The 72,089-nt window shown below is 32.4% G+C and overlaps 1 protein-coding gene and 1 long non-coding RNA gene across 2 annotated transcripts; both read right to left on the reverse strand.

Annotated features, from left to right (window-relative positions):
* Positions 1 to 22,769: 22,769 nt before the first annotated feature.
* LOC143062393 (uncharacterized) lies at positions 22,770 to 28,186 on the reverse strand. The gene is made up of 3 exons (XR_012974727.1): positions 27,912 to 28,186; positions 25,329 to 25,649; positions 22,770 to 24,279 (listed from the first exon to the last, which is right to left on the reverse strand). It is a non-coding gene; the product is annotated as an uncharacterized LOC143062393 (long non-coding RNA).
* A 1,223-nt stretch (positions 28,187 to 29,409) lies between these two features.
* LOC143062534 (opioid-binding protein/cell adhesion molecule-like) lies at positions 29,410 to 52,772 on the reverse strand. Its single transcript, XM_076234201.1, has 6 exons — positions 52,706 to 52,772; positions 47,172 to 47,228; positions 37,875 to 38,198; positions 36,159 to 36,437; positions 31,534 to 31,824; positions 29,410 to 29,417 (listed from the first exon to the last, which is right to left on the reverse strand). The coding sequence occupies exons 3-6, from the start codon at positions 38,152 to 38,154 to the stop codon at positions 29,410 to 29,412; spliced, it is 858 nt and encodes a 285-aa protein (XP_076090316.1). The 5' UTR covers positions 38,155 to 38,198; positions 47,172 to 47,228; positions 52,706 to 52,772.
* Between the last annotated feature and the right edge of the window lie 19,317 nt (positions 52,773 to 72,089).

Raw genomic sequence — 72,089 nt, forward strand, 5'->3', positions numbered from 1 at the left:
TAAAAACCAGGTTATCTTTGGTGGATGGTTCATCATCATCTTGGTCACATTAACTGCTTAAGGTGGTGCTACAAGTGAATGTTGTTGTAAATTAGGAGCTGGTTCTGGTTTCTGTTCCTTGAGTGCTCCCTGTGACATCAGATATTCCATCATCCAATTCTTTAAGTCCTCAGGGGTATCAGCTTTAGGTTTAGCTCCCATCTTTTCAAACATCTCAAAAGTCTTCATCATTTCAGCTGTAGGCGTTTTTAGACTTGTTGGCTGTGCAGTAATAATTTCTTCTTCCTTGAACTTAGTAGCCATGTTGAAAAGAAATTCCAGTGTGAAAATCCAGAACAAAATCAAAATCTATTCGGCAAAATGAAAACTGTATAAAAAAATAAGCGCGTACAAAATATCCGAGTAAAGCTATAATGGTCGAATAATCCGCGTAATATAAGCCAATCGAAAGGTACGACAACTACGGATAAAATATATATATATCGAATATACTACATGTACTATAACGCACTGTATAAACTAGAATATGCTCAAGTCAAAGTATAAACTGTCCACTCAATACCAATGATCAGTCTGGGATAGAAATACTCTAAATATAGACCAGGTAGTAATAAAGATCACTAGCACTACCCTAAAATAAACTGTATAGCTGGCAGAAACAAGTCTCAAAGATGGTAACTGATAGTACAAACAACAAACTAAGATCTCACTCAAGTGTAAGTGTACAAGTGTTAGTAAGTATGTGCAGAGATATGGATGGGTTCACATGCAAAGGTATAAGGAATGTATCACCTATATAACATGCACTATAACTCTATCATACATCAAGATTCGCACTAAGTTTATCAATATCAAACTTATTTATCACCTATGTCAGTAATCCAAAAAAAAATATACCAATATCAAAAAGTCTGTGCTGCAAATTATATGTAAAAAAAACCCCAACAAATCAACAATATAACACAAACTAGACAACTAAGTCAATATAAGTACTAATCACAATGTCTAATAATTCTTATGTACATGTAACTAACATCACATCTCAATCGCATAATCATATAAATGTTGCGCAAAGTTGCAACCTATGTGGTATAGTATAAATTCAATCACACAAATGTAATGCGTGTATGCTATGTTCAAGTGTAAATGTGTATGCAAAGTCTCTATGTGTAAGGTTTTATCTCACAAAATCGTATGCGTGTATGCACTTTTACCACAAACAACTATTGATTGTGACAAAATTAAATAAATTGCAAACTATTGTTAATTCGCAAATCAGTGGCTTGAGAATTCAATATTAAATTTTCAAACAATCAATCAATGGCACCATGTCACAATATTTATGTTTATACAGGATGTGTATGTACTTCCGGTTGACCTTGACCTGTATTGACCCAGTCTGACCTCGAAGGGGGTGGGGGTTGTGGTCCGGTGGTCAAGTATCAATGTATATTTAAAGTGTAAACATATGAACATATAATCAATCAACACCAAGTGATGTTCAACATGAACCTTCAATGATTGACAAGTGTTCTAAAGTGTCTCTAATCTATGTGTAAAAATACAAATGAAAAATCGTCGAAATTTTCAAAGACAATATTTTTGAATTTCTCAATAAATTCTGAATAAATCGCTACTCAATACCAATAGTCATGTGGTTAACATACATATGAATCAATTATAAATGAAAAGTAACTAACAAATACAAGAATAAACACAAAACATCAGATCCTTTCTTGAACTTGTGCACAAATTTCCATGTGTTTTTTTCGTACTCGAGTACCGGAAGTCGAAATGTCAACAATGGCCAAACTCGATTTAAAATTCTAGAATACGCCGGCCGGAGCTACGGTTCACTATTTTCTCTAACTTGGAATATTCCGGTCGGAGCCAACGGATCCTTTTTTGATCTTTTCTATCTAGATGTTTTGTCGTTAATCCTTCACTATCCACCTAATAACGTGGCCGCCAAAATGTAGTCGCACTATCTGGGCATGAATAAATAGTAGACTGTATAGGGTTCTGGATAGTTTTATTATTCAATGAAGCATCAAAAGAAACCCTGTAATATAATATCACATTTAATAACAACGTATATAAATCAATTCTTTTAAAACATGTATTATATCAATCTGATAAATTTACGTAATATGTACATGTGTACTCACAAATAATTACCCAATTAACTGTAAAATATGTCACAGTTTATGAAATTAACAAAATGTGCAATTAACTTTATCTAATCAAAATATAACTTTCTGTGACATTCGAAACATAATTTAACTTGTCAGAAAAGCAAAATAGAAACATAGTTTCTCATTTAACAAAACATTATGATACACAAATTAGCCACTAAAACTATAAACAAACTGTCTAAGCAAAATAAGCATTAATTAAGCCAATACCAAAAAAGCAGTTAACTAATAAAGCTAAGCTAAGCTAAACAAGGCAAAATAACTAACAAGCAACTACAAATGAACACTCATTCTTATCTCGTATGAGGTACAAAGGTTATGTCTCTACGTATATCTACATCATATGCAGAACTCTGTCAAATACCTGTATAACAAATACTAAATTATAGTTACTATGCACAGACCTATATAGTACTTAAAATCTATCTATCGGAGACAAAAATATTATAAAGACTCTGAAAAGTATTTATCAAGTTAACATTTTACTCATTTACTCTCGGACTCATTCTGCTCAAATATTCGGCATTCAACACGTTTATATTTACTCTATTTATTCAAAGGCTTAGATTATGTAACTCAAATGTAAATCAATAATGTGCCTGTTATAAAAGTTACGTTAACCTTTTAAATGATTTACAACATTCGCTCACCAATAACACGATACACATTCTTACTACGAAGTCATGCTAAAATGGAAAGTTACTCATGCGTGAAACACTGATTAACTCGGTAATAAAATTACAATGGAAATAAAATAAAGACAGAATATCTAAAGAGATAAGTGAGCAAACTGACCTGAAATAATCGTGGAATTCCTCCAATACAAATAGTACAAAATATGAAACAGCAAATAAAGTATATGAAACGTCTGTTCGGTTTGAACATCAATCTACAATTAAATATAGACTGAATAGAAATAAACCGCCAAAAGATATATAACCAATGAAATAGCAGAAAGTGTGCGGTCAAATCAACAAATCAAGCGTAAAGCACTGACCATCAGAATAGTAGAAATGAGTAACAATCAAGGCCAAACTAGTCAATCGTCAAAGTCCGTGAATATTAAATACGAATAGCACCACTCATAATTAATTACAATCCGTAATTAATCTATTTGAAAACGAAAACACAAATATGAATTAGGAATTAAATCATCTTTATTGAAAGCAAGTTCAAATCGGAAATAAAATATACATTACAAAATCATAACGGTATTTATTCAATCGTGAATAATTACACGCTAGCACAGAAATACGTATACTTACTCTTGTTGGTGCTTATTAAACCTTTTTACTTCACGTTTCTTCTGGATGCTTTTAGTAAACAAAAAATTATCACATAGTATTTAAAAAACATCAAAAGTAGTTCAATTAAACATTATCATGCGATAAACCTTTAAGTTACCTTACTCAATCTCAATACATCTATCAGCATTCCTTGCAGTTCTTCATGCATGTATGGTTTTCGCTTGATTAGCCCCAAATAAATAATTATGACGAAGTTCTTTCCAGTGTTCCTGTCAAGTTTGGTTTAGCTTAATGACATCAGGTGACAAAAGTGACGTGTACAACGTTAAGAAAAAAAAACCAAGAATCGGCAATAACAGTAATTGGTTTCCATTACGTAGGCGCTTTGAAAAAGGGAGGGGAAAAATCCAATAAGCAATGTATTATATATATAAAACTTGTAGCATTAAAAATGATATAAATATCTGTGTATGTTTTATATTGTGATACTTTTAATTTATCAATTATTTATGTTTTCTTCTGATATTGCCGGGGGTTGATGTCATTAATACGCATGCTATACTAAATTATTTGATAATTGTCAACAATAGATAAAAATTTATGAAAATAAGGATCACCAATTAACCAACAATCAATTAAGACCAACAGTATTGCTTCAATTTTAATAACAAGTCACCGTACATCCATCAACTGTAAGGAAATTTAAATCCGTAAAGTTAGCAACAAGAGGCCCGGCTGACAACGTGTGAAACAATTTATAAAAATAAAAAAATAAAATTAAAATGCTACATCAATAGAAGGAAAACAAACCAACGACAGGCTCTTGGATAAAAAAAGAATGTGCAGAAACAACCTTCATCATAACATTGGGATGTGCTATGACAAAACATTAAAAGAACAAACCGTGCAAATCAGTTGGTAAGGGCTCGACTCATTCAGTATATAGGTACTTATCACACACAATATATAAACTTTTGACACACAGACATAATAATGTCTCGCCTTTACGTACAACGCAAAAGATAAGATAGAAATTACAATATTTGAACGATGAACTATACAACATATTTAGTTAATAAGCCATGACTGAAAGTGCGGGACCAATTTACAAGCAGGCTATGATGGCATCCGTCAACTTTCGAATTTTAATATATTGATTTTTTTATGTCTGGTGGAAATGCTATACATGCATTATCACTGCACTAGTATACATATTTTCTAATTGGCCAGCTGAAGGACACCTCCGGGTGCGGGAGTTTCTCGCTATATTGAAGACTCATTGGTGGCCTTCGGCTGTTGCCTGCTCTATGGCCGGGTTGTTGTCGCTTTGACACATTTCCCATTTCCTTTTTCAATTTTAGTCCATATTTATGATGAGAACAAAGCAAACTATACTTCATTAATATATTAATATATAATGAAATTGTCTTGTGTACGTTATGTTATGTCTCATTGACTTATACCATGCGTCTCCTTTATTAATAAAATACTACTACAACAATCAAAACCTTAGTTACTTTTCATTAACTGTTTCTACAACGAAACTCATTAAAAATGTCGAGCCGCGATTTGCGATGACACAAAACATCAACATGAATTATGCACCTACATGATATGATTCATATAATGTTTTAATAATAGTTCCTGTAGATAAATTTTCTTTGCATGGCATTTTAATGTACAAGAAATGTTGATCAGGGTAGTTTTAAATGTATTATTTCATTTGTTATGAGCAAATAATTGTCTGGTACTCAGGACTAAAAATCATTTTTTTTAATGATCAAGGTCTGGGGTACTTTTATAACATATGACCTCGGACGATATTTTCTCCTTTCTGTTTACTTATTTTGCTATTTGTTATTTCTGGGTTTTTTTTTCAATGTGTCGTACCAATGCGTTAATAATGGAAATTGAAATTAGAGTGAAATCTGAAAGAGCTTGCAAGAAATGTAACAAGTATTTTGTTCATACTGTCAAACCATGCATTTACCTTCAACTTAACCTATTGTATTCAATGCTAATCAAACTCATTGTCACATCCACTTTGAATTCATTATGCATCCAACGTATGTGCATGTATGGTAAATGTGGTCAGTTTGAATTTTAGAAGGTCTATATCTCCAGTAGTGTATTTTTGAGTAATTTATTTGTATGCGTTGAGAAACGTACGTTTAACGACCCATTGTTACAAAAACGTTATAAGTGGCTGGAAGTAAACGTCTAACTTATAAGACCAAGTCAATGCATGGTTAAAATTGGTGAATAGATGGTAACATCCCCGCAGTTCTGGGTTTAATAATACTCTGGAGATTGACATTGAGGGTCGGTAGCGTAAAGAACTTTAAAACAGAAATTACTTAAACTTTCTTCTGGTGAACTTTCCGTTCGTTTCTCTTCAGCAACATGCAAACAGTGCACATATCTTCCATTTGATACGACATTTCAAGGCATATGTTTCCTGTACTATTTCTTTGATATGGGACTGCTGAGTTGAAGGAGCAAATATGAGTAAATGGTTTAATCCCTCGAACAAATATACGGACGCAATCATGATTTGATTGACTGTTATTTATTATCTGTGTAACATCTAACCAAATATATGCACCACTAGTCATCTAAAACATCCCCTCCCCTGTTCAGATTGTGACCTCAGCAAATGTGACTTATCACCAACTTTCATCTTATACTGTATGGACAACAAGAAGAGGCTATTAGTAGGACTGACACTCTGCTTCTCTTGATCATACAAATCTACTACGATGAGCATTCTTATTCATATCTTTTCCTTTGGTCTTTATGGATGGTTGTTGCATTGGTAATTATGTCAAATCTCCTCATGTTTTAATTTATTTCAAAACAGATTATTCGCGGACTATTATATTCTTTGTTGATTCAAAAAATAAAATTGAACAATATTTATTATACAAAAGTTTACAAGAAGTATTACACAAATATTACTGTCAACTTAACTGTCAAAATATGAGTCCAATCTTTTATCTTTATCTGTATCCGGATATCTTTCGGAATCCAATCTGAATATTACGGTCACAATCCAGTATGATGTTGTTTGTAGAATAAAAGTGTCAATCCAAAGGCTATGAATATTAATGTCTATCGATGTCTAAGTCCAAATCCAAGAGTAAGTCCAAGAGTAAGTGTGAGTTTAACTTTAGTGTCTGTATATATATATATTTGTCATGGAAGATTCTAGAACAGTCTATAATGGAACATCCTAGAAAGTTACAACAGAAGTTTCTAGTAAAATGTAGAAGTTTATATAATGCATCTTTTATTAGGATCATTCTGGAAAGTTCCAATCATTCTGTAATTGTTCCAGAGATTTCTAAACTGCACAATTCTTAAATTATTCTGTAAATAACTATCAGGCCACACAATACAAATCAGGTCAACATAAATAAATACAATAATTACAATATCATAACACCTCCCCCCTTAAAAGAAGTTTTAGTGTAACAAAAACTTATCATGAATAAAATGAACAAAAATACATAGTATATACAAAGTGTTTTAATAAGCTCTAGATAAAGCATCTGCTATTACATTATCTTTACCCTTAATATGTTTTACAATTACATCATATTCCTGTAACAATAAACTCCACCTAGTCAACCTCTGATTCTTGTTTCTCATTTTATGTATGAAGGTGAGAGGATTATGATCAGTACAAACAAGAATAGGATATACAGTGGGATTCAAGTATACATCAAAATGTTGAAGTGCTGACAACATTGCAAAACACTCTTTTTCGATAGTTGAATAATTTTTCTGATGTTTATCTAATTTCTTAGAAAAATATGATATAGGTTTCTCAACATTATCATCTGTCTCTTGATATAAAACAGCTCCAATTCCTACATCGCTTGCATCAGCGGCAAGTTTAAATTGTTTTTCAAAGTCTGGAGTAATCAGAACTGGACTATTAATTAAAAGTGATTTGCTATTTTCAAAAGCGTTTTGACAATTTTCACTCCAGATAAATTTAGAATCTTTTCGTAAAAGATGAGTCAGTGGTTGAACCACAGCAGCAAAATTTGAACAAAATTTTCTGTAAAATCCAAGCATGCCTAAATATCTCATAAGTTGTTTTCTTTTTGTAGGAGGAGGAAATTTGGAAATAGCTTCCACTTTAGCCATAATAGGTTTCACTTGACCTTGGCCAACTGTATGCCCTAAATAATCAACAGTGGCCTGACAAAATTCACTTTTACCAAGATTAACAGTCAAATTTGATTGTGACAATCTATCAAAAGTATCATACAAATGTGTTAAATGCTGTTCCCAGCTATCACTACATACAATTAGATCATCAATATAAGCATAACAACAGTTTAAATCTTTTATAACATTATTGATCATTCTTTGAAATGTAGCTGGTGCATTTTTCATGCCAAACGGCATTACAGTATATTGAAATAAGCCATCTGGTGTAACAAAAGCTGATATTTCACGAGCTTTCTGTGTCAGTGGAACTTGCCAATAACCTTTCAACAAATCAAATTTGCTCACAAATTTTGCTTGACCAATGTTGTCAATACAATCGTCTATCCTTGGAATCGGATAGGAATCAGATTTTGAGACTGAATTTACTTTTCTGAAATCAGTCACGAAACGAAAGGTTTTATCTGGTTTTGGCACAAGGAGACAAGGAGAGCTCCATTCACTGCTACTCGGCTCAATAATATCATTGTCAAGCATATATTTAATTTCTTTTCTCATAGCTTCAAGTTTGAGTGGATTAAGCCGATAAGGATGTTGCTTAATTGGAGAAGCATCTCCTACGTCAACATCATGACAAACAGCAGTGGTTTTGTTTGGCACATCTGGAAAAAGATTTTTAAAAGAAAATACCAAAGTTTTTATTTCTTCTCTACGATCAAAAGACAGATGTGCAAGTTTTGAGTCTAAATTTGACAAAATTTCTGAATTTTTCAATCTAACTGTCTCTTCCAAAGTTTTAGAACTAAAAGGTGGTTCAATTACATCTGGTTTGTCATGATTGTTCTCAAATTTAACCATGCCTAAAGTGGCAACTGGTTTACTATCACATTCATTAGTACGCTCAAAATATGGTTTTAACATATTAATATGACACACTCTGTTTTGTTTACGCCGACCTGGAGTTTTTACAATATAATTCAAATCATTGATTTTATTCTCTATTGTATAAGGACCACAATATTTAGCCTGTAAAGGATGTCCAGGGACTGGCAAAAATACAAGTACCTTATCACCAGGCTCAAAAACTCTATCCCTGGCATCTTTATCATACCAAATTTTCATCTTGTTCTGTACATTTTTTAAGTTTTTCTGAGCAATTTGACAAGCAGTATACAATTTTTCTTTAAATCTATATACATAGTCTAAAAGATTCAAGTCAGTATGTTCAGTAAGCCACTTTTCCTTAATCAATTTTAACGGTCCCCTTACAGTATGGCCAAATACCAACTCAAAGGGACTAAATCCAAGGGATTCTTGAACAGCCTCTCGGACTGCAAAAAGTAGAAAGTGAACTCCATCATCCCAGTCTCTGTCAAATTGAAGACAAAAAGTTCTAATCATGTTCTTCAATGTTTGATGAAAACGTTCTAAGGCACCTTGAGATTCTGGATGGTACGCACTTGATCTATACTGAGCAATCCCTAACTGGTACACGACTTGCTGAAATAAACCTGACATGAAATTTGATCCCTGGTCGGACTGTATAGACTTAGGAAGTCCTACTAATGTGAAAAATTTGATAAGTGCTTTGACAATAGTAGGTGTCTTGATATTTCTTAGCGGAATAGCCTCAGGAAAGCGAGTGGATGTACACATGATTGTCAATAAATACGCATTTCCAGTTTTGGTCTTTGGTAAAGGTCCAACGCAGTCAATTAGAACTCTGCTGAAAGGTTCGTCAAAGGCTGGAATAGGCAGAAGTGGTGCTGGTGGTATTTTCTGGTTAGGCTTACCAACAACCTGGCATATATGGCATGATTTGCAGTATTCTGCGACATCATTTCGAAGTCTGGGCCAGTAGAAATGCTGCAAGATCTTAAGGCAAGTCTTCCTTATACCTAAGTGTCCAGCCAAGGGGGTGTCATGGGCAAGACCAATAATTTCTTGCCTATAAACTTTAGGCACCACCACTTGGTATACCACTCTCCATTCCTCCTCTGGGGTAGCATCAGGAGGCCTCCACTTCCTCATTAAAATGCCGTCCTGATGGTAATAGCATTCGGCCACTTTGTCCGCTTCCTCCTGTGGTTGAGCCCGCTGGTTGAGCTGAAGAACCTCAGGGTCTTTATGTTGTTCTTCGAATAAATTCTTTCGGTCTAATAAATGGCTGTTTACATTTGGCCATGGCATAATAACATTCTTGGTAACACTAGGTGGTCTTATTATGGCCTTTTCTGAGCTACCAGGACCTTCAATGTCAGCTAGGAAAGTGTCAGAAAGGTCCATGTAATCAAACTGGTCTTCTTGCAAATTCTCATCTTGTTGTTTTCTAGCCATCCCCCCAGTAACAACACAAGCTGGATACAATTCAGCATCATCTTCAGGTGATTTAACATCCACCACTGGTTCACTGGTAACAATTGGTTCAGCAACCACTTTGTTCCTAGCTAGATCATTTCCTAGCAATAATGTAACACCCTCTACAGGGAGATTAGGACGAACACCTACAATAACTGGTCCAGTTATCAAATCTGACTTCAGATAAATACGGTGGAGAGGAACATTTATACAACCCAACTCTACACCTTGTAACAAAACGGAGGCACCAACAGAAGTCTTCTCGGACAAAGGCAACACACCTTCTAACAATAAAGACTGAGAAGCTCCAGTGTCCCGTAAAATCTTAATAGGCTGAAGAGTGGTATCATCAACAATAGAAATAAACCCATCAGACATAAAGGGTTTATATTCCTCCATGTAATCACAAAAACTGGACTTAAAAGCCTGACTCGCAGGACATTCCAACGTACTGATAATATAAGGTGTCGTACAAGCACTGGACTTCGGCTTATTATCTCGTTCATTCTTCTTCTGGAGTCTAGAACAATCAGCCATCAGGTGACCATTTTTCTTACAATAAGCACAAATCAGTGACTTCTTCTCAAAAGTATCAAATTTTGGACTAGACATATTATAACTGGACTGACTCTTATTCTGTGCAACAGGCTTACTATCAGTACGCTCAGTGCTTTGATTTTTGTAATTTCCACTTGAAGTATTAACATTTTGACCCTTGAAACTTCTTTTATGTGAAAGAGTATAATTATCTGAAATTACAGCTGCATCATGTATTGTCCCAACAGTTTTGTCGTCTAAATGTGTTTTTAAGTCTAAATGAACACATTGTTTGAACTCTTCTAATAACATCAATTGTCTTAGGTTATCAAAATTGTTATCTGTTTTCTTTGAAGTAAGCCATTTATCAAATAGATCTTCTTTTTCCCGAGCAAATTCCACATAGGTTTGCGAATCAAACTTTTTATAAGATCTAAATGTTTGTCTATATGCTTCTGGTACTAGCTCATAAGCTTTCAAAACTTCCTGTTTCACCGTGTCATAATCGGAACTTTTTTCTGATGGAAGTGCGGAGTATATTTCAGCGGCCTTACCCTCTAAAACACTTTGTAGCATCGTAGTCCAATACGGCATTGGCCATTTCAAATTATTAGCAATTTTCTCAAACTGTGGAAAATATTTATCGACTGTTTTTTCACAAAATTTGGGAACCAAACGTATATTTTTTGCTGCATCAAAATATTCTGATTTCGACTGGACTTTAGTGTTGCTTTCTTCTTTAACCATTCCAGTTTTTATTTTCTCCATCTCTAGCCTTTCCCTCATTTCAAGTTCTGCCTGTTTTAATTTAAGTTCATCTTGTTTTTTCTCCATCTCCAACCTTTCCTTCATTTCCAGTTCTTTTAGTTTAAATTCATCTTCTTTTTCTTTTTTTTTTCCATTTCTAATCTTTCCTTCATTTCCAGTTCTGCTTGTTTTAATTTAAATTCATCTTCTTTTCTTTTCTCCATCTCCTTCATTTCCAATTCTTTTAATTTGAGTTCATGTTCTAATTCAAGCTGTTTTAATTTAAAGGCGTCAATATTTTCGACCTTAAGTTCAAGAGCCTCTTCACCTAAAATTTCTGCGTCAACTAATTTGTCTATAACCAAATTTTTTATAATTTGTTTTCTCATAGATACTTTAAAATCTAATTTCAGATGTTTAGCAAGCAACACTAATTCCTCTTTCTTTAAATTATCAAACCCCTCCAGGTCTGGCGTTTTCAAAAATTTACCGGCTTCAAATGCCATTTTGTAGAATTTTGTTGGCTAGTTATAATAAAAATATTGAATAAATTTTGAATAAGATATTTTCGTACTCCCGGACGAGCCCCCAATTTCTGTTACGGCCAGAAATCGCCTTTAAATTGTAGCCAACAAAAGACACAAATCAATAATAAAATTGAACAATATTTATTATACAAAAGTTTACAAGAAGTATTACACAAATATTACTGTCAACTTAACTGTCAAAATATGAGTCCAATCTTTTATCTTTATCTGTATCCGGATATCTTTCGGAATCCAATCTGAATATTACGGTCACAATCCAGTATGATGTTGTTTGTAGAATAAAAGTGTCAATCCAAAGGCTATGAATATTAATGTCTATCGATGTCTAAGTCCAAATCCAAGAGTAAGTCCAAGAGTAAGTGTGAGTTTAACTTTAGTGTCTGTATATATATATATTTGTCATGGAGGATTCTAGAACAGTCTATAATGGAACATCCTAGAAAGTTACAACAGAAGTTTCTAGTAAAATGTAGAAGTTTATATAATGCATCTTTTATTAGGATCATTCTGGAAAGTTCCAATCATTCTGTAATTGTTCCAGAGATTTCTAAACTGCACAATTCTAAAATTATTCTGTAAACAACTATCAGGCCACACAATAGCAATTATTGTTTATCAGATAATTGAATTTAATGAGGCTACTGGCGTATGTTGTTTTTGGATTTGTACACGTGTTTGTATTGTAAATCAAAAGTGGCCGTTTACACTGTCTTACATTTTGGGAACGCCTCTTGTTAAGAATGATTACTATCACGTGCATTTTGTTCTTAAGAGTGTAAAGCACGTTATAACTTTCTCACATAGCATCTGTTTAGCTTTATACAAACATTTTGTTATAACAAAAAATAATTTCGACTTAGTCTATATTCTTAGTTTTTGTGCAATTTCCACCTGTGTAGTTATTTTCGGAGTATCATCGCAAACAAACATTTTATTGACTTAAGAGTTTTTATAACGAAGAAACATTAGCCGTATATAAGTGTGACGTTCTTTGTCTTAATTACGAACTATCCTAGCTGTTTGTTTGCTGCCAGTTTCCAGATTTAGTGCCATCCTAGTTTTTCATTTGCTGACCAGTTTTCTAATATACCATGCCAAGAGGAAATTCAAAGAAAGGAACTCCAGCTAGAGGGCAGGGGGTCAAACGACGAAGAACGGCCGACCCTAAGGAGAAGGAACAACCTATAGCTAGTGTAGTTAATCCAAGATCATCTGGTCATGAGCTGCAGTCAACTATTTGGATAATGGGATCTTCTATTCCCCATTGGGCTGGCATAACAGCTGCTAGCCGATCTGGTGGGAAAAACCTTAATTTGGATAGGCTTGGAGTACAAGTTAAATGGATAACTAAATCAGGAATGAAATGGAAAGATCTGGATTCATCTTTTGAAAGTGAAATCAAAAAGTGGCCAGCCCCTAATTATATTTTTATACATCTAGGTGCAAATGATTTAGTTTCTATGAAATCAAAAGAGCTAATAGAGAACATCAAATGTTCAATTTTGAGAATAAAGGTTTTTGCACCTGACATTAGAATAATTTGGTCAGACATTTTACCAAGGCCCTATTGGCATGGAACATTAAGGCCAAAGTTAGTGGAAATAGCTAGAAAAAGAGTCAATTGTGCCGTAAGATCATTTATAAAGACCGAAGGCCAATATATTTCGAGGTATCCAACTATCAAAGCCTCTGAGCACAATTTATTTAGACATGACGGCTGCCACCTGTCACAAGTCGGTATTGGCATTTTCTTAAATAACATTCAGGCTGCCATTGAAACTTTCGTACTCGGTGTTGCTAAGGTTTTCCCACCAGAAAAATGAGCGCAGAGAATGTTTGGCGGTGAATGGGGATTTATAAGACCCCCATTCATTTGGCGGTTCAGGGAGACAATAAACGGACTTGGAACTGTCCCCCTCTGGCACATATCTCTACCCTACCGGCTCTTTAGTGGAGGGTATCAAATAATTTCCTAGGGTTCACTCTTGTCATCAAGAGGAATCCCCTCCACTTCTGGTATCAGAAGGGAGGTGTCATCTCCGCAGTACACGTAATTCAGGTTGTTTGCATTTAAAAAATCGGAGAGACTGTTGTTTTCAGAGGTCTGTGTAAACAGAGGGGGGTTCTCCGTCCAGTCCACTCTTGCACGTAGGAGGGATGTTTTGACACTTATGTTATCATAGGGTCACCGATATGCTCTTTTCAATCCTTTGGCTATCGGTTTGTTTGTCTCCCTGGAACTGGTTAAACATTTTATCTGCGGCCTATCAAATATCCACACATACATATTTTGTACATATATACTTGTTGTATTATTAGTAATAAATATTCTATATTCTTTCTACAATTTGTATTGTCTGTTTTTAAGCGCCAGTAGTCCGTTAATTAATAGCAATTATTGTTTATCAGATAATTGAATTTAATGAGGCTACTGGCGTATGTTGTTTTTGGATTTGTACACGTGTTTGTATTGTAAATCAAAAGTGGCCGTTTACACTGTCTTACATTTTGGGAACGCCTCTTGTTAAGAATGATTACTATCACGTGCATTTTGTTCTTAAGAGTGTAAAGCACGTTATAACTTTCTCACATAGCATCTGTTTAGCTTTATACAAACATTTTGTTATAACAAAAAATCCCACCCACGCCTCCCAATAAATCTATTTTTAAATATTTTAATTACTACTTATCTATTATATCTTTTTGTAGTAAATGCATTTATTTGAACGATATTGCTGTGCCAGTTTGTTGTATTTTTCAGCTTCACGCTGTGTGACAGATGTTGATGTCTTGATGGACTTTGTTTACTGAGAAGATATGGAGAAAAGTGTAGATTAATTGATAAAAAGACATTTTTATTCCTTTGAATGCTGATAAGACAGTAGCAGTGTATGATTGACTTTTAATTTGTCTGCGTTGATTAGACACTATCAGTTTATAATTGACTTATTACTTTAGCGTAGTAGAAATTTACACTTAATTTTTGTTTATGAATCTAACTTTAAATTTAAAGATTATATTTTGGTTATACAAAATCTTGAATGTCGCAGATCCTTTAGGGGGCGGTTCAGGGAGACAATAAACGGACTTGGAACTGTCCCCCTCTGGCACATATCTCTACCCTACCGGCTCTTTAGTGGAGGGTATCAAATAATTTCCTAGGGTTCACTCTTGTCATCAAGAGGAATCCCCTCCACTTCTGGTATCAGAAGGGAGGTGTCATCTCCGCAGTACACGTAATTCAGGTTGTTTGCATTTAAAAAATCGGAGAGACTGTTGTTTTCAGAGGTCTGTGTAAACAGAGGGGGGTTCTCCGTCCAGTCCACTCTTGCACGTAGGAGGGATGTTTTGACACTTATGTTATCATAGGGTCACCGATATGCTCTTTTCAATCCTTTGGCTATCGGTTTGTTTGTCTCCCTGGAACTGGTTAAACATTTTATCTGCGGCCTATCAAATATCCACACATACATATTTTGTACATATATACTTGTTGTATTATTAGTAATAAATATTCTATATTCTTTCTACAATTTGTATTGTCTGTTTTTAAGCGCCAGTAGTCCGTTAATTAATACAAATCAGGCCAACATAAATAAATACAATAATTACAATATCATAACAATATATACCAGGATTGAAATTCTGTACCTTCACTAGACGCGCGTATCGATTACAAAACACTCATCAGTGACGCTCGAATAAAAAAAAGTTAAACAGGCCAAACAAAGTACGAACTTGAAGAGCAATCAGGACAAACAATTTCTTATTTTTTTCGCCAAATACAGGTAAGGTAATCTATTCCTGAGGTAGAAAAGCCTGAGTGTTTCAAAAATTCAAAGTTTTGTAAATAGTTAACTTATAATTATAAGCTGCATATCAATAATTATTCATGTCAACACTGATTGTTAACTAGAGGGCAGGTGATAACCTCGGTAAATTAAAACTCAACCAGCAGTGGCATTGACCCAGTAGTACAGGAAGCGGTTGAACGCATCACATGTTATAGCTGACTTATATTACCACTGAAACCAAATTTTATAATTCTTGAAATGTAGTTCATGAGAAAATGTAACAAACATTTTCAACTTAGCTATCATGTGTGAAATGATACAAGTGTTTGGTAAACATGAATTAGTTGAGTGATGAATGTGAAAATGCATCACACGGCATAACTGACTTATATAAACCCTGAACACAAATTTCAGAAATCCTTGTAGTATAGTTCCTGACGGATGGATGAATGGACTGAGGGACGGACTGAAAGAGGTAAAACAGCATACCCCCACTTTTTTTTAAGTGGGGGAATAATTACAATATGTCGGAAATAGACAGTTGACAATTCGTGTACTTGATAAAATATGTCAGCATTTCGTGTGCATGTATCTCAGTCGAGACGCGATCTTATAATTATCCAGATGACATTCGAAGATTGGCAGACGTTCATAACCCAAAATTAACATAAACATAAATATAGATAGAAGGCGACCTCGTGCAATTATACATTTTTAGGTCTGTTTGATTTCAAGTTATATGTTAAACAAATAAGTTAATCATCGTTTTTACCGATATAAAAATGATTGTGTTGTGGATCGAATCAGTCAACGAAATGGCTCACCTTTGTTTCATTTTTTATGTTGGTATTAATTTCCTTTTAATGGCTAAACACCACGAATACATGCCTAACAAATATTAAGCAAATGGTATAGATTAAGGTAACATGAATACGAATCCAATGAGGTAGAAGTATTCACTTGCAGGTGATTATTTCGTCAGCCATGTTTGTTTGTTTAATTTGACAAAATTGAACCAAATTGACTGTAAAAGCAAAATGAATGGTTCTGTGTCTCATTGACTTTTTGCTATGACCTTCTTTTTTCAAGTTTAAGTTTTAAAAACTTATAATTTTACATGAGAGCATTAATGTATTTTCATTTAGTGCTTTATATATACCCATACCATGTCGAAAAGTATTAAAAGAAACTCGGCATTTTAGAAACGGAAGTGATAATTATCACAGATCTCTCTGTGTGGGTGCAAAACATTTGAATGAGGCATTAAAAATCAAAACAAGATATTAATGAAACTTGCATATTTATTTGTAAAAATACATCAACATACATAAAATTTTATGAAAAAAAAAAAAATGAAACACTCGTTCGCTTTCCACTAACTGCCTTTATTACTATACTTAATCATTCGCTGTGTCATAAACTGAAAGGCTGCTTTCAAAACAATACTTTTTCCTAATACTTTAAATATTGTGACTCTCAGTAACTCTATTACATTTTTCAATAAATTTTGATACATAAACATTTACAAGATTTTTAGAGGTTTGCTAAGTTACAGGCAATGTTCCTAAAAATTGATAATATCTCTAATAAAACTGCAGTTCTGCATTTATTTTTACAAATTAAAAAAAATACTTGGTAATTGCAACATATACTCTCTCGAGTAAGAATATGTTCCTTTCAAAAACACGTTTAGGTTCCGCTTAAATTTGAACTTTTTAAAGTTACAAGTTAGCAAACATTGAATAATTTAACAAAACATTATGTGAAACGTACACAAAATTTCATAGTTTATGGATCTAATATTATACAAACGCCGTGGACAAGTTATAATTAGTAGCATCACACACATATATATATATATATATATATATATATATATATATATATATATATATATATATATATATATATATATATATATATAGGCACTATATAACCCCTACAAAATTAGCTCATATTCTTGAAGTCTGACTGAAGGTTTAGTATTTACTACAAGATGAAAGTCCACAGTATTTTTATTTCTCACATTATTTATAAAACGAAAATGATAAAATATGACTCTCCATATCTTTTAGCTTAAATATTGCGTAAAAACTATTCAATTTATACCTGATGAAAGATATAATTAATACCCATCTTTTTGACCCCTCTAAATAAATGAAATATACCGGACTTAGCGGTTGACAAGAATAAAAAAAAAAGGAAAATAACTTTCAACTTTTTCATGATTGACGTTTACTTCATTAAAGTAATAGTGATCATCCCCCCACCCCTAACAAAAATTAAATAAAACAACAACAATATTAAAAAAACAATTTGAAACGTTCATAAAACAGGATAACATCGAGTCCGTCGATTCGGATGCAATCGACCAACGTTGAAAGACATTTGTTTTTTTTATGTTTGTTCTTATGATAACTTATCGTTCTTATAACAAAATGTTTTATAAAATTGAAAACTAATCAAAATATGAAATAACTTTTTAGCCAAGTATACATGAATGAAATAATCTTGGCAATTAAACAAATCCTATTTGTCTCATACAAACAAAGTGAAATTTTGTCTAGGAAATTATAAATTAAAAGTGTTATATGTTTGATAAAAAATGTGATTTCAAATCTATAATTGCAATTGATTTTTTTTAAGGACAAAATATAATTATGGGGAAACCAAAAAATAACAACATAATTTCGTTTGCAGAATACAATACGTTCATCTTCAATATGTATATTCACAATAAAGAGTATGAATGAAATGGTTAAATTAAACCTGTTCACATGACGCAAACTAAATATATTCTTTAAACATTCATTAACAATAATAGGAAACCTGGGTCAAATAATAAAAATTGTAAAACATCAATTCGTATTACTAGAGCCATAGCTAATACAAAATCATAACTTGTTCACGACGAGTGTTTGACATATACACAAAACAGTTTGGCCGTGTTTGATTACAAAGAACCTGGTTTGAAAACCAACAAATTATTTTACGGATTTTTTCAGATTTAGGTAACGATGAAACCTGCCCTTAAACAAGATTTATCGGAGTCAAAATGAGCGTTATATAACTGGTTCGTTTATTATTGACGAGTCCATCTTTAGAAAAGTGATTTGGGATAAAATCATCAATGAAATGTAGTGTTGTGGTCATTGATCCGGATGAAATATGCAAACACTATATGTGCAAAAGTAAATTTATTAGCGAGAGACATCAGTTGATTTTATGTAAAACGGAATTTTTAAAAAAATGTAAAAATTGTAACATTTTGGATATAATGTACTATATAAAAGAAAAAAATATGACGACAGCAGTTGCTAATATGCATTTGTCGCTATTCTATAAAGTTTTGATATACTCGTTTTTCTTACTTTTTATGGAGGAGGCATTTGTAAGTTTTTGAAAGACCGGATTTTGAAACCGTATCTGGTTTTCTTGCAATCAAACACGACCTTATTATGGACCTGAGAGATCTATTTAGTCCAATCTGTGTACTAATGGAGTATCATTATTTTTCTAACCTACATGAAAATAACTTACATGTACATTCTTATATTTTTTCTTAAAACATATTTGTGTCTTACGTAAATGAAACATGATTTATGAATAAATAAAGTACCACATCTATATATAGCATAAAAAACATTATTAACAACCATAAATACATATAATAGCCTCGGGATATTTGTTTTAGAATATTGTTAATAAAAACATTTGTTTTTGAAAAATTATGTGCTTGATTGATATAATTGACAAAAGATTATAAACAAAGGTGTATTCCTATCGATCTGAAACATCTTTTCTTTTATGGACAACAAAGTTTTAAAGTTGTCGCAAGTTATAGGGGATAACATCAGCCATTTCAATAGTGTTTTTGTTAGTTGCTTGTTTTGCTTTGTTTTGATCTGATGAGCCACGCTCTTTATAACTGATTATATAATGTGTTCTTGTGTTCTTACGTTACACACCTGTCTCGGGTTGGTAAGGGATAATGGATAGTGCGTTTATATCCGTTTAACCCCGTTACTTTCTGTATATGCCTGTCCCAAGTCAGGAGCTTGTAATTCTATGGTTGTCGTTTGTTATTGTATATGACATTTTTTTTTCAGTTTGTTCTTTTGTACTTAAACCTGGTTGTTGGATTTCGCATTTGAGTTTGTTTTCCATTTTATTTTGTCGGGACATTTTCTAGCTTGCTATGTAGTATCGGTTTTGGTCATTGTTGAAGGACGTATGACAACCTATTTATTTCCAACATCTACGTCATTGGTATCTGAAGGATAGCTGTTTCATTGGCGATCATCTCATTATTTTATGTTCAAACTAGGAAATGTCAAGTTAGAACTTAGAAATGTCAAAATGAACATTCGAAATGATAAAAATTGAAAGCCCGTACCTGATTTTCGTACTTTATAAATGTTATCATATTTTAATATAATTTTAATCCATTGTTAGGTGTAAAAAGTTTATATACTGTTAATTATTAGGAAAGACGAGTTGTAGTGATAGCATTTCAATAAAGATAATAGTTTAAAAATTTGACAGATTTCACCAGAGTCTTAAAACAGTTACGCAAAAATAGCTTGATAGTTTAAGACAAGATTGTATATACCCAATGTGCAAACACATGCATAGAGATGCTGATGTAATATATTTGATCCTTTATATACAGTGCCTTGACCTTCCGATGTCATTCGGAAATTTGTGTCGTTCGGTTGCTGTCTCATTTACGTATGTGTTGCTTTAAATATCCTGCACTTACTGCTATATGTTGTCATACTACTTATTAGAAAATTCCTTTCATTTGACGTATACGTGATGTATATACGTTTTAAAGTAAACTTAAGAAGTCCGACTCGCATGTTTAGTCGATTTTTCTATTTATTAAAAGAGATACAACTTTCAATCCCTTATATTCCAATTCAACACCTACGTATATTGTCGAGTAGTATGTTGTTTGTGTTTTTTCTCTTTTTAAGTATTATAAAGTAAACAAATCAGTTTCTATGCTTATACTATTTTGATCATATGATTTTACATAACTCATTTTTTATCCTTAAAATTTTGTTCTCTTGTTTAAAACTGTAAAGCTGTCGAAAAGTATAAAAAATGACCTTTGTGTTTTCTGAAGTGTCATTTAGTTTTAAATCATAATCCTCTGATAGGAACTTTAAAATGTTCTTTAATTCATTATGCAACAACGTATCTTTTTAACCCAACTGCTGTATAAGCAACATATAATGACAATAATACAATATAATAATATGATTTATGCATTTTACACAATATACGTAAATTTGAAGATAATATAAACTAGATATGTGTACAAAAAAGTAAATGTCACACACAGATTTAATTACCCTAAAAGAGCAATTAAGCAAAAGCTTTGCCTACAATGATATGCCTCCTGCAGATTTATACTTGTTATTTACAGTTAATGGCAAGTCGGTTTTTACAAATACAAATGCAAAAAGCATCTTTTTGGTTCTTGTATGGTAAATTTGTAGTACATTAAAATATAATCTGTACTTGAACGTATGTCATTTGGTTTTCTGTGTGCTCGTCCTAATCTTCGAAATCTTTATCACGTTTTTAGGTCTTTAGGAGACATATCATTTTAAAACATTTTCTGTTCATTTGATCGTTTGGGGACTTATTAAGTGGCGTATTGAACCGGTCTATTTTAATTTGATAAGAAGATCTCAGAAGATTTATAAATCAACAAATATTAACAGGCTTTTACGGTTAAGCCATCATAACAATTAATTTATAAAACTATTGTTTAGAGTTTGGCATGATACCCCACCGAACAATATAAGTACAATGACACCTTACGGTTTTAATTTTGTGGGGACGCCATATCAAATATCGTCCTCAATCTTTAATCCTTCCTACAGGAAGCTGTGATAAAATACCAAAACAAACACAGTTAATTGTCAGAAATTAAGATAACAGATTAAGGGGCATATGTAAATCTATGGACATTTCTCTCAATATTTTAATAAGAATTATGCAAACATATACAAATATTAAACAATAAATCTTAAATATTTTACATCTTTTTTGTCACATTTTTTAACAATCACAAATATGCAATACAACACGTAAAGATAATAAAACACATCATAGTTACAAATAAGAATACGTAACTTGCTGAAATTAGAAACAGAATGCATTTCCGAGATTGTATAGTTTGTATGATTAAAAAGAATATGGCATTGTTTTCCGTGAGCCAAATATTTTTAGAGAAGACGAAAATGTACAAGAAATTACAAGGTAGGAGTAGAGTTGTCTTGGCCAGGTTTTTTCATGTTATATATATATAAAAAAATTCAATGATTAAATTTTACCTCATTAAAGTTTATGTACTATATAAAAAAGAAGTGGGAAATACACAGAAAACAATAAAGCTCGTACGTCCACATAAACTTTCAAAGTCATTGTAAGAAAAAAAAGTTTTTGTGAGGGTCTCTAAATCAGTTTAAACATGAATATCAACTTAAAAGTGTTAGGAGTAACAGATAAATGCTTGATTGAATGTGACGGCAACAGTATACACCGATCCTTTGTGAAAGTGAGATAAAATTCGTTTAAAAACTTAAGACTGATAGAGTACCCAAGCAACTTCATTTAAAGGAAAATTCGAAACTGAAAGTCAACAATACAAATGAATGCAAGTTTAGGACAACATTGATGTCTACATGTACAACTTTAACATACAACACGGGAAATCACCAATTCAACGGAAAAAATTGGCGCATACATGTACAACAAAACAAACAAAAATGAAAATCAAATTGTAGGCAATAAAAACGTGACCTTTGCCGATCACTTCTGACCCTCAGTGCCAAAATGGTTCTGCTATTTCTATTTTCATGAATATTTCAACATATGCTTTAATTCTGGTCAAGTACCGGATAGGTGAAATGAGGGATCTATAATCCCAATACACAGATGTTCAAAACCAGATCCTCGAGATCCTTTATCTTATCGTGAGTGGTATAACTCTTGATTCATTTAAATAAATATACATTGTAACATTTTCAATGAAAGTTTAGACAAAATTTTGATGAAAATAAGATAATTGACGATGGGCAGGATGATTTATGAAAGACAAAAGTACCATAATTGATCACATAAGCACCTTAACTTCCACAAATAAAATGAAACTAGGAGAAGCTTTATTCCTAAATACATAATGCAGCTCATGTATAAATGGAAATATGAATGAATGGTTTAATACAAACTATAAATGTTTAAACAAGGATTTGTATTATCATCTATTATGATTAATGAATTTTAAAAATAGAGATAATGATATACATGCCCTGAATATTGATATAACGTACAGATAAGCGAAAATTCGCAATATTGTTATAAGCAGATAATAACATTTAATGGTTGAAAATCACGAATATAAAAGAAAATTTTAGATCTGCTTAGAACAACAATGTAAGTGGTTTTCTTTAAAAAGAAAAAAACGCTAGCAGTTAACATTTACAGTCCAAGATTATGTACTGTTTACAAAATAATTTTAAATATTGGGTTGATTGTAGTGTTAAATACCGTATAGCGGGTTATTTCCGCGGGGTGTAAATTTTCCCTTATTTTCGCGGATAGAACAAAATCGCCAAAATAATTCCGCCAATTTAAAAGTGTACATGCAAAGGTATAGATAAAAGTTTTGAATTCGCCAAAATAATAACCGCCAAAATATACCTATAAGTTATTGAATGAAAATCGCTAAATCTTACACCCGCTAAAATAACCCGCTATACGGTAACATGTAAGTGATTATCCATATATTGCGGGATTCTGAATTGTTTTGTAAAGAGCTTAAGCGAGGTACGAAACTACAACTATTATTCATTACACTCAGCAAGGTATTTAGGTATGGACAGACTATGATTTTGAAAATATTGAAATAAAGAAGAATTAAAAGTAAATTTAAAAAAACAAAAAGAGAGGACAATTCACCTCCAAAAACTGTCTTGTAAAATCTTTTTTTGTTCCTACATAAGGCAAATTATGATAAATAAAACGCGTTTAAGTTATTATTAAAATTCGCCATCATGAAAATGTTGCTAATCTAGTTGCCAAAAACCTGCAACATTGTTTCAGTAAGAAGAAACATTATTTTATATCACAAGCTTTTAAAAAATCCAGAATCTAATTTTTAATGTAAACTTTATCATTTATCACATCTGCCTACAGAGGTAGTTACTGAGTTAAACAAAATATTCTTTAAAAAAATTGTAGATTTTCGTTTCTTGCCTTTAACCTAAACAGGTGTGTATACCAAACATTTTTACTGACATAATTTAAGCCAATATTGCAGAAATTGAAGATTAAATTATCTAAACTCTATTAAAAGCTTCTCTGATGTTTAGCAAATATCTTTTGATGGCAATGATATCGAATACAATTATCACTCCGAAAGTGGCGGCAATGAAAACTATACCCACTAATCCAATCTGCTGAGAAGATGTCCTGTCATCCTTCGCACTTGTACGCTTGCGGATGTTTTTGGACAATTTGTTCTGTTCAAGCTTCATTTCCTCAAGGGTTTTTTTCAAGAAAGGTGCCATATATTCTAACATTTCTTCCTTCGTAAAATTTTTATTCTTCCAAAACTCAAGCTTTTGTTTGAATGAACAGAGACATGGACACATTGCTGAAAAAGAGATACAATACGGGATTTGAAAGTATGAATAATGTTGTTGTGGAGAGTTGCATCGAAGGTAATCATACCACATCATATTTGTGTAAGTACGATATAAAATTACTTGGATATAGTGTTAACTACGAATTTTAATCCGGTGTGTCTATGAACAGTCGAAATATTTAACTCTTCTTTAACACAGTGAGTCCGATGGGGACATATGGTGGATTTCAATAAATACACACGATACTACTAAATTTCAAAGATATACAATAACACGAGAGCTAAACTATTTCTGCACAGAAAGCGTAATATGTTTCAAGACACAGGTGAAATCAGTTTTCTTTATTTCTGTCATTTTTGCGACTGCCCCAAGTCAGGAGCCTCTGATCAATATTAGTTCATTTATATTTTTTAGAGTTGAGTGTGACGCCAATTTTCACTGAAATACTACACAATTTTACTTAGGGGCCAGCTGAGGACCACATGAGGTGCAGGAATTTCTCGCTGCTGTTGTCTACTCTTTGATCGGGTTCTTGTCTCTTTGACATATCCCCCATTTCCATTTGCAATGCTATTCTTTGAATCTTTATCAATAGTATTCTGAGAACACAAACCTTTCTCTGCATGATGATGCACACATATCTATCTTATAATATAAACATAATACCCTTGGATAAAGGTGTTAGCGAAGAAATAGATATCACCCAAAACGCAATCGCAGGTAATAATTTTATTCATCAAGTATGTAAATCACCGAAGGACATTAATCAAAGGGCAGTGTCTTTTTTTAATACATTCAACGCCGTATGATTCAAGTGTGCGCTATGTTATTAGAAAGATAATTGAAGTATAAATGAGAATTTGTTTACCGGCGAGCGGTAGTTGATTCTCACCGGATCAGTAAACTCGGGGTCAGCGGGTGTTACTTTCAGGCAGTATTATCCGTTGCTTTTATCATCACATATTGTTATTGGGCGGGACTTATGAAGGCTAGTGAAAAATCAGCAAATGGATAATATGAGAAATTTCTATAAAGTGTAATAAGGACAAAAACTTACATTCATTAACTTGTATGTATACTGAGTTTCCAGCACGTTTCCCTACTGCATTTGTGACATAGCACGTATAATTTCCTTCGTCAGATTTTTCTACCGAAGTGAACGTGATGTTTGGGTTATCCAAAGTACCACCAGTGGCTTTTCCTGACAACGGGTGTGTATTATCACCGTTTTGCTTTTCCCAGATTAGACCTGTTGCATTTGGGAAGGATTCATAACTACAAGTCAGTATCAAAATTGAGTCTGCTGACTCGTTTACACTTATAAATGCTGAGTGTTGCACTGTGTTGTAAATGATGTTACTGTTCACATTCGGAAAGTCTGAAAAAAGATTTTAACTATTATATATCCGGCGGAATATTTATTACTATTTCATCTATATAGGTCAATTCATTATTTCCTAGCATTATCAGATGTCATTAACTAAATGTGAATTCAGCCTGTTCATTTATAAAATTGAGAATGGATTTCTTTTCAATTGCAGTTGCTTGATATTCAGAGAAAAATGTAGACCTCATTTATATCAGTAACTTTAGTAGATCGAAATGTGCACTAACCCCTTTATGGCATGCCGTTATTATCTTTATTCAATTTCGAGATATCTTATTTAGTTAAATAAGATATCTTATAAACTAATTGAGACATCTTATAAACTTTTAGAGATATCTTATATATTAATTGAGATATCTGATTTATCAAATAAGATATCTTATTAAAATGTTTATAAAGATATCTTATTAAATATATAAGATATCTTATTTAGAATATAAGATATCTCTATTAATTTATAAGATATCTTATTTACTATATAAGATATCTTTTATATAGTTTATAATAGAGATATCTTATTTACTTAATAAGATATCTCCATAAGTTAATAAGATATCTCTATTAATAAATAAGATATCTCTATTAGTTTATAAGATATCTCTATTAATTAATAGGATATCTCTATTAGTTTATAAGATATCTCTATTAAATAATAAGATATCTTATAAAGTATGTATTTAAAAGATATCTTTATAAAGAAGTAAGATATCTTATATACTTTATAAGATATCTTATTAATTAATAGAGATATCTTATTAACTTATAGAGATATCTTATAAACTAATAGAGATATCTTATAAACTAATAGAGATATCTTATAAACTTTTAGAGATATTTTATAAACTTATAGAGATATCTTATAAACTAATAGAGATATCTTATAAACTTTTAGAGATATCTTATTAACTTATAGAGATATCTTATTTAATTGGTTATAAAGATATCTCTATTAGTTTATAAGATATCTCTATTAATAAGATATCTCTATTAGTTTATAAGATATCTCTATTAATTAAAGTCATAAGAAACGAGTGACTGGTGAAAAATAATGTTCATCCAATTCTTGAACCAATGCATGTATATACATGTATCATAAACTTAGTCCTTTGTGCACGATTTTATCATTTTTTAGGCAAATATATCGTATAATCGTCAATTTTTTTTCTATCTGTCTGTTATGATTCAACAAATATGGCTACTCATTAAATGCCGTGTTTTGAAGCCGAAGTTTACCGATCGTCACCCTATAGTAAATAATCAACAAAAAGCATGGGTATTTAGCACGTGTTTAACATATACAATCAGGTAATTGTTTATTTTAATGACAGATTCATGCGTATTGCTATCACCGGATTTTTACGAGGAGGGTCACGCTTAGGTCACTATGCATACGGAAAATATGTCGGCGAATTGCTTCCTGGCAGCAAGCAATTAAAAATAAGTAAACTTCTTCTAAATGTGGACAAATTAAAGAATTTTCCTCAGAAAAAAGTATATGTACATAAGTTGTATAATGAAAACTATCCATTTAGTTTTAAAAAACATATGCATATTTTTTTTTAATTTAAGGTTTCATATGACTTTAATAAGATATCTTATAAAGTGTGTATTTAAAAGATATCTTTATAAAGAAGTAAGCTATCTTATATACTTTATAAGATATCTTATATACTTTATAAGATATCTTATATACTTTATAAGATATCTTATTAATTAATAGAGATATCTTATTAACTTATAGAGATATCTTATAAACTAATAGAGATATCTTATAGACTAATAGAGATATCTTATTTACTTTCAAATTAAATAAGATATCTTATAAAAATTAAAGATATCTTAATACTTAATAAGATATCTTGTTAAATAATTAAGATATCTTTAAATTTGAATAAATATAAAAACGGCGTGCCATACCCCTTGTTCAAGATATTCATTGACGAGTTTAACATCGATCTCTGTACTAATTTATAACTGTTAAATTGTTAATCCCCAAAACCGTTTCACTTCTTGATATTAGTAGAACAGTTATTAGCAATCAATTACTAACAAGATAAATTGTAAGCTGTGGGATAAAATAAAATCCACCTTTTATTCTATACGTCTGTAAAACTCTTCGCAAGTGACCCTAGAGTTAATAATTCAGCTACATCCAACTTTGATATAGCGAATTTAAAAAAAAAGTGCGGATACATATTGTTTTCTCTTGGTGCAATAATTCGAGCATACCAATAAGTTTTAAATTTTGCTTACCTCCATTTACATTAAGCCAAAATCCACCACTGGTCCCGTTAATCATATCTTTCTCAACAGCACATGTGTACTCCCCTTGGTCACCAAACGTGGCATTATTGATGGTCAGGCTAGTGGGTGTTGGCTGCTTATATTTTATTATGTTTTTAGTATTAACACAGCTTCCATTTAATGACCAAGTTATTTCTGTTGAATTAGTAATCGGTGGATAGGACTCTACGGCACAGTCGATGGTAATTCTTTCCCCAAATGTAATGTGTTTATCATATTGGGTGTGAAATTGAACTGAAATGAAAAATAAATTAGAATTAGAAATTTTTAATGATTACAGTTTATTGTCGTTGTTTTTTTAAAGACAAATTCTATCATACATATCCAAACGCAAAATGTATTGCTATCGTTCAATCATGGTCAAATTTTCTCACGATTCGAAAAACGTTTAATATTTAAATAGGTTGTCAGATGGTTGTGTTCCTTGAATACTATATAGCGTTTATTGTTCTTTTTTTTATATTATATTAAAATCAAACGAGAAAAAACAAATATGGAAAATGAATTGGTCATGCGTTTCCACTATTATAGTTACGACACATTGCAATTCTAATGATGATAAGAAATAAATGAATTTGGATGGAGAGTTGTCTCATTGGCACTCATACCACATCCTCTTATATATATGTAGACTACAGATGTAACAAAAAATTATAGAATTATAGCCGCATCGAAGTCCTCGTCGTTGCCTACACAGTTTGAGGTTCTCATGGTAGCGTGCTCACCTCGTGTACAAAAGGTAACGGTTTTTAAAGACCAGACATTGAGGTTCTATGCTTTCCCCTAAGTATGCAGCATTTAAGAGTAAGACCAAGGCTGGTTATCTCTGAGGTAGGCTCTGAGGTAGGATGTTGTGTTCGATTAGAGTGTCATGTATAATTTTATACCAAATACAAATTAATTTTGCCATATCATACTTAGCTCATGATAAATACTTGAAGTTTTAAATGTGAGTATTAGTATGACAATTCGGTTTTAATATGCAATTTCCCTTACTGACGTTTTAATAAATGTTTTGATAACTATTTACACCACTGGGTCAAGGCCACTGCTGTATACCGTTTCGTCATCTAGGGTATCACATCCCAGTAGTTAGCACTTCGGTGTTGACACGAATATCTTATATATGGTCATCTTCATTTTACTGTTTGCAAAAGTATGAATTATTCGAAATAATAAGGATTTTTTTTTTATCCCAGACATAAATAACCTTCGCCGTATTTGTCACACTTTTTGAAATTTCGGGTCATAAATGCACATTAACTTTGTACTTGTTTGGCTTTCTATCTATTGTCATCTGAGCGTCTCTGATGAGTCTTATGTAGACGAAAGGCGCATGTGGTGTATTAAATTATAAGCATGGTTGGTACCTTTGATAATTATTATGTTTTATATATTCCGGTAACTGGTGTTTTTTTTATATTGTCGGGTTACAAAATGCATGTGATTATATTTCTAAAATGAAATGTATGAAATATTATGGTACGAAATGGTATGTGATTGGTACGAAGATTATGGTTCGTTATAACAGACATATAACATTTTATATGCTTTCTTAGAAATAGCACTTACCTGCAGACCATTTTTTCTCGTAATTTAAGTTATCCAAAAAAATTGCAAAATTAATTATCAATTTGTTTGGTGTGTTTGAGCTTTTGATTTTACCATTTGCTTGAGTTCAGTATTTTTGTGATTTAACTTTTTAGACATGATGACAATTCATCAGGTTTAGGAACTACTGACGACCTGTTTTGGTTGAAGGATGAACTTTATTTTCAAATGTATATTATGTCTATTCAATTTTGGAAAGAGAGACGACCTTGTGTGTTGATGTTGAACTCACTATTTATATTCACTGAAAATCGTGAGGGGGGATTGGAGGAGGAGACAATTGAACAATTTTTCGTTGACACAACACACGTGTTTTTACTAAAAACCTCCATCGGGTATGATCTATGTCCAAATTTAAATTCCAAAACGAAGAACTTTTAGGAGATCAGGCCCTAAAATTTTATCAGGTCAACTTGTCCGGGTCAATTATCTTATGATCTAATGATATTTTTCAGTAAAAAATGCGACAATGTAAGATATTTATTTTTTATGATACTTAATAGTTCATAATCAAATAAAAACACTATAAAAAAATAATAGAATTCGATTAAGTTCCATAAAGAATAAAAAATAGATAAATACGAAAAGTGATCAAGGACCAAGAACTGTAAACTATTAAAACTAGAGGCTCTTAAGAGCCTATGTCGCTCACCTTGGTCTATGTGCATATTAAACAAAGGACACAGATTCATGACAAAATTGTGTTTTGGTGATCGTGATGTGTTTGTAGATCTTACTTTACTGAACATTCTTGGTACTTACAATTTTCTCTATATATAATGAACTTGACCCTTTAGTTACGGAGGAAAATATCTTGTAAAAATTTACAAAAATTTACCAAATTAATGAAAATAGTTAAAAAAAAATGACTATAAAGGGAAATAAATCCTTCAGGGGTCAACTGGCCATTTTGGCCTTGTTAACATATTTGTAGATCTTACTTGGATGAACATTATTGCTATTTATAGTTTATCTCTATCTATATATAATAATATTCAAGATAATAACTAAAAACGGCAAAAATTCCTTAAAATTACCATTTTAGGGGCAGCAACCCAACAACGGGTTCTCCAATTCATCTGAAAATTTGAGACCAGATAGATCTTGACATGATAAACAATATGACCTCCTGTCAGATTTGCTCTAAATGCTTTGGTTTCAGAGTTATAAGCCAAAATCTATATTTTACCCCTATGTTCTATTTTTAGCCATGGCGGCCATCTTGGTTGGTTGGCCGGGTCACTGGACACATTTTTTAAAAACTAGATACCCCATTGATGATTGTGGCCAAGTTTGATTCAATTGAATGAAAAATTTTGTCCTGCATTTTTTTTTAGCTGTAATCTCTGTCCTGCCTTTTTATTTTTCACTCTAATCGGTCCTGCCTTTTTTTTTTTTAGTTTATCCTGACTTTTTTTTACCTAAATTGTCGTCCTGACTTTTTTTTTTGCAAGTGTCACATCCTGCCTTTTTTTTTTACTCAAAACTCCTGTCCTGCCTATTTTTTTCAAATTTCATCCTAGCCCCCCATAAAAATCAAATGGTAGCTCCCTTATATATGATCAATTCTATTTTCAACTTATCCCAATCCCCCAATAAAATGCATTCGGGATACAAGGAGGAAAAAAGTATTTCAAAACGTTATAGAATAACGGACATATGCATAGAGGTATTATAAAGGAAATCCGTCTGCATAAGTTGAAGAATTTTCTCTGATATGTGCTTATGTTCCCAATCCACATGTCTATAGATGGACTGGTATATGATGAGCGAACGGATTAAACTCCACCCATTTAAGTGAAATAAATCAAGTAAAACAGTGAACTATTAATTTAGTAAATATAACATAGGGAGTGTTTTAATGAACAATATATGACAGTTAATTTTAAACAATTCATGCTAAAGCAACATTAAAACGTAAAAACAGCCAAGCCGAAAGAAATAATATAATAAAACTTGCCTCCATATATTTCTAGTGTAATTGCCTCACTCATTCTGGATGCGTGCTCATTAGTTGCGTTGCATGTATAATTTCCACTATCCTGTAATGTTGGTTCGTAAATTGTAAATGTGAACTTTTTTTGATGAATTCCAATGGATATGTTAAAGACATCTGCATTTAAAATCGTTCGTTCAGATTGAAGCGTAACATCAAGTATTTTAGGGGCTGATTTCACTTCGCAATTGACATGTACTGATTTCCCAATGAATCCTTCTGCATAATCTGTAGAATTTATTATAAAAGGCGAATCTGTAAAAAAAAAATTACCTGATCACATAATGGAACCATAATATTTGTATCTTTGAATAATGTAGATTATCGTTTTTTTGTGCATTTTTCCTTTGGTATTTTTTGGTGATAATTTTTCATATCATGTTAATCGCTTGAGATGGAAAATTATCGCTACAAACTAAGGACGCACGTGGTGTTGCTAACGAAATTGACATGAAATTGACAACGTCGTCATAGGTAAAATATCAATAAACAGATGATCATTGGTTATCTCAACTCGATTGCTTTTCTCGCTTTCGCCTTACCGGCTCAAGCGAGAAAATCAATCTCGTTGAGATGATCATCGATAATCTATAAGTAAATAAGTTGTCCTCAGAGATTTTTTGAAATGATATTGTGTTTTTGCAATGTCTCAGAGATAACCACAGCATATCCGTGGTAAAGTACTGAAAATCCCGGCTTTTTTTTTTTTATCTATTGTGACATCAGTAAATAAGATGGAAATTTTGACGGATGTTAATAGTAGATCAGATTCTGTTCGTATTGCGTTGTTTAGTACTTTTGTTGACATGTTTTTCTTTTTGTTGTTTCGGATCCTTTTTTGTCGTGGTGGTGTCAGTTTCTCTTTGACTAATGGGTTTTGAAAGTGCCGTTGGCATTTTCCGCATCTTTGATCAGTTTATAAATGACACAACGAGACAAGCAAGGAGGGTACACACATATATCTTTCTTAACTATTAGAATCCACGATTATATGGTGGAGCGAAATTTGGATAGGGATTTCCATATTAACTGAAAACCCATAAATCACTGGGTCAATGTCCCTAAGGCGCATTAGGAACACAATTATCATATGTAAATAAAATATATCTGTGAAAATATATTATACATGTTGCCATTTTAAATAAATATTGAAGACCCATTGGTGGCCTTAGGCTGTTGTCTGCTCTATGGTCGGGTTGTTGTCGCTTTGACACATTCCCCATTTCCTTTCTCAATTTTATTCTATTAAACTGATGTCAATATGAGGGAAAATACTGTAGATATATTAAGACATTTAGTTGCGAACCAGTATTTGATACTTAAACACCAAATATATTGATATCTCTAATTGTTTCAGTATATAAAGTGTTGAGTAACGAACAAGTTTTGGAAGTCGTATACTGTATACACCCCCCTTTTTTAGTCTTCCACATAAATAAATATAACAAAATCTGTAGGTTCTGTGATTTTATAAAAATTGCAAATATTTAACAAATTCAAACTCTCATAAAGGATGATTTTCTTTTTTATCCTCGACATTGCCTGTTGAAGAGAGTGAGAGTGGGTAGAAGGTGGTTTATCCCGAATTTGCTTGAAGACAAAAAAATATAGAAACAACCCGACGTCCCGAAAAGATCTGGTCAAGAGTTCAGTTTATTTATATTGTCAGGGGTTAAAAACAAAAAAAATATTTTACACAAATTCGTCTTCAGACACGTTAATTAATATAGTAAAGTCTGAATTTGCTAGAAAGTGGCTAATGAAAGGCATACCATATTGTATGGAATTGGTCACACACGGACTGTTTTACCTTATAGAGGCAAATGCAGCACATCATAGATAAGATATAGTGTAACCAGATATCTACCGATTGAACCTACGATCTTAAATTAACCTGAAAACATCGACCGTTTATGCTGTCGACTTTGGAGCCCGTCGGACAGTTACACATTACTCTAAGTTTTCATGGGAACGAAGGTTTTGCAAGTACTTTCAAGTCTTTGAAGTGATAAGGTCATCTTATATGTAATAGCCCCTTTTGTTGTTTATAAAACATTGTTATTTATTTATGCCAATGTCATTCAATGTGTTTGATCATTATCGTTCTTCAACACTTTGAACATTGGATAACAATGGCCATCATATATTGGTTGACAACCATAGTTTGAGCGTCATGTGGGGACACTTTACATAAATTCAAAACAAATATATTAAAATAAAATAATTTTCTGTATAAATATAAAAAAAGAATATGATTGCCAATGAGACAACTGTCCACAAGAGACCAAAATGACACAGACATTAACAACTATAGGTCACCGTACGGCCTTCAACAATGAGCAAAGCCCATACCGCATAATCAGCTATAAAAGGCCCTGATATGACAATGTAAAACAATTCAAACGAGAAAACTAACGGCCTTATTTATATAAAAGAATGAACGAAAAACAAATATGTCACACATAAACAAACGACAACCACTGAATTACAGGCTCCTGACCTGGGACAGACACATACACGAATAATGTATATATAATGGATCATAACCCTCCCCTAACCTGGGACAGTGGTATAACAGTACAATATAAGAAATCCATTATTTTAAATCATTATATAAATGCACTTGTGATTGATAAATATATAACATTTCTGAGTTATAAAATCATCTGAATACTGCACTTTTCATTAAAAAATACAAAAATTCTCATTTGTAAAATATATAGATATAGGAAGATGTCGTGTGAGTGCCAATGAGACAACTCTCCATACAAATAACAATTTAAAAAGTAAACCATTATAGGTTAAAGTACGGCCTTATGTCTATATTGTTACTTTATTTATAAAAAATAAAATATGTATGCCATCATTTGTGATTACATGTTTTTTTCTAATTTTAAAGTCAAATTTAGTTATCTTAAATTTTATGTATGATCAGTAGATGCTCTGGGTTCATTTACACAGTGATGTTTGCGTAAAGTGCACTCGACAGTACTTTAACTATAAAGGAGAACCGGACATTAATCAACTAATAAACAGGACAGCAGTTCTTACTCTCGTACCACATGCAGAGGTAGTAGACGTCTGGTTCCATGCATTGGAAGAGATGAAAAACTCCGACTCAACCGCATATACAACAACATTTACAGACTACGTCAAAACAAACTGTGTTGATTGCAACACACAGTTATGGAACCATTACTAAACCGAAGAACCAAGGACGAAAAAAAAACATCGAGGAAGATCGAACAGCGGCTTACGGAAGATGATCCTTGATCCAAGTGCCACATTCAAAAATATATATGCTACGAAGTGACTGATATCCAGTACCATGCCGGGTGAGTACGACCAACAAAGAGAAGGATATAAACGCAACTTAGTCAACGCCTACAAGAACTTAAAGATCGACTTCAGAATGGTGAAGTTACTGTGTTTGGTATGCTGACATTACCTCCTAATTGTTACACTTGTACTAAATTTGTTGTTGTTACCTGCTGCTCATTCTATATAAACACATTTAAAAAAATAAATAGGAAATAGGAAATTAGAAGTCAATTCCAACAATACTAGATTTATGATTTAACACCAACAGTATACCTATAAAGATTATAAATACGTATATTAAAGCAAAGTAAAACTTCCCTAGACATTCCAGCAAATTCTTTCATATCGAAGCAACTGAGAAATGTACAGTCCATACGAAGGGGAACAATCATCATCGTGGAAAGAAAACTCAAATGCAGGAGAGACAATGTCGAACGAGTAATTCCATGAGAAATTCAAATATCAAGGTGTAGAAAAGACATCGGTAATTTTCAATGTTTGGTTTTGTTAGAATGAATTTAAAAAGAATGAATTTTACAAGTAAATTAAGATAAAGTCTCTATTGTTTAACGATTACATAGCATCAAAATATGTGCATGTATTGTTGCATTTCATATATCAACATACTTTGTTGTAAACAGAGCAGACCCTGTTTTTATGCAACTTTTCAATGACTGCACATTTAGAATAAATACAATATATAAATTATAAGAAGTCCGTTTTCTTTTAAGAAACTGAAAACATAAACATGTCATATATGCACAGTACCATAGCCTACTTTCGTTTACGTTGACCATTACACGACATTAGGTATGACGTAATAGAACAATTAAATTCGGGAACGAGAATGTGCATTTTTAACAATAAGTTTCGTGCCCGATTTTGTTGCTTGGAGCTCTGTTCCCCTAAATACAGACAAAAGTATTTTTAATGGAAATGATCATAATCTCAATATCTCTAGACCAGATAAGGCAAGACAATACAAGTGTCTCCTTTTATGCATGCATTACATCCTTTATAAAATCACAAACAGTAAGTGGTAAAGCTAGGGATTCGAAAAAACTATTTACCATCAGGTCATTGATATTTGACCCTTGTAGTGAAATTGAAATAATAATATTATATCAACTGATACTCGTTCCAACTCTCTGTCAGATACTTAGTATGCTACTACTACTGTAGGTCACATATATAAGATATCTACATCATTGTATGCTTTATATAAAAAAAAACGAGCTAAATTTTGTAGAAACGAAAGGTAAACTCACATCCAAGTATAATATCGTTACTGCAGCTGGAATCTACGGAATTGTTTGCACAGCATCTGTAATATCCAATATCGTCTGTTGTAGTCGTTGATATTTTGAGTGATGGTTCTTGTGGAGTAGATCCGCTGTACCGACTATCTGTTATATCTATAAGTCCGTCGTCTTTCATCCACCAAACATCCGTTACTTCTGGATATACGTCAATCATGCACTCCAAATGTACGTCTCCACCAAGATTCAGCGGGTATATTTCAGATGTAACTTGAGGATTAGGGATTTCTGATTGATAACAAAATACACGTTTATATAAATGTATGTATATACTCATGTATATGTGTGTCTTTATGTGTGTGTATTACATTTTGTTCAATGTAATTTTTTTTTTATCAAAACAAACGCTTTTAATGGTTACCCTGCAGGCACACTTTTTTAATCAACGTTGAATCAGCATTCAACAATCAACATTCAGCATTGATTCAAAGTTGACCATATAACGTTTAAATTAGTACATTGTTTCAACGTTGAGTTAACATTGTATTGTATTACCAACATTAAATCAACGTTGACTAAACTATATTTAAAACCCAGTAGTTGTGAATACCAGAATTGTAAAAGCAAAGTATTGGGCACATCCCAATTCTTTTTAAATGGACAACGACATTCACATAAAACAGAATATTCAATAGATTTATTAATAATTGTCTTTGTGATTATAGAATTATAAATGAGACAATCACAGGGGTTTATCAGCATAAATTAACCATGAATTTTCCACCCCAAATAATAGAAATGCCAAAATGTCACCCCACCCCAAAACATAATTATAGAACCAGCATGCATACAGGATCATACAGTAAATATAAATATTTGTGAATAATCCCTTCTCAATAAGATTTGACCCCCCTTTTCCGTGGATGCTGACGTCAAATATCTTGTTTTCATTCCTTTTTCTTTTCTATTATTTTTATCAATCCAAAGGGAAAGACGTATACATCAGTACATAAACAATGGTTGACAACTTGTAATATAAACAACCGATAGATCTATTGGAATAATGATTTAAATTTTCGCGGCATTTTTTTATATTTCTATTTTTAGACAAATTTTGATATACGCATGCGTAGTTGTTTTTGTTGCCAAAGTTTAAATAACCGCTTTCGAGACCACAAGGTGATTTTGCAAAGTTTTTTTCAATATTTTTCCTGTATACAGCTTTTACATTGTTATCGTTAGTATATATAAATTGTTGCGATAACTGTAGATACAGTATCGTATTTTAGAAATGTTTTTTATGAAAACTTTACTAAAAAGTTAAAATTTTACACGAGGAAAAGGGGGATGTTAAGCATGTTACCATTCCCAAATTTACCTTGCAACGTCTCATGATTTTTTATCATTGACTAATCATTTGTTGATTATCTTTGGTTTACTTGCTGTGTATTGCTTTGGTACCTGTTGTTTTATTCTTATCCATTTGATTGACCATCACATTGTATACATAATGTATACCTCTCTTTTACTTTTGATTTTCATTATCTCTTTTGTTTCGTCTTATATAGTTTACAAAAATATACTTTTTTCTACTTTAAATTATACAGCCTGATAGAACGATAAATTATTTTTTTAAATTAAATCGTACAAAACAACATTATAAAAAACAAACAACTTTTTTGATGGGTTGTTTTTTTCAAGTACAGTTGTCATAAGTAAACTTACCTTCATATATGAGTACGGTTACATTGTCATCATTTTCACCATTCTCATTAGAAACTATGCACTGATAAGTACCTGCGTCCTCAAGTATAAAATCAGATTTAAAAAGCGATACGTTGCGAGAAGATCTGGAAAGACTAATACTAAATTTATCTGGATGAGTTGTTTCATTTAAAACTGTTTGTCCATTTTTTCCATGCTTGCTCCATTTTAAACTGGTAATGTCAGTTAGCGATACAAATACACACTCCAATGTCATATTATCGTGTCTATGTACATACATACTGCTGTTTCTGGGAGTAATGTATACGTTTGGTGGATCAGAATCTGAAATGACGAAAATATTATTTAAAGTTTGCTTTGTTACGAAAGAGAGACGAGAGATACAAAAAGAGAACTGGAACTCATAAACCGAAAACAATTAGATGGCAAAAAAACACCCCCAAAAATATAAAAGACTGAGTGTTCAGAGAAAAACTACGGTTTACTTTTTTTTTTACTTTATGTTATATAGGTTACACAATTAATATTTTTCAAAGGAAAAAACCCAATTCATAGAAATTTAAAAAAAACGTCTATTGGTTACAGCTTCTTTAGAAAACATGCAACATACTATATTTTAATATTCGTTCACATCAGTAGAACACAATTCCGTAGTGTGATAACCATTTAGAGTGTTCAAGCAGCTGAAGAAGTTAATTGGATTTATTACATTTATAATATCGGAAATAAATATGGCACTGACAAATAGAAAAGCAGACAATTCAAGCATATCCACCATATATACATGTACCAAGTCAGTAATATAGCAGTTGTTATCCGTTTGTTTAATATATCTGAGATTTTGATTTCGCCATTTGATTTTGTTATATTTCTGTTTTGAATTTTCATCGGTGATCGATAGTTTTATTATCCTTTTTTATGTATATTTAAGTTGAAATTTGGCTTTGAATAACCTTTCAGTAACTTCTGTAACTATATAATTTCAATTGTATTTTGTCTTGTTTCATAATGTTGCCATTTTTCTAACTAATACCAATCTAATGGTCGACCTCTATTCAATCATTGTTTCTAGTATATTTCAATGTTGTGCTGTTATTTTCGAAATCCTAGTTTCGATGCAGGGTCACTTGCCCACGCATATGTTTTATAAAAAAGCTTATCATCTACTATAAGAGATGAAACTATATAAAATTTCTCGTTGGGAAGCAGTAGAAGCATGAAGGATAAGCGAATTTTGGGCAACGCCAAACCCATAAAAAAGGCCTTCATAACAGTCGATTTTATTCTATAAGCGAATGCATTGAATCATGATTTGGTCACGACCTTGATTAAGTGATCTTCAGCAACTTAGTTGTTTCGTTGTTTTCCTCTTAAAATTTATGTGTTTCTCTCGGTTTTAGATTGTTACCTGGTTTTCTATCAATCGATTTAAAACTTTTGAACAGTGGTATACTGTTGTTACCTTTAATTAGTCTAATAATTTATAATGGATGATTTACTTGCAGTGACATGGTATGTCTAATGATAACCGATTAAATCATTGATCTACCATATGGACACACCTGATAAGATTTGATCCGCATACCATATTAAATTAACTTCCTCCGAAGAGACAAACAAAAAGACCATTGTCTAAGTTTTTAGCCTCCAGAAATCCCCTTTGGACATCTGGAATTTAATAACGCATATGGTGTACCAACTGCCATAACTATAGAGGATCACACTTGTTACCTCAGTTCTGACCGTTATGTCATTGATAAGATAACGTAGGAAGCGATAACAGGCATAGCAAAAATACCAGATTGCATAACAGACCAAATCAATAAAAAACCATCGACTCTATTAAAAAAAAATAGCAAATCAATTATAAGTTCAAACAGTCTGATTTGGTTTAGGCATACAATGAGATGGGGTAGAAACTGTTTCACGTGCGCCTAAACCTTCTCCTTTGTTTTTGTGGACAATATGTTGTAAAACATAATGCAGAGTATATACAGCACAGCTACAAACAGTGTGACTACTACATTAGACAAGGTAACATAAGAGTCACATATTTGGTAAAGTGAGGAGACGGACGATGTAATTGCTGTCGTGGTGAATTTTGTATTCCAAATACGTGATTCGGCTACACAAAAAATACGAAAAAAACGAGATAGTTTAAATGGCCTGATCCATTAGAAAATTTTCAACAAATAAATGGCTTGCATGTGTTTTTTCTTATTTTTATAAGTTATTTGTAGAGGAAATTTACGGAAGCGTTTTTTTTTAAGTGAATTGACTTTTAGTGTATTTCTCCAACTATTGCAACTCATTCACAATTCTAACCAAATTGCAATTTGTTTTATCAAACCAAACTGTTTAACTGGTCAGAATTTTGAACAAACTGTTGGGTCAAAATGTGAAAGTGCAAGGTGATAATAATTAAAACATACTTACAATCCTATATGATTTTCATCTACTTTAATGTTATCGTAAAAAATCAGTCTAACAGTTTGTATAGATATTTTATAGTCAGTTTCATACCATAGCTGAAATGCAGTCATTTGGAATTGCTATAAAAATGTCAAACTAAGCTTTCATATAGTTTTCCTTTTGAAAAGTCTTCTATATCGATAAGAATCAGACATCATTTGAATTAAAACATTTTATATTCAGTAAAATATGTGTGAAATAACAATACGTTATTGACAAGTTTCCATGGGGAGATAACCTAAATCATTATTCTTTTGAATAAAGACTTTTAGATAGAAAAAGTTATTATCTCCCCATGGAAACTTCCTATAAATATATTGTAATTTCACATATATTACTGTATATGATAGTTATCAAAGGTACCAGGATTATAATTTAGTACGCCTGACGCGCGTTTCGTCTACATAAATAAAGGCAACAGTAGTATACCGCTGTTCAAAACTCATAAATCCATGGACAAAAAACAAAATCGGGGTAACAAACTAAAACCGAGAAAAACGCATTAAATATATAAGGAGAACAACGACACAACACTAAAATGTAACACACACAGAAACGGACCAAGCATCAGACAAAATCCCACGAGAATAACTAATATAACAGAAAAACCCAAATACATGAATTTGGGATAGACAAGTACCGTGACACGTCTTATCGCAATGTGAATTTACACTCAAAAATAAGAGAAAACAAACGACGCAACGTTAAAAAAATGTAACAAACACAGAAACGAACAATAACATAACAATGGCCATATTCCTGACTTGGTACAGGACATTTTTAAAGGAAAAAATTGTGGGTTGAACCTGATTTTGTGGCATGCCAAACCTCCCTCTTGTATAGCCATGTGAAATATAACATCAAAATGACAACACAACACCACAGGACTACAATATAGATAAATTGGAGAACACACTCATCAGTGACGCTCATATCAAAATATTTCTATAGCCAAACAATTAAAAAGTTGAAAAGCATTGAGGATCCAAAATTCCCAAAAAATTGTGCCAAATACGGCTAAGGTAATCTTTGCCTGGGATAAGAAAATCCTTAGTGTTTCGAAAAATTTAAAGTTATGTAAACAGGAAATTTATAAAAATGACCACATTATTGATATTCATGTCAACACCGAAGTGTTGACTACTGGGCTGGTGATACCCTCGGGGACGAAACGTCCACCAGCAGTGGCATCGACCCAGTGGTGTAAATAGTTATCAAAGGTACCAGGATTATAATTTAGTACGCCAGACGCGCGTTTTGTCTACATAAGACTCATCAGTGACGCTCATATAGAAATATTTATATAGCCAAACAAGTAAAAAGTTGAAGAGCATTGAGGATCCAAAATTCCCAAAAAATTGTGCCAAATACAGCTTAGGTAATCTTTGCCTGGGATAAGAAAATCCTCTTAGTTTTTCGAAAAATTTAAAGTTATGTAAACAGGAAATTTATAAAAATGACCACATTATTGATATTCATGTCAACACCGAAGTGTTGACAACTGGGCTGGTGATACCCTCGGGGACGAAACGTTCACCAGCAGTGGCATCGACCCAGTGGTGTAAATAGTTATCAAAGGTACCAGGATTATAATTTAGTACGCCATACGCGCGTTTCGTCTACATAAGACTCATCAGTGACGCTCATATCAAAATATTTTTATAGCCAAACAAGTAAAAAGTTGAAGAGCATTGAGGATCCAAAATTCTAAAAATATTGTGCCAAATATGGCTATGGTAATCTTTGCCTGAAATATTCATAATATCTGATGAATATTTCACATATATTACTGAATATGAAATATTCATAATATTTGATGAATATAGCAGACTTTTCGAAAGAAAACCTATATCAAAGCTTAGTTTGGACATTTTTATAGCAATTCTAAATTACAACTTTTGTACTTTAGCATGACAATGACTATAAAGTATCTATACGAACTGTTAGACTGATTTTCACAACAACATTAAAGTGGAATTAAAGTCTTAAAGGATTGTAAGTATGTTTTATTATATCCCCTTGCACTTGCATGACTTGACTGTGGTTTTCTACAGCAGTTTTTTTTTCAAATTTCAGAACAGTTTAATTTTAGAAAACAAATTGCAACGGGGTAAGAATTTTTAAAAAGTTACAATACGTGTGTAGGTGGAAAGCAACACTAACAATCAAGTCAAAGTAATATTCATTCCTATGTTTACGTTATAACCTTTTGCGTTATAACTTAAATCTTTGCAAAATAACACAACCCTTGAGTTTTAACACACATATTTGCGAAATAAAGCAGACCTTTGCGAAATAAAATCAAATTTTGCGTTATAACGTTAACATTTACAACATAACGCAAACCTTTTGATTTTATTTTTCATTAAGTTTTGTATATATGTCCGTCTGTCATTAAATTTCGGTGGTGATTTAGTTTTAAAAAAAGAACCATAAATACAAGGCTAAATCATTATAATAAATATGCATCGTAATAAGGAAATACTCGAAGTGCAATTATGCACAAATCAAGGATAGTTGAGGCATCGAAAAAGAATAAAATTTAACAAGAAAGAACATATGGTACAGACATATTTTAATTAAAAGGCCAAAATTTTTAAAAAAAATATTAAGTAGTTTTAAGCAACAGACAATGACGTACAATTTTGAAAATTATTAAAATAGACAAAATAATCTTCTGTTTCAAAATGAATCATTAGGGACCGTTCAATATTTATCAGATGGATGGGCCGGTGCAAAATGGGGCGGGGCAAACACTTTTTTGTGGAAATATTTGGATGGGCAAGAACTTTTTTTAAAATATTTAGTGAACGGCCAGAACATATTTTATAGGAAAAATTTTGTTATCAATTTTATTGGTTTGTAGGATATTTCTTTTGCGGGCACTCAAAACATGTCATAACAAACTGGTAACTTGGCTCATTTCTGTCAATTTTAAGGATTTTATTAAGGAATAAAAAGCTAGAATTTTCTGTTCAGACTATCTTTTAGATTATTTCGACCTTATAGAATACCAAATTGATTAATAGTTTGGTGTATTGCTGTAAAATTTATGGATTTAATTAATAGGTAACTTGGATTTTCCAAAAACTCTACAGCTATCTCATTTATATATTGATCTTATAGAAAGCCAGGTTGTTTGGTAGTTAGATGTATTGCTGTTAAATTTATAGATTTAATTAATAGGTAAGAAAATAAAAACTCAAATTTTAAGTTTAGGCTGAATCTAGATAGTCATCTTTAATTTTTTTTATAACTTTTTTAAATCAACATGGATTTTCATAAAACTCTACATCTATCTTATTTATATATTGATTTTATAGAATGCCAGATTGATTGGTAGTTTGGTGCATTGTTGTCATTCTTATGGATTTAATAAAAAGGTTAAACAAAGCTCAAAATTTTCAGTTTAGGCTAAATCCAGATAATCATCTTAAATTTTTTTTATAACTTTTTTAAATCAACATGGATTTTCATAAAACTTAACAGCTATTTCATTTATATATTGATCTTACAGAATGCCAAGTTGTTTGGTAGTTTGGTGTGATACTGTCATTCTTATGGATTTAATAAAAAGGTTTAAGAAAAAGCTTAAATTTTCAGTTTTTTGTTATTTCAAGATAGTCATCTTTAATTTTTTTCATAACTTTTTCAAATCAACTGGCATTTTCATAATACTCTACTGCTTTATCATTTGTATATTGATCTTACTGAATGCCAGGCTGTTTAGTACTTTGTTTTTTGCTGTCATTTAAAGGATTTAGTTAATAGGTTGAAAAAAGCTACAATTTCAAGTTTCGACTAAGTTCGGATGGTCACCTTTCATTTTTTTTATAACTTTTTCAAATCAACTTAGATTTTCATATAACTGTACAGCTATCTCATTTATATATTCATCTTAAAGAATGCAAGGTTGTTTTATAGTTTGGTGTTAAGCTGTCAAATTTAGGAAATTAATTAATAGGCGAAAAAGGCTGCATTAAAGTCAAAAACATGTCTGCCTATATTTGCTTAAAAAGACCATAATAAATTTCTTTTTTGAAAAGTAGAATAGATAAAGGGACATTGATATTTGAACTATAAACATGTTCTGTTTTAGGACAATAATTAGTAATTCAGTATATGATAATATGTTTACTAGTCCAAGAGTTATTGTCCCTTACTTTGAATTATTTCCTTTATTCTAAATCAATATTGTATTTGAGGCTGCACATATAAAATCAAATCTGTACATGTATATTCATACTGGTTTTAAAAATCAATAAAATGTATGGTTCTGATACACACATAGATATATACATATATAATTAACTAGCACATTTTAAATTTTGTATAAAGTCTATTCTTTGATTTCAAGACATAAAAATTTAAAAACTTTAAAATAGAAAAGAACCTAAATCATTTTTGATTGTCTTAGAGTTTGAGAGGGGCAAGGACTTTTTTTTATAGATTTTTTTAGATGGGCAAGGACCTTTTTCACAATTTAAAAGGATGGGCAATAACTTTTTTAATAAAACAATATTAAGAATGCACCGGCCCATCCATCTGATAAATATTGAACGGTCCCTTAAGAAAGATTTTTTTTTTTTTATTGATGTTAAAAATAGTTTTATTTTTGAATCACAGAATATGATAATGATTCGTTAATAAATAGCGTGATAAAATTTTCATTTTAGTCTAGTGAGGTAACTTTTAAGATGCGTGGGCAACAATTTGATTGGAAAGAACACAATTTTAATAATAAAACATCATGATTTAATACATTCAGTCCAAAAGGGTAGCTTGTTTGGATCTAACCGACCTTACATAATGTTCAAACGAGAGCTTACTTTGGAAGCATATTCTTATGTGACTTAAGCTATTAGCAGGGTTGATTGTTTTCGTGTGAAAGACCGCAATTAGATCTATAATGGTATACTCTTACAAATTGTGACTTGGATGGAGAGTTGTCTCATTGGCACTAATACTACATCTTCTTATATCTTTTATACTGTCCATCAGTCAATGAAATGTTCTAAATATTCAAGCATTTTACTCTGCAATGATTACAAAGGGGGATATATTTTAACATATGCAGCCTCCTCCATTTATAACTGGTGCTTCCGTTGAATATGATATGAAAAATAAAATAAAACATAAAGTTGTGGGGCGCAAATACAGTGGAGATCATTTCTAACCTCTCATTTAAATTGTCAGAATTATCTGTCAGCTCTGTTCTAATCTGTCCTAGAACAGTTCTACCCTAGAGCTGTTATATATAGAACTTTCAGAATCAGTTCTAGGTAGAACTGACCAAAATCAAGTCTAGTTAAAACTGGCAGGATCAGTTCTAGGGTAGAACTGTCTAACAATTTTCTAGGTAAAACTGACCAAATCAGTTATAACGGCAGAACTGTCAGCAGAACTAACTATATCAGTTCTAACCGTAGAACCGTCAGCAGAACTTTCTAAAACTGACCAAACCTGTCAGGATTGAAGAACAGTTCAAAATGACGACACTGAAGTTATAATATATATAATATTCTTTCTGAATTATATTTATGACAAAGAGTTCTTTTAAAACTGTTCTATGGCTAGAACTGACTAAATGAATTCTTGCCGTAGAACTGACCAAATCAGTTCTTATCGTAGAACTGTTCTAGTCGTAGAACAGTTCTTGCCGTAGAACTGTTCTAGTCGTAGAACTGTTAACAGATTTGATCAGTTCTAGGTAGAACTGTCTTAAACTGTTCTAGGGTAGAGATGTCAGGATCAGTTCTAGGTAGAACTTACCTAATCAATTTAAGGTTAGAACTGTTCTAGCTAGAACTGTCTAAGCGGTGTCAGGATGACAGTTCTACATACAACAGTTCTCCTGACCGATTCTGACAGATTGGATGAGAGGTTAGACGTGATTTTTACTTTACGCTTTCGTAGAAGTTCTTTAGATTCAAAAGATGTCATAACTTTCGATAACGTTATTGTCGATAAATTATAAACTCACTTTAATCGTACAAGATAAACTTCTTCCGGTTACACATACACACGTAGTTTTAACTTGGTCAAATAGTATATTCTTGTCATATGATATGTTAGCATGCATGATCAGTGTTAGATTTCAAAGGATATTCCAAATTGTTGGGTTTCTTCCATTTATTATTACTGAATTTATCTATATTATTTATTGTACTTGTCGATACTATTTTCGAGTATTTGCGCATATGTAACGTTGCGCCCATATAAATTGTAATATTTCCCGTTTATTAAGTTTTATGACTTTTCGCCTTTGACGTACGTTACGTTACGTCGTATAAAGGTTTTATTCATTGCAAGTTATTTATTATCCGGAGACACATCAGTATTTTGTATAGATTATAATCGGTAAGAGATATCTATGTACGTTTTGAAGATTTTAATTTAAGTTTTGGTGAATAAAGATACAAAATAGTCTAATCGCATACTCGACCGTATCGCCTTATTTGGTGTGATCCGTACACTCAATATCAAATTTTGGTAATGAGTATACCGGCAAGTGCAGATACCTTGATATAGAACTGCATAGGGACACTCGTTGATATCTATTTTTTCCGTTTTGCGTTTTTTTTAATGCTAAAAATTTAGCGCATGAATACCTTACTACTTACAATATCAATTTTGAACTAAGCTAGTTTAAAAAAGAACTGAAATTACAATATCAATGTTGAGCATTGCCAGTTTTAAAAAGTACTAAAATTTAATTTGTTAAACAACAATCACTGTATAAGGTGATTCTAGATTAGACAAAAAGAAACAAATTTTCACAGAAGTTGATGTGTATTTGTTAATTCCCTGTCTAAGTTAACAAACCTGTAGGACATTTGTCTAATACTAAAGTTGGTTCTTTAGCATCGCAATCAGGATGATCTGAAATCAGAAACATTAAAAATGAAAAGTTGTGACCTGGTAAATTTATCTTTGTTTCATATACCATTTTTTCTTTACTTTTCTGTTTGATCAAATTCTAGTACATAGTTTTGAAATGTATTTGATAATTTAAAGTGGTTTTTATCTAATACCACAGTCCTACTAGGCCACGATCGCACTACGATCTGTGAACAAAATGCAAATTTTGATGATCGTAGTGCTATCGTATCACGGTTGTGGTGCGGTCTTTGATATCGTGATGAGCGTGGCCAACTTTGAACATGTTCAAAACAATCGTGGTACGGTCGTGGCGAAATAAGGTCGTAGTAGAAGCAAAATGAGAGCGCACTAAGGTCGCAGTAAGATCGCAAAGGTCGCTGTACCATCGCAGCGAGAGCGTGATTCTCTTCGGAGATACTGCACTACGATCTCACAGCGACGTTATTACGACCTCACTACGACCATCACGTTCTTACCGCGACCGAACTACGCTTCCACTACAACTTTACCACGTTAACACCACGCTGTTCAAGACAAGTACGATTCTAGCATGCTCTTGTCGCCCTCATCACGCTCTTCTTACGACCTGACTACGTTCATACTACGACCATTATTCTCACTGTCTATTTCAAATACAATATATTATATATCTCCAGGTTTTGTTTGTCTGTATGAAGTTCTTGTCCATTTTCTCTAACGGCTCAACAATGCTTCTTGTTTATATAGATAAGACCGTTAGTTTTCTCGTTTGAATGTTTTTTCACTAGACGTTATTTTTTGGAGCCCTTTATAGCTTGCTGTTCGGTGTGAGCCAATGCTCCGTGTTAAAGGCCGTACCTTGGCCTATAATGGTTTATAAATTGTTACTTGGATGGAGTGTTGTCTTATTGACACTCATACCACATCTTCCTATGTCTATTAACACATCTGTGTCATCTCTGCTATCGTTCACTAAAATATCGTCATTTGAGCTTTATGGACCCGCAAAAGGTTGTAATTTGGGTTTGATTGGTCGGTCGGAAATTTCTGCTTGATCATGATTCGTTACTGTCAGAGCTCCTTCTGCCTCTGAATCAACCCCTACCACCGCGTCCACGTGTTCTAGAACATTTTGGTGGCATGACTGTATTGTTTCCGAGAAAGCTATGTATTAATCAGAAATAGAAGGAATGGAATTGCATTGATATGGAACACGATGTTGACGTTATTACTGATAACGTAGTAAGATCACGTTATGAACGTAGTATAATCGTGGTAAGAACGTACTATTACCGCAGTAGAAGCGTGGTAAGATCGTGTTGCAATCGGATAACTCGTGGTATGGTCGTAGTGAGAACGTGATGAGCGTAGAAAGATCTTAATAAGCGTAGTGATGTCGCAGAATGAGCGCGGTGAGAACGTGGTATAATCGTAGCGGGATCGTTGTAGAAGCGTAATGAGGACGTAGTGGCATCGTGAAAGCAACGGAAATGTACATTTTCATGCCGCTAATACCGCGACCTCACCACGATCTGAATTTATTTTACGGTGAGCGTAGTGCGATCGTGGTCTAGTTGGACTGGGACTTAATAAACACGAACTCTCATTGCTTTTTATCAAATCGATCAACTGTTACAAATGAGTCTCGTTGCTGTCAACTGTATTATATAATAAATTCGGTAAATCATATTCATTTGTATGAGATCACCCCCAGTTTTTAGTGGGGTTTGTGTTGCTTATTCTTTAGTTTTCTATGTTGTTTCTTGTGTACTATTATTTTTCGGTTAGACTATTCATTGTTAGCCATGGCGTTGTCATTTCATTTCGTGTCTTTTTCGATTTATGAGTTAGACTGTTCCTCTGGTATCTTTCGTCTCTCTTGTAGGAAGTGTATTACGCGTACATTTAAAAAAAAATTATAGTTCAATTTAGAACTATGAAATTAAAACCATATACAGCTTGTTTATGTGTATTGCAGGCATTGGTTGTCAGTTCGTTTGTTGTTTTTTCTGTTGGTTGTATGTTCCTTTTTCGTTTTTTCTGTTGGTCTTTTTCCGATGATTTCTTCGGGACGTTTCTCGTCCACTTGGAAGTTATCTCCCTTTATAATATCTTTTAATGTAATTTGTGTACTAAGATTGTTGTCTGGTTACATATCCCCTGGTAATTATATTAATATTTTAAATGTGTTTTATAATTTAACTTAATGATGTACTTAGGTGAGGTTTTGGAATAAATGTCAAATGTTCGGACTCCTTGGTGTGTTTTCCATACGATACAAAGTAAAATATTTTGTTCCATAACACCTATTTATCTTTCAACATAAGACTTAATAGCTCATAAAAGGTTATTTGACAAAATTTAAGCAGATTTTTGATTTTCTTTCTTTCGATTTGAGACACAAATAAAACCAATGCAAATATAAGGTTAAAGTCCGAGTCAGCCTTTTCCCGCCATATTTTATATAAGTCAAATATCTCCAAAAAGGAGCTTCATGACCTATCAATATTTTTAGATTAGTTTGATCCTTAACTAATACTATTCCAGCTTAAAGTACCAATTTTGAATTCTTGATTTATCTAATTTTACCTTAAATCACCTAAGTACATCCTTACGTTTTTATGTCTAAGCATATCGAACATGTTTTTATCTTAACATTATCCCTGTTCCGATCGTATCTCAATCCAGAAAGTCAACATCTTTTAACAACTGATTGAAACACCAAGATTTTACTAATTTTCTTGTTGTTCTTTTACTAATACATGTCGAAATAAGCATGTATGACTGATAAAAAATGTATTCCAATATATACCATTTTCTAATCAATGTGCTGTTGGCAATTAGTTTCGGATAAACAGCATGATTGAACTAGTAGTACTTTTCCTCTTTAACATACTTAAACTTTATAAGAAAGAGGCTTGTGTTTTGCCCCATGCGTGACGAATTGAAATGTCATTCTTATGTCCATTCAGAACAGTATTGTAGTCTTCAAACTGCAATCTTAGATTTTTTTAACCAATTTATTGTGTACTTTGTTAAAAGGCTATGAAAAGAATTCCACTACAAAGCTTTCTTACTTTTGGCATGTTTAGCGGAGTGATTCAGTGACGTATCAAGAATCAATGTGAGATGAATTAAATTACCAGAGATGATCTATAATAACACTTTTTAAATGGGTGGTGAAATTTGAAAATATGCATATAGAATTTTTCATTGGTACTAGAGGATTTTAAACAGATATATCATATTAAGGAGGGGTGTTTGCGAAAAATACCAGACGAGAGAATGTTAAATTTCGCCAGTTAACATTAGGTGTAATTAAACAAATATAGCATGTTCTTGAGGGGTATTTGCAAAAAATACCAGTCTTGAGAATGAATTTCCCTCGCCTTACGGCTCGCGAAATCTAACATTCTCTCGACTGGTGGAGAGGGCTTACATAGGCTATGCCTGTTGCCCAGTCCAATTCAATTTATTTGAATAAAATATTGTTTAAACCTTAAACTGGTATTTTTCGCAAATTTCCCTCCTTAACATGATATAGCTGTTAAAAATACCACGGCAGAGAGTGTAAAAAAGTCATATACTTTTTGCAAATACCCCGGCGTCGTTCAAAAATGACCGATATTCATTTGAATACACTGGCTACCAACCAATGAAAACCAAGGATTCTTACATAAGGTGTAATTATCGAATTTATCCAATCTCGATAGTTATATTTATAAAATATCGACAAATATAATGTCTAACCATGTTTAAATAAGCAAATAACATATCATGGAGGAATTTTTTTTAATTAGAATTAACGAGGGATTGTCGTTGATAAGTTTTGAATTAACATATAATAAAATTAGTTGATTATTTGTATATAATAAGCATTTGTAGATAATAAGCACACCAAACCAAAGTAAATTTTACTTTGTGTGCTATGCCTACGATAAATAGGAAGAGAAAATATTTTATTTTGAATTATACAATTACAATATGATGTGTTTCTTTCAATTGTAAATAACAACGTGATAAAATTCTCGCACATTATAATTGTTGTTACAATTTACATCCCAGGTAATCTACATGTATCGTTATATAGATTAACATTTAATGAATGGCTGTACAGTTATTTATTTTGAATTTATTGAACCATAAAATTAATTTTTGACTCTTCACATTGAATAACCGGGAAGCGGATTATGTTAAAGTGAAGACTCAAAAATTAATTTTATGGTTCAATAAATTCAAAATAAATTATTGCCATTCATTATAAATAAATTTCTATCAAAATTAAGGCTAAAAAAATATATGTTAGAGACGAATAACAACGTACACAGATGTTTGCGTATGAATACACAACGTTAGAGTGGGCGTGTCTCCATAAAAATTGATAACATTGAAAATAAAGCTAATTCTTTTAACCAATCAGAAGACAGTAAATACACCAAATTTATTAATAAGCACTTGTTATACTTAAATACTATTCCGCGCACTTGTTATACTTAAATACTATTCCGCGAAATTCAATTAATGCTTTTAGTGCATTAGTTAAGAGCCATTTTAAACATGAGGTCGTACGAAGAAAACACCAGGGCGGAGGGTTATTCTTTTTCGTGAAGATGTGGAGAAAATTGCATTTAAATGGAGTTTTAAGGCCGGTGTTGATTAATTTTAAACTGGAATCCTCTTGTATTACGCGTCACTCAATGAACAAAGTGTAGTAGTCAGCCGAGAACCAGCTTATTTTCTATACACCCCAATCGCTATTTGTCCGCCATTACTGGACATCACTAAAGTTCCCGAAACATTTTACGTAATAAAACAAAATTTACGACGCCATAATGGAAAAGTGATTGTTTTATGACGTCTAGCGGCGCATATTATCGGGTCAATTTAGCTATTTAAAAAAAACTAAACAATAATTCATACAAATTATAAATTTATTGGAAATTGTTGAGCTATTATCTAACAGGAGCAAAGTATAACAGCCATATACATTGCATACACACCCTCGCTTTAGATCAAACATTACTATATTTGTCCTATATGAGTCGCAATAATCAATGGAAGTCATAATATATTATTTTATATGTGCCGTTCCCTAGCCAGGATGTTGTGATCATGTGCTTGTCATGGGTTGCTGTCTACTGTAATATATTTAGTTTAGTGTAGTTTTAATCATTTAGTTTTCACCTTTGCATAGTTATGTTGTTTCATTCCTGTTTCATTTCAAGCTTTCATTTTGCATAGTGTTTTGCTCATTTTTAAAGGCTACATATCTTTGATCGTATGTTTTACTTGGGTCTAAACAGATATCATTTTGAATGCATATTGTAATCAAATCACTTCGCTTCATTAATAAAGGTGGACATTATAAAAGTAACTGTTAAGAATATATCATACATTATTTTTTTTAAATAACAAAGTTATATCTTGATGCAGATATTATAATTCGGGTATAGGGATTCTTTTTTTGCATAATGTAGTGTTAAAAGAATAAAACTTACCGTAAATTTTGCTGATTATCTTAAAGTTTTGTACAATTTCGACAGAAGTCGTATCAAGTTCGAGTTCAGAAGCTACAAAGGAATGTTATTATAATTTCATTAAATAATATTTTTGTTCTCACTTTATTTAAGTATTATATCATTCTCCGTTCGTATTTCGTATTATGTATTATGTATTATGTATTATGTATTATGTATTATGTATAATTATAAGTTCTTTCATGCACACCTTATATGTATATATATTATATATCACTTGTAAAATTCTTATATTGGTGTAAAATTGTGTATATGTATCCTATAAGCTGTATTGCTTTCGGAATAAAGTATTATTATAAGCTACAAATAGAAAAATAGAATTTCTGCATAAAAAAAAGCCAAAATGCACAGAATCGGTTGAAACTTTGTTGAGTGTACCAGTAAAACAAAAAAATAGTATTGCTACTCGCGTCGAAGTTATATAGGAGTTTGTTTGGTACATTTGTAAAGATAACACTGTCATCATAATGTCAAACTATTATGATAATAAAATATAGGGGAAACTCCGTTTGCGCCAACAATTCGTCCTTTCGTGCAATAAATTATTTGCGCCAACGCTACATTTACGCCACTAGTTTTCAAAACACATATTATCATTTGAGCCATAAATTAAGTTTACGATAAGGCCAATTTAATATCATAAAATTCTTTTCTCCTTATTAAATAAGGTGTAGGAACTGAACATCAGATAACTCATTTTACTTTACCGTTGTCAAATTGAAATTAGTACGATGACAGAAGTGTAAAAAGTCGTCTAGATCGCGAGTTTAATCTCCCCAAATAACACACGGCTAAAAATGGTCTTAACTTAAAGACAAATATGTCTTCTTTAGTTTTTGCCCTGTCGTCAGAATTTCGTACGGTCACTTTTTTCTAAAAAGTCGTTTTAATGACTGGAAGTATATTGGAGAGTTTCAACCCCCCTTTTTCAAAATGAAAAAATGTGTATGTTTGCTTACATTTAATTGAAATAGTTTTTCCTGAAGCTATTTTTATATATCAAAATATTCCATTCAGTATTTTATTTTCTTCTAATCTATAAAATTTGCGAAGTTTAGACTATTTGAAATTGAGGTAATTTTAATTGCAAATTCAGACTCAAACTTTAGTTTCCTCTTCATAGTAGTAATAAAAATTATCCCATAATATTTTAAGCATATAATATTTAATAAAACTAATTAGTGATAAAAATTTCGGAACCAAAATATGAAAAAAAATCAATGGAAAAAGAATGGAGTAAATATCTTCAATTTCATCACGGAACTCAATCACTTGCCTTCCGTCACATTTTGTGTATTAGTCAATAATTTGCTCTCAAATGATATATGAAATTACTACCTTTTTCGCTATTATATACACATATTTTCAATTACAGTGCACTGATACTTTGTTTGTATATGTTTATATTCTATGTTTTTTCGTTTAAAAACATCAAATATACTTTGTCAGAAAAGTCTTATTGTAAAATCAAAATAATTGACGGATAGTTTCAGTAAATACTCCGTGATATGTCAAGTCCTTTGCAACTTGCTCCATTAAGTTCAAAGAAAAGACAAAAGTCGTTGCATTTTATGCAGTGCATAATCAAACATCAAACTGTTTCATGCAATAGCTGTTAATTTGAAAAACTCCGTGCAGGCAGTTATTCATCGTTCATGCTACAAAACTTACACAAGTAAACATATTTGTTCCCCCTTTTAGAGCGAGGAAGCTTCTTGTCTAATATTTAATGACGACATACAATTATCTGACTGTTGTCCCTCAGTTTCGGGTATTTGTACACGTTCTAGAATGCAGTCGTTCAACTGGAGCGCTTGTATATTTTGTTGCAACAAAACATTTTAGAAAGTAGAAAATTACTCAAGTTTGAATCAGATGAGCGTATTAAAAATGTTTTATCCGTGTCAGATAAAGTTAAAGTTGAAATAGTTTCCCGTCCATCTTTTAAACTTCAATCACTCTGTCATTTTGGTTGCATTACAAATTATTTGCTTAAAACGTAAAAAAAAAAAATCCAAACCCGTGGAAGCAGGTATCTCAAAACACGATACTGCTTTTAGTAATTTTATTTTGGCTATTGACAACGATTCCTCATTGTTCATTCCTCATGACACCGTTACTCGATAAATATAGATCATTTCTTCCGGCTGATTCTAATTTAAAATATTCTACATTTAAAATGCAGTCTATACTAATTTATTTCTATAGAAATTCAGTTGTCAAACAACTTCAACAAGTTCAAGGCAAATGTAACATAATATTTAATAGCAAAATAACTATTTTGGATGCCATATAAGCTTCTAGTCAATTGAAAACTGACCTTAAAATCTCAATGTCAACTGTAATAGACACAAATAACGGACAGATATTTCATTCCGCTGCAAGTTTACTTAGAAAAGACATCGAAACTCTAAAGAAGACTACCCAATTTCGGATGAATTGTCTCTTCGTTCTTAATTCAGCCTTCGTATTTATTACAATTCATTCTATGGTTACTCAATGAAAATGCATACAGCCAAGACTATTCTCAGGAAATGGCACCAGAGAAATTGTGGAAATGCTAAGCAATTGTTGAGGCAATCGTTTTTGTTTCACTCCTTTTCATTTAGGATTGCCTTTACAAATGTACCATGAGTTTGGTTCAAAACATCTTGTTGAAACATTGAATGTCAATGGATTTTATGCTTCTTAAAGTAAAGTGCGACGCTATCTAATGTATTGCCAACCATGAAATTGAGAGAATTCAAGATAGTGCGTACGTCTCGTATAATGTTTCCCCAGCATCTTTGCAGACAAGCATATGGATGTCATCACACCTTCCTAAACCCCCTTTTAGATCTCTTTTAAAATCTTGGATGAATTGATAGGGATGGTTTGAAGCTGGTATTTTTTTAGGAACAAATGTGTTTGGACTTCCTACAATACCTTGTCTGTACTTGTAAAGAAAAACTCAAAATAAAGTGTTTGCTTTGAGCAGAACCTTTCATGTGCAGACCTGTGGCCATGAGTGAAATGTGTAGAAATATTAAAACATGTCTTGTGACGGTTGATGAAAATGAAGATGATGGAGATAACGGTTGGTTTGGTATAAAGCTTGTTGCACTGGTACACACGGTTCCAGTCCGAGGTTAGGGGAGTGTTGACGTGCCCTTAAAAAAGTTAAACCCCTCCAATATCTGTATGTGCATGTCTGTTTCAAGTCACGAGACGGTAATGCAGTGTTTCTATATACTATATTTGTTTCTTTCTTATTTATTTTGTACATTAATCAGGTCGTCAGAGTTTTTGTTTGTTTTACATTATTCATTTCGGGAATTGAAGACTATGCAGTATGAATTTTACTCATTGTTGAAGCCCGTACGGGACCTATAATTGTTTTATGTCTCGACAGGCATTTTATTATAGTACACGATTTCCTCTTTCCAATGATATATTATGTAGGTGTGTGTTCGGTGGGGAGATTAAATTCCAAAAATTCTGCCTTCAGTCACCGCACTAAATATTATACCGGCTTAAATCGGTTACTTAAGTGCTGTACATTGGGAAAATTTTCTACGCGGTCTTTGTTGTAAAATCTGAACTGTCGTCACTTTTAAAATTTTAACCATGTACTAGTTCATATCGCACATTACTATTTTTATTAGAAGCATATCTATGCAGTCCCTGTTGTAATTACCAATATAACCTACGTCAATTTTGATTTTTTTAGAAATGTACAATCGTAAGAAAGATCGTTGACTAATACCTAGAACCGCCTAAAAAAGTGTACAAAACAACACCAATAACAATGGAAGGTAACTATAAAATGTATTTTTTTATAATATTTTGGATAACAGATATTCTCCATCAGTATGATTATGATGTTAAATGAATCATGTCAATCTACTTTGATTAAAGTACTATAACAATCTTGAAATTTATACAATAAAACAATTAAACCGAACATCATAGTTTAGACTCTTTGAAAATTCAAAATAAATTTAAAGATCTAACAGTTTAATGTTAATATTAGGACGAATTATATATAGTATATACTATATAACTCGTCTAAATACTCATATGCTACTGAGATATTGTGTTACCAAATCGCCTTGCACTATGCCCGACGCGCTAGACCATTTAGGCTGTCCTATGCTAGGTGATCGAGTGGTCTAGCTCGTCGAGCATATATTCTTTTCGCACGTTGTTGGTGCGACTTAGTGTCACACGTCGTTTCGCATAATAGGGCGATTTCGACCATTTCAAAATACGTTTTAAGCGTTGAAGCTTATAATTGATGAGGTCAATTTACTGTTTTGAATTTGGTAACCGATTTAGGTTTGTCTGAAATGCATAGTTTTATAAATAAAACTCAAAGTGGTCTTATAACAATTTTTTTTAATGAATATTCATTTACAGGATTTGTCTGTATTTCCAGCCATAATTGTTCATTTTTATTTTGGAAGCAATTCTCATTAATGAATCATACATTAATTTAGAAATTTACACAGATTTATTTTTAATATAAATTAGATCTTGACTTTATATTCCCCTTTTTTTGCCATATATATGAAAACTCCTTTTTTTGCATCTTTTCCGTTTCCTATCTACAACTTATAATTTTCCGAGGCTTTCTTAGTCGTATTTTATTTACTAGGTATTTTGCGACATATATTTTGTTTGTTATAACTGCCAGCAATGTTTTTTTTCTCTATTTTATTTTATTTCATTTACAAAAATATTAAACATATTGCTTTTATAGATATAGGAAGATGTGGTGTGAGTGCCAATGAGACAACTCGCCATCCAAATAACACAATTTATAAAAGTAAACCATTATAAGTCAATGTACGGCCTTCAACACGGAGCCTTGGCCAACACCGAACAACAAGCTATAAAGGGCCCCAAAATTACTAGTATAAACACATTCAAACCGATTTAAGGATGTGCTTAGTCGAGGTTTTGGAATGAAGATTTCAAAAAAAGTTTCAAGTGTTCAAGTTTATAATTGGTGAGGTCAATTTACTGATTTGAATTTGGTAACTGATTTCGATTGGTCTAAAATGCATAGTTAAAGAAATAAAACTTAAAGTGGTCGTAAACGTACACATATGATTTTTAATGAATATTCATTTATAGGAATTGTCAGTCTTCCAAAGCCATAATTGATAATTTTACTTTTGGCAGCAGTTGTTCGCATTAATGAATCATACATTTATTTCCAACTTTATACGGATTTCTTTTCAATATACTTTATTTTCCGTTTATATTGCACGTTTATACATACTACTTTTGTTGCATTTCTTTCCGTTTCTGTTTCCTTTCTATATTTTATCATTTCCCGATGCTTTCTTTGTCGCAAAATATCAAGGTAGTTAAACTTTTTGAATTTATGTTTTTCTCATTTCCGTATTTTTGTGGCATTTAATATGAATATCCTTTGTTATGTTATAATTGCCAGCACTGGTTTTTCTCTATTTTACTTTATTAACTAAGAAGTTATGCATGTTGCTTTTGATGATTTAAAACTTGCAGATTTACAACGTTCCTTTTATAAAAAAATGTCATGGATGTGCTGAAAAAAAAACCCTAAGATCCCGATATTTTTTTTATATAAATCTCATTTGGTCAACATTTGAATTTAAACTTAAACTTTTCCTTTATCATACATTGGTTATATTATAAATTATATTCTTATTTCCATTCGAATTAAACTGGAAACAAATAATTATGATATAAAATTAAACACCTGAGCATGACATCGATTACGTTTTGCGAACGTTGGGACAAAAATGCTATACTTTTAAACGATGTAAAAATCTTGCTGCCTATCGAAATAATGTTAAAACTATATTGTTTAAAAAGAAAAAGAAAAAACTTTAACCGCATAGTTTTATTTTCTATGATCTAACTATGCTTATTTAATTTACAGCCGTTTAAAACCTCAATTGTACAGAAAACACAGCGTTTTTTTACCGTTGAGACAAAATGGCTATACTTTTTGAAGTCATTGCAATAGAAACTATACGCATGGATTCCGGCAAAAAATATCATGAAGTCGGAGAAAAGTAAAAAAAACTTTCAAAATATCATCAATAAATAAATAATTAGTTTGTTACCCCAATTTTGTTTTTTGTCCATAGATTTACGACGGTTTTGAACAGCGGTATACTACATGTACTGTTGCTTTTATATAACATTACGTTTTTGCGTAAAAATGGGATAACTAAGTGTTATAATCCCTGATATCTTAAATTTCGGTTCCTTTTTTTTCTTTTTTTCTCTAATCGTAATTGATAAGTGAATTTATCAAATATAGGAATTACACCACTAATTCATGGCACACCTCTTTCATTTTAAGTTCAAATAAAGTGGCAATCATTGCATGTCAAAGCAACACTTTATGGTGTTTTGTACTGAAAAAATCAACATACCTTTAATTGCATATAAGAAAGAACTGGTTCCCGGAACTTCGGATGTACCAAAACAACAGACTAAATGTACCCTCTTTTTAAAATTTGGTGCAGTTTTTTTAATATTCAAAATTTTAAGTCCAAAAGTGTTCTACAATGATCACCAGTCCTTCAGCTTTCATTTGATGCCAAAAATACCTAAATATTCTATATATTTTGAAAGTTACACTCATGCGTAGGAACTATTTTTTGTGTTAAATATGTACTACTTTCTGGTATGTGCTTTCTGGCCGGGCCCGAATTAGTGGTGTTACACCTATATATTGGAATTCGACCACCCACTGACCCGGCATTGTTTTCGGCGATATATCCGGGTTACACTAATGACAGGACGATTGCCCGGATTGGGACAGGATACATTATTATGATCATGATATAGAATTAAAAACCCGAGCATGACATCAATTACGTTTTCGAACGTTGTGACAAAACGGCTATGCACTATGTTGTTTAAAAAGAAAAACAGATAAACTTGTTCCGCCAAGTTTTAATTTCTATGAATTTTCTATGATCTAATTATGCCTAAATGATTTACTGACAGTTAAAACGTCAATTATAAAAAAAAAAAAAAAAAAAATACAGCGCGGCGGATTTTTTCGTTGTGACAAGATTGCATAGCAATAACAAACATACGCATAGTCTCCGGCAAAAAATATCATGAACCAGGAGAAAAGTAAATAAACTTTCAAAAGATCGTAAATTCTTTTCCTCTCAGCTTTTCCAATTTCACATTTTAACTGCGCAAACCTGATATATATGCTTACCTTGCATATGCTTGGACATTTTTCAGACCGTTTTCAAAAATAACATTTTCCAGTTTACAGTTTCAGTGCTATTGATTTTGCTATAACATGCGAATAAATATAACAATAGCATTACTCTTGTGAAGTTTTACGATGGTCGGAGAAAAAAAAATATTGTAGGAAGGAAACGGAACTCCGATCTTTTGCACACAAAATGTAGCGTTTTTGCGTTTTTGCGTAAAATTGGATAATTAAGGGACAACATCAAAAGATCGATGTATGATAAAAAAAACTTAAATCAAATAGCAAATAACACTAGGTCATGCATTAATATGCAACTTTATTAAAATAAAACTCTAAGTACCCATAGTTTCAAGTAAGAAACAATATGTATTGGTCTGCTGACACAGATATATAAAAACTTAGCTTGTATTATTTGGATTTGATTTATTATGAGGAATATATTGAAAAGGTAAGCATTTTGCGTAAATAAAAATGAATCATTTCTTAGATAAAAGAGACAAACAAGAATTCATAAATAGTATTAAACAAAACAGGATAAAACTATATCCTAAAAAACTAAACAAACCATTTTTCATGGGAACTTGTTGTTTAGCAACAAGTACTTTCATTTTCCTAGGAGTATTAACTGTTGAGTAGATTCCAGCATAGAAGGATGTTCTATCAGCATTTGTATATACAAGTTGGAACTCTTTGTAACTATAAAACAAAAGTAAAACCATGATAGATGAACCAATCCAATGTCAATATACATGTACATATTCACAAAATACAATCATCTAGAATTATTTTGCCTAAATATTTCTTAATCAATTATAGAAGTATTTTATTCAAATAATCATGATTTGGTGCTGTTTTTATATGTTTGTATGAATTTTTGCTTTCTATAACTGATTTTAAAGACATGGCCTTGTTTTGACGTCATTTTATGGGAATGTCACCACAATTAATTAGCAATTACATCAAATTCATTTGAAGGTTATCAATTCAGAATAAAAGGTTTTGAGTAGCAATCATGATTTTTGTTGTCACGGTGAAAGAATTTGCAAATTTTAAACTCGTTCAAAACGTTGCACAATGTATACTGAAAACATTGTAACACCAGGGTGTTCGATACCACATACCAGTAAAAAAAAAACAATAAGATAAGATAAAACAATCAAAGTACTGAAGTACTGAACATCGGATGACCGCAGGTTCTTGTGGATGGTCAAAAGCACATGTCACAGAAACAGATCACATCTCTATACCTGAAACTTGGGTTAATTTACAGAGATATTTTTTTTCTGATACAAGTTCGTGCTTGGATGATGAATAAATGACAGGAAATTCAACCTCACCGTAATAACTATTATATTGTAGTGCAAGAAATCAGTATACCTTGGACTATTATACTTATATAATAATAGTCGTAGAGAATACACTGGTTTGTTGTTATATATGTAACACTCAGAAACGTGTCCTTCCCCTCAAACGTGTCCGATTCCCCCAAACATGTCTAGTTGAAAACTGCGCCAAAGCGTGTCATTTGTATAAACTCCCAAACGTGTCCATTTCTTAACTAACCCCCAAACGTGTCCAATCCCCAAAACGTGTCCATATCAAGCGTTATTTGGTTATTGCTATTTCATTAACGTATACTAATTTTACCATTTCATTAAAAATATACATAAGCACGTTAGTACTTTTTCAAAACGGAAGAATTAAACTGGCTTAAAGTGGGGGCGTCATTTCGGCTATTTCGTTTGTAAATTGTAAGCAAACATGTTGAGTTAAACAGTACAGTTAACGGGTCAAAGGGTCCCTTTCTCTGCGCGTTAAAACTTTAATGTTCTCTCTAATTATGCATGAAATACTGACAACTGGACAATTCGCAATCAACAGTCTAAAGTTAATTTATTCAGTAGAACTGTAAAAAACATTAAAACTTGTATGTTTTCTCTAATTTGCATGAAATACTTGCAACTGGACAATATGCAACCAGCAGTCTAGAGTTTATCTTAACAAAAGAACAGTAAAAACATTAAAACATGTATGTTTAAATGTAAAAAAAAAAAAAAAAAAAAAAAAAACAGGTAGCCTATGTTCTCTCTAAATAGAACTGCAAAAACATTAAAACTTGTATGTTCTCTCTAAATATGCATGACATACTAGCAACTTTACAATACGCGATCATCAGTTTAAAGTTTAGTTTAAAGTTAATGTGTACAGTACAACTTTAAAAACATTAAAACTTGCAAAACTATTGTGCGCTCTAAATATGCATAAAGTACTTGCAACTGGACAATACGTAATCAACATTCTAAAGTTTATTTATACACTACAAAATAAATTTGCATTTAAAACCGGCGTTGATCACATAACAGTAATATTCATAAAAAAAAAAGAATCTATAAAACTTATGCATGAAATATTTGGCACTGGACGTTATGTTTCTTATCGTGTGTCTTTAGTGATGGTGGAAACCTAAAATTTATTAAAAACCCGGATAACAAGTTTATAATTTGATGGGCTTTTGAAATACACACAAACTATTGACAAAGGTAAAAAAAATACTGTTAAAACCCCGCCATGCAATATTCGGATATATATTAAAGGCATCATCGGAGTTTATAAGTACAAAATAATTAACAAAGTTAACGGTTAATTTAACTCCAGAACTATGTGTATGTTCGCTCTAAACGAATATGAAATACTTGCAACTGGACAATAAACAACTGCAGTCAAAGTTACTTAATAATAACAGATTAATTTTGCAATTATTATAATCATTAAAAACCTACATCGAACTAACTTAATCTGATAAATGACATCTTCATCACGTGTGTCTCCCATCATAGAATTGCCGTAAACGTTATCAGCGATTTTATTTAAGAGATACATGTAAAAGCGCTAAAAGACGTGTAACGTTTTGGCGTTAAATATTGGACACGTTTTGGCGAATAACAATTATCGGACACGTTTGAGGGTTATGAAATCGGACACGTTTGGGGAATATTGTACATTTCGGACACGTTTAGGGAGAAAAGACACGTTTGGGAGAATCGGACACGTTTGGGGGGAAGGACACGTTTGGGAGTGTTACATATATATTATTAATATTACGATTGCATGTATATATAATTTTCATCTATTTGTATATGATAATTCTATTCTACTACTTTTATTATAGTGCAGTGCAAGTGCATGGTGGACACTCTTCTGTAAAAAAATCAAAGCCTTAAAGGCTGTAAAAGCAATTGCTGCCATGTTAATGTTTTGGGGACTTTTATTTTTCATCTACATATATAAGAATTAAACCTGACAGGACATGGTTGTCTAGTGAAAAGCAAGAAGGCTTTGACTTTATATCAATAAAAGACTTAAGCAGGAAATCATTTTTAATATGTTTTATATTTCACAAGGAGACAACAAGTTTACCAGGCTAAAGTTGGGGGTAATTATGAATTATCCCCTGGTAGTGTTTGTAACTGGGCAATAATTACTTTTATTTATTTAATTTTAACAATTTTCATAATTAATTTAAATTAACCATTCAGTTAAAACATTTCACCTTTCGAGACGCTAATGTTGAAAAATGGGACAGAAATAAAATAACTTACAACACATAAACATGTAAAAAATAAATATATATTTCAGCTTACTAAAAATATTTTCATAGTGTTACTTTGACATCATTTCTTAAAACTAAGTCCCACACATAATTGTTCATTTGATATGTGTCATCCTCATGCGATACGAGAAGTTTTCATGTCGTTAAATAGTCTTCTTGTCGCTAAATTTATTCTTCTTGTCCGTTCTTGACGCTTCTTGTCGCTAAAAATTCTTCTTGTCGTTATTAGTGAGACCGCTATTTTTTTTTTATTACAGGTGGTCATTTACACTACACGTATAACCTGTGTAATGATTTTTATTTTACGATAAATTTATGAATGAACGATAATTTTATGAATGAACAAGAGCACCTGACCTCTTTCTGAAACACCAATTAAACATATAAAATCGTATTTATTAAGATATAATTCAGTCAAATTTTCACCACTAAATCAACAACTGAAATGATTCCATATTTTGTTGAAACATCGTACAACCGGAGAACAGAAATCGCAGGTATGAAAATGCACTTTTTTCACTGGGGTTGAAAACCCAAAATTAATTTGACTAATTTATGCATGACGGAAATTTAAGCGATAACAATACATCGGAGTGACCTCAAGGTCATCCTCTGAAAAAATAGTTGACCTATTGCTTATAGTTTAAGAAAAAACAGACCAAAACCCAAAAAACTTAACATTGAGCAATGATCCGTGAAAATAATGTCAAGGTAAAAAAAACCTGCACGACTGACATATCGATCATAAAATATTTCCATACACCAAATATAGTTGACTTATTGCATATAGGATTAGAAAAATAGACCAAAACGCAAAAACTTAACTTTGACCTCTGAACCATGAGAAGGTCAAGGTCAGAAGACGCCTGCCAGTTAGACATGTACACCTTACAATCATTCCATTCACCAAATATAGTAGACCTATTGCATACAGTATAAGAAAAACAGACCAAAACACACAACTTAACTATAACCACTGAACAATGAAAATGAGGTCAAGGTCAGATGACAGCTGCTATCTAAACATGTACACCTTACTTACAATAATTTTATACATTAAATATAGTAGACCTATTGCAACAGTATAAAACTAGAGGCTCAAGAGCCTGTATCGCTCACCTGATTCTACTTGGGTTTTCGAAATCATATAAAAAAATATAAAATTTGGCTAAAAGTAACAACACTTGGCCAGCACCTCATGAGGAAAGGAACATTCATGCTATGGTTTATTTCATTCAATTCACTGGTTCTTTAGAAGAAGACATTTGTATGCATTTCCCATAGGCTCCTATGTTAAACTAAGTCCCCCACTGGCGGCCATCTTGGATGTTTCAATGGCAACAAAGTAACAACATTTGGTCAGCATCTCATTAGGAACCTTCATGCTATGTTTGGTTTCATTCCATTCAGTGGTTCACTAAATGAAGACATTTGTATGTATTTCCCAGAGGGTCCTATGTTAAACTAAGTCCCCTACTGGCGGCCATCTTGGATGATGGATCGGCTACAAAGTAACAACACTTGGTTAGCATCTCATAAGGAACATTTATGCTATGTTTGCTTTCATTCCATTCAGTGGTTCTCTATAAGAAGAAACTTGTATGTATTTCCCATAGGGTCCTATGTCAAACTAAGTCCCCCACTGGCGGCCATCTTGGACGTTGGAATGGCGACAAAGTAACAACACTTGGTCAGTATCTCATTAGAAACATTCATGCTATGTTTGGTTTCATTCCATTCAGTGGTTCTCTAAAAGAAGTCATTTGTATGCATTTCCCATAGGGTCCTATGTTAAAGTAAGTCCCCCGCTGGCGGCCATCTTGGATGATGGATCCGCTACAAAGTAACAACACTTAGTCAGCACCTCACAAGGAACATTCATGCCATGTTTGGATTCATTCCATTCAGTGGTTCTCTAAAAGAAGTCATTTGTATGCATTTCCCATAGGATCCTATGTTAATGTAAGTCCCCCCACTGGCGGCCATCTTGGATGTTGGAATGGCGACAAAGTAACAACACTTGGTCAGCACCTCATAAGGAACATTTATGCCATGTTTGGTTTCATTCCATTCAGTGGTTCTCTAAAAGAAGTCATTTGTATGCATTTCCTATAGGTCTCATGTTAAACTAAGTCCCCTGCTGGCTGCCATCTTGGATGATGGATCGGTTACAAAGTAACAACACTTGGTCAGCGCCTCATAAGGTACATTCATGCCCTTTTTGGTTTCATTCCATTCAGTGGTTTTCTAAAATAAGTCATTTGTATGCATTTCCCATAGGGTCCTATGTTAAAGTAAGTCCCCCGCTGGCGGCCATCTTGGATGTTGGAATGGCGACAAAGTAACAACACTTGGTCAGCACCTCATAAGGAACATTTATGCCATGTTTGGTTTCATTCCATTCAGTGGTTCTCTAAAAGAAGTCATTTGTATGCATTTCCTATAGGTCTCATGTTAAACTAAGTCCCCTGCTTGCTGCCATCTTGGATGATGGATCGGTTACAAAGTAACAACACTTGGTCAGCGCCTCATAAGGTACATTCATGCCCTTTTTGGTTTCATTCCATTCAGTGGTTTTCTAAAATAAGTCATTTGTATGCATTTCCCATAGGGTCCTATGTTAAAGTAAGTCCCCCGCTGGCGGCCATCTTGGATGATGGATCGGCTACAAAGTAACAACACTTGGTCAAAACCTCATAAGGAACATTCATGCCATGTTTGGTTTCGTTCCATTCAGTGGTTCTCTAGAAGAAGTTCAAAATGTAAAAAGTTAACGACGACGACGGACGACGGACGCCAAGTGATGAGAAAAGCTCACTTGGCCCTTCGGGCCAGGTGAGCTAAAAACATTCCGAAACACAAAAACTTAAATATAACCACTGAACCAAGAAAATGAGGTCATGGTCAGATGACACCTGTCAGTTGGACATGTACACCTTACAGTCCTTCCATACACCGAATAAACTAGACCTATTGCTTTTAATATCTGAAATATGGACTTGAACACCAAAACTTAACCTTGTTCACTGATCAATGAAATGAGGTCCAGGTCTAGTGAAAACTGTGTGACGGACATGAGGACCTTGCAAGGTACGCACGTATCAAATATAGTTATCCTATTACTTATAATAAGAGAGAATTTAACATTACAATAAATCTTAACTTTTTTTTTCAAGTCGTCACTGACCCATGAAAATGAGGTCGAGGACATTGGATATGTGATTTATGGAAACTTCGTAACATATGAGGCATTCATATTCATATGACGCATCCAGGTCTTCCACCTTCTAAAATATAAAGCTTTTAAGAAGTTAGCTAACACCGCCGCCGCCGCCGGATTACTATACCTATGTCGAGCTTTCTGCAACAAAAGTTGCAGGCTCGACAAAAACGGGAAATTTTCCCGAAATTTTCGTTGTACTAATGAACTAAGGAATACACTACCAATTTCATTTTTATAAGGACTTCGTCCCCGTATTACAGTAGAAAAATCGATAAGAAAAAAAAAATCGGGAATATTTTACTAAATTTTAATGATCTCAAAATCGTAACTTTTTTTGGACAGAATTTGAAGTTAAGGATGTACTTAGGTGAGGTTTTGGAATTTGTGTCAGATGTTCGAACTCCTTGGTGTTTTCACCTACGATAAAAGGTGAAATATTGTGCCCGCTAACACCGATTCATCTTTTCATTTAAGATTTAATGGCTCATACAAGGTCATTTACCAAAGTCTAAGCACATTCTTGATTTTCTTTCTTTAGGTTTGAAACCAAACAATAGAAATGCAAAAATAAGGTAAAAGTCCGAATCAGCCTTTTTCCGCCATATTTTGAAAATCAAAAACAGTATCTCGAACACGAGTTCCATGACCTATCAATAATTTTAGCTTATTTTTATCCTTAAAAAAATGCTCTTCCGGCTTATATTATCTATTTAAAATTCTTGGTTTATTTAATTTCACCTAAGTTCATCCTTATATAGTTAGAGGAAGATGTGGTGTGAGTGCCAATGAGACAACTCTCCATCCAAATAACAATTTATAAAAGTAAACCATTATAGGTCAATGTACAGCATTCAACACGGAGCCTTGGCTCACACCGAACAAAAAGCTATAAAGGGCCCAAAAATAACTAGTGTAAAACCATTCAAACGGGAAAAGCAACGGTCTTATCTATATAAAAAACGAGAAACGAGAAACACGTATAAATTACATAAACAAACGACAACTACTGTACGTCAGATTCTTGACTTAGGACAGGTGCAATCATATTCAGCGGCATTAAACGTTTTATTGGTACCAAACCTTCTCCCTTTTTCTGAAACAATAGCATAACATCACAACATAGAAAACCACACGATAAAATACCAATTGGAAGGTTTATCTCAATCAAAAAACGTAAATTAACACAATATGAACGAAATAATTTGATCAAAACATGTTTGAATAAATAAAAATCATACAGACTTCGTCCCCATTCACAGGTTATTCCTGCCTCATATTATATATAAAATTACATCTTTTTTTAATTTCCCCTTCTTCGTCAGTTTATGGTCAAGTTGAAATCATCCCTTGCTAAAATTGTCGATCTATGAGTTTACATGTCCCTTTGGTATCTTTCGCCCCATCAGTTTTACGATAGTTTAATCCTTGGTTGAATTCGACCGTAAGCCGATTACATTACAATCTCCCTTTACTTCCTTGGAGTATACGTGTACATTTTTGTACCTTGTCAAGTTAAATTGAACTAACGACATGTAACATCAGTATTGATCCAGAAACTATCGTAACTGGTCAAAGTTAGTGGTTTATTCCAATTTTACAGTCCACTAAACAGAGAAAAGGATAGTGCGAGTAGGACATAAATGTACTTTGGACACATTCTTGTTTTTATTTAAATAAACAAGAATAAATTGTCACGCACGTGAAGAAACACGAAAACTTTGCTAAGAAAGTTAAAAAAAAAACTTTTTTAAAGATATTTACTGTTACTGCAGGAAAAATTGTAATATCATACTGGTTTATTTCTATTATTTAAAAAAAAAATTATGAAATATAAAAGATAAAAGTATTTAGAAATATATATTTTATTTCACTGTGGCACAATTTTCACTAATTCAACATCAGCGTGTTTATTATGTTGTTCTGTCATGAAAAACGCCGACCAACGGGGTGTGGCCGGCCATCTTGATTACGCTGGAAGAACATTGTGACATCATCGCCTTTGTGATGCCGTTAACGATATAAAGAGAAAAAACAAAGCCGATATTTCGACTCTCAGCACTTACGGAGGAAACTCTAAAAGCCGATATATCGGCTTCTGGCATAGAGGAGTGACGAAAGATACCAAAGGGACAGTCAAACTCATAAATCTAAAACAAACTGACAACGCCATGGCTAAAAATGAAAAAGACAAACAAACAACAGCACACACGACACAACATAGAAAACTAAAGAATAAACAACACGAACCCCACCAAAAAACTAGGGGTGATCTCAGGTGCTCCGGAAGGGTAAGCAGATCCTGCTCCACATGTGACACCCGTCGTGTTGCTTATGTGATAACAAATCCGGTAAATAGTCTAAATTCGGTAGGTCACATTCATGAAAGGGAAGGGGATTGTAGTTACGACGCAAGGAACATATCCGATATCATTTGTGAAACGGTTATTCCATAACAGTCAACCAACTCGTGATGGCGTCCGTAAAATTTACGAAGGGATGATTTCAACTTCACCATTTGGAACTCTTGGTTTGATAGCTTCCTTGTGAGCAGCAACCCTCTATCAAGAAAATCATGATAGGAAATGCAAGCACGGGAATGTCGTATCAATTGGGAGATATATACTCCGTATGCAGGTGCTGCTGGAATGTTGCTACTTAGAAATGGAAAGTTCACAATTGGAAAGCTGAAATCATCTCTTTTGTCGTAAAGTTTTGTTTTCAACCGACCCTCATTGTCAATTTCTAGATGTAAGTCAAGATATAAGGCCGACTTAACTGTATCTGTAGTATCCTTTATCTCTAGCTCGATTGGATAGATGCGTTGAACATAGTCACCAAATTTTGAATTATTTAGTGAAAGAACATCATCTATATAGCGAAAAGTAGAGTTAAAGGATATTGCTAACTTCTTATCTTTCTTCCTAAGAAGTTCCTGCATGAAGTCAGCCTCATAATAATAAAGAAACAAGTCGGAAAGTAGAGGGCACAGTTTGTTCCCATTGAAATGTCGACAGTCTGTTGAAAAACACGTCCTCCGAACGTAACAAATATGTTGTCAATCAAGAAATCAAGCATCTTGATAATATCAGTTTCAGAGAATTTTTTGTTCGAATCAGAGTGATCCTTTACAAAGTAGGATTTATCCCTCCCTAAGACAAGATACTTGTATCTACGTTGGTTATTCTTTTTTACGAAGCAAAGCAATACCAACTCTTTCAATTTGTCTTTTAGTTTGGAATGTGGAATACTAGTGTAAAGAGTAGAAAAGTCAAATGTTTTAATACTGTTACAAGAAGATGAAAGAGAGTTAGATTGTATGTACTCTAAAAGATCTTTGGAATTTTTAAGTATCCACATCTGATTCACGCCCCCTCTAGAATAGACAGTTTCACAATAACTTTGACGCCCGTCTTTGATTGCTGATAAAATAGATGTTAATACTTTAGAAAGAGATTTCGTGGAGCACTTGGAAGACCCAGCAATATACCGTTGTTTGTAAGGACACTTATGTAGTTTAGGTATCCAATACAGTGACGGCAGATCCAGTTCTTCATCTTTGGTTAAAATTCCAAAGGAACACAGAACAGACCTATGATTATCCAGGATTTCCTCTTTGGTAAGTGTCGTGAGGGTATATGTTCAGTTTCCAAGTGAATTGTCAATACCTAATTCGTTTATCAAGCAGTTAATGTAGTGAGTTTTACATACAAAAACGATGTTATTTGGGGCTTTATCTGCGGGGACAATAACATATTTGTCATGGAGGTAGGATAGGTGTTTTGCAACATTTGGGTCTTTAAAGATCGACGTAGCATGGGCATTGATAAACCCATTCAGTTTCTTAATTCTGATTTGTATCAACGACCTCACTGCCTTAATCCACTCGGAAAGAGTGTCAAAGTCTTCCTTCTCGCGCTTAGTCCATTGCCTGGCATAATCCTCAACTGGGTCCATCAAAATTTTAAAGTTGTATTTCCAATTGATGGATTTAGGCTCACGATATTTCGGACCTTTCGATAACACATTTCGTAGAGAAGTGTTATTAACAATGTTGAGTTAAGGGTTAAAAAAAGCATTTCTAATTCGAATTGGATAATGCGAATTAGCCAACTCGAATCAATTCGAATTAAAAAAAAAAAAAAAAAAAGAGTGTGTGAACGCGAATAGCGAATTCTATTCTATTCGCATTCGATTCGAATTCAATTCGAATCAGTCGGAAAGCTGACCCCGGTTAGACCCTATTTCTTAAAGCAACAATGGACGTCATGTGATTACCAAAAAAAATGAAGCCCGTTTTTTGGAATTTGTAGATTTTTGCATGAATTAAAACTAATTTCCTTTTAAGTGAACATTCTTGGGTATATACGAAATATAATACTCAACTCAATTATGGATTAAACTCATTTTTTTCTCTCAAAATGTGTCTTCAAAGTCAAGGTGTTGACGAAAAAAATTGGTCACATAAAATTAAAATCGTAATTTTCTTTCTTAACTTCTCGGGAAGCTATTCTGAATTTAAATTATGTTATGTAACATAACTTGGACTATGATATGTCAAATTTGTGCCACTTGATACGCTAAGATACGCAAATGTGCCACTTCGATGTATCGATATTTCTGACGAAGCGGGGCCGACGGTACTTCACGAGTTACGTCCCTTTGTTTGACACTATCATGAACAAACTATTGTTATATCAAGTACCGTATGCTGTTTTTTTACATGTGGATATTATTTAAATAATCTTATTAAATATATTTTGATACTGTAAACTTTTCAGAACTCAGTCCAAGTGAAATAGGCCCTATGTGTCCCTATGTGCCATAATAGGGATAATAATTTAACATTAATTTAATATTCCAAGAGTTAATTTAATATTTGTGTTTTGGTAAGTATTTTTACTGTTGTATAACCAAATTATTTTAACACAGAAGTAAATGTCTACTCAATTAATACAAGGGGTAGTCAAAATATTCATGAATAATGGATCAAGACAGGATTAAAATGATAAAAAAACAACAGGAGTTCCATTTCATTAATGATACCTGGTCCTACCTTTTTCATTTAAACTTAAAAGAGATCATAATGAAAGTATTCTGAATGTAAAATCTTCATTATTTTAAATAAAAGGAAATTAGTTTGCAATCCTTGTATGAGCAAACTAAATATAACAATAAATGTTGTCTCATTGATTTCATGCAAGATATAATAGTTCTAATGAATAGACTCAAATTATAAAAAAACACACTAAACCAATAAATAAATGGTGCTAATTATGAACTTGAGAATAAATAA

The sequence above is a fragment of the Mytilus galloprovincialis genome, chromosome 2, assembly GCF_965363235.1.
Source record: "Mytilus galloprovincialis chromosome 2, xbMytGall1.hap1.1, whole genome shotgun sequence".
In the NCBI taxonomy this organism is placed as follows: domain Eukaryota; kingdom Metazoa; phylum Mollusca; class Bivalvia; order Mytilida; family Mytilidae; genus Mytilus; species Mytilus galloprovincialis.

Coding starts and splice junctions, on each gene's coding strand:
- LOC143062534 (XM_076234201.1), bottom strand. CDS start 38,154: ATGTATGTACATAGACACGATAATATGACATTGGAGTGTGTATTTGTA. Junction 36,438..37,874: donor AACCGTACTCATATATGAAG/GTAAGTTTACTT, acceptor GTTATCAATCAG/AAATCCCTAATCCTCAAGTT. Junction 31,825..36,158: donor TAACGATATTATACTTGGAT/GTGAGTTTACCT, acceptor TTTTTTTTACAG/ATTCGCCTTTTATAATAAAT.